At 40.9% G+C, this 72089-nt stretch overlaps 3 protein-coding genes across 4 annotated transcripts; 2 read left to right on the top strand and 1 right to left on the bottom strand.

The window, feature by feature from the left end:
- The first annotated feature begins 26528 nt into the window (after positions 1-26528).
- On the top strand, positions 26529-29200 carry LOC138618736 (uncharacterized). 2 transcript variants are annotated; one of them, XM_069694649.1, is made up of 3 exons: positions 26529-27388; positions 27943-28056; positions 28324-29200. In XM_069694649.1, the coding sequence occupies exons 1-3, from the start codon at positions 26554-26556 to the stop codon at positions 28419-28421; spliced, it is 1047 nt and encodes a 348-aa protein (XP_069550750.1). In that variant the 5' UTR covers positions 26529-26553; the 3' UTR covers positions 28422-29200. The 2 variants fall into 2 exon arrangements, with proteins under 2 accessions (XP_069550750.1, XP_069550751.1); XM_069694650.1 differs by lacking the exon at positions 27943-28056.
- Positions 29201-29800: 600 nt separating this feature from the next.
- Positions 29801-66438, top strand: psmd1 (proteasome 26S subunit, non-ATPase 1). Its single transcript, XM_069694648.1, has 25 exons — positions 29801-29968; positions 31079-31122; positions 31656-31729; positions 32165-32334; positions 32562-32770; positions 33015-33158; positions 34082-34308; positions 34655-34715; positions 34845-34973; positions 35107-35195; positions 35306-35384; positions 35491-35664; positions 35824-35935; positions 36261-36457; positions 36913-37008; positions 37640-37704; positions 51651-51765; positions 54248-54364; positions 55144-55246; positions 59225-59394; positions 61716-61808; positions 62162-62248; positions 63636-63881; positions 65093-65258; positions 66209-66438. Exons 1-24 carry the CDS (start codon positions 29953-29955, stop codon positions 65237-65239), a joined length of 2964 nt encoding a protein of 987 aa, XP_069550749.1. The 5' UTR covers positions 29801-29952; the 3' UTR covers positions 65240-65258; positions 66209-66438.
- htr2b (5-hydroxytryptamine (serotonin) receptor 2B, G protein-coupled) lies at positions 39149-48107 on the bottom strand. Its single transcript, XM_069694647.1, has 4 exons — positions 47661-48107; positions 46635-47265; positions 42346-42546; positions 39149-41410 (listed from the first exon to the last, which is right to left on the bottom strand). Exons 2-4 carry the CDS (start codon positions 46894-46896, stop codon positions 40452-40454), a joined length of 1422 nt encoding a protein of 473 aa, XP_069550748.1. The 5' UTR covers positions 46897-47265; positions 47661-48107; the 3' UTR covers positions 39149-40451.
- Positions 66439-72089: the final 5651 nt, after the last annotated feature.

The raw sequence follows: 72089 nt of genomic DNA, 5'->3' as shown, positions 1-72089 counted from the left end.
GTGTTTTACTGTCATTACAGTAAGTGTGTGTGTGTGTGTGTGTGTGTGTGTGTGTGTGTGTGTGTGTGTGTGTGTGTGTGTGTGTGTGTGTGTGTGTGTGTGTGTGTGTGTGTGTGTGTGTGTGTGTGTGTGTGTGTGTGTGTGTGTGTGTGTGTGTGTGTGTGTGTGTGTGTGTGTGTGTGTATCGCTAATTCCCACCTTTGTCTGCTCCTCCTACTCCCATCTTTCACAGGGCCAGGCCTTTGAAGAAGCCTAATCCTGGTTATTTGCTTTCCCATGCTTGTGTCAGGTCCCACTCTGAATTGACTGTGGAGAATACACTCTAGTCTGCCGGCCGCTCCTTCTGTCCCTGATTTATCCGAATAGGATGTGGTCGATGGGCGTATATAAAGCAGCCTGAATGGAGGGTAAATATGATCTCACCGCCACTCTTTTTATCCACAAGGCAACACTCTCACTGTTGCTCAAAAACTTTTATGTAGACTGACATCCATTCAGGGCTCGTTGCATTCAGCCGGGCTCAATGAGAGGTCCCCAAAGAGCGCCACACTCACAATGGGACCCAGTTCATTACAGTAAATAACAGTGGCAGCCGTCTCATTGTTTCCGCAATGCAAGTTGATTTAGCCCATGTAAATGGGTAATTGTTTTAGGCCCAGTGGAGCTTCCTCTTCGGGTAGGAAACCGAACATGGACCCTGGTGAGCGCGGTAGCCCCCACCCCCGCCTACACACACACACACACACACACACACACACACACACACACACACACACACACACACACACACACACACACACACACACACACACACACTCCTGAGGGAAGAGAGGTGGGGGGGCAAGCATGCAACTGGAAAGAAGTAGGTTTTAATCTGTCCAGGAAACATGTACAACATCTGCCGCAGTTGTATTTGTGTCTACATGTTTGTGTGACATATATGCACATTTATATTTACACTAATGTCCAGTTTTTCTGAACAAGACATCCCTTTTGTGTCTGTTTCTCTGGCTGTTTCTCAACCAGTCCAATCTCTCACTGTATTTCCCCAGTGTTAAGCACTAGTCATCCCTCTCCCTCAGTCACGCGATGGCCGTGCCTGCCGAGGCCCCTGCGGCCTCCACAAAGCTGTGCGTTTTCCGTTCCCAGGGGCTCTCAGAGCTCCAGCCTGTCTTGCTTCAGCCTGGCCGCGGTGCACCGCGTTTATGTCCTGTGTAATTGCAGACCTCAGTCTGAGCAGGAGGCCAGCGTCTGTCAAAATAGCTGTGTGTTCCCTTCAAGCAAGGCCTAAATCACATCAACTCCTGCAGTCAGACCGCGTTTCCCACAACCCCCTGACTAGGCTGGGGGCCCCCAGGCCTGCTGATTGGATAAAGGGGAAATGACATGGAAATTCCACTATGAAACATACAACCACCTCTCACGCACCAAAACTATAGCTGCGCTACTCTAATAAGTCAGGGTGCTTTGACACACACACACACACACACACACACACACACACACACACACACACACACACACACACACACACACACACACACACACACACACACAAATATCCAAACATTATTTCTCTTTCATACCCCCTAACTAGGCGTGGGGCCCACACTCAGTCCCACACCTTGAGCAGGCAACCGTGAAATGGGGCCCTGTCTGGGAACTGTTGGCAGGCCTGGTGGAAATAGCAAAAGTGTGGTCCTTGTTAGCCCTGATGACGCTGGCTAGCTCGTTGTCTCGGGGGAGCATGCTTGGCTGCTGCTGCTACTGCCAAGAGGCCGGAAAAGTAACAGTGAAACATAAGCAGGTCCGAGGCCAAAGACTGAAGCAGACACAGTTTATTCAGCCTATTACATCACCATAAACCCATTATTTAATAGCTACTTAATAAGTTGATCTGACCCCTGATTTTTTTGTTACTGTATCAGCATCTACGACAACATTAACGCACCCCGAGGTCACCCAACCCCAGGACCTGCACTGACCAGGGAGGCCTGACCACATAATTCACTTGACCCCCGACGTATCTTTCCCCTCCTACCCACTTTCTCTTCCCCAGTTGGGAGGCATAGGCAGATCAAGGGGTGGGTGGGGTGATGGGTGGGATGGTGACAGCAAGGCATAAGGAGAGGGGAAAATTCTTGAGTGCTTAAATCCCTTCACATCCACCCTGGAATCAGAGAATCCAGCTCACACTCTGCCCACACAAACCCAGGCCCTGTGACACTCCAGGAATGCTGAAGCTTTTTTTTTTTTTTTTTCACCAATTTAGGTAATTACCGCAGCGGTCACGGTGCTCAGAACAGAGACCGTGACCCTGGGCGGTGCAAAGTGACAGCCTGTGTCGCTGAGGCGGCACTCTGCTTTGTGCCGCAGAAACCAGACCTGCCGACAAATTCATCACTGACTTCTCTGCTACGGCCCATATTTGGTGGGTATAATGCCTGCCGACTGGTGTATTGTGTCGCATCGTGGATACCGAACATTCCCATACAGTGTGTTGGAATGTTGTGTGCGCACAATCATTCAATCTGTCCAGTTGTTGTCTATTACTTGGTGTGTATTTCTATGACAAGAAAATGTGGTACGAGTTATGCCTAATTTGGGTTGTTGGGTGGTGCTGATAATTGGCTCAGAACATTTGTTAGAATGAGACACGCTATGGTAATGATTCACAAAAGCTGTCAGTTCAGTCCCAACGACGTCACACCTGATATTTGTGATGTGTGAAATATGTGAAGTTTCTTTTGTGAAAATATAGATTTCTATGTTACTGCTTTCTTTGCGGATAGCCTGTGAGTGAGATAATCCCAACATAAAGTTTAGTTAAAAGAGAACTATATCATTTGTGTGATTATTTTCCAATCCTGAAAAGCATTGTGAAATTTCTCTTTGTGTGTATGATGCAATCCAATTTCTCAAAATTTCCTGTCAAAACTGAAAACCTCCTACTAATATGACAGGTTTTTTTTGTTTGTCCGGTCACTCGGTGTTTGCAGACCTTGTATAGTCCATACACTGCGTAGTGGTAAAATCTATGTGGCGGAACCATTATTGTCTGTTTATGCCTCCAGGTATGAACCACCATTAGAGCTATCTTTCGCATCTTTGCTGGCACATCAAGTTCTAAATAACTCAGTCTTGTGTTTTGTTTGTATTTTTATAGAAAGCTGATGTCTTGTTTTTCTACCCAGTGAAACCAGTTCATATTTGAATAAAGTTTTATAAGCATCCCGCAAATTTGTTTATATAATTAGTCAAACTTAACAAGCCTGTGAATGCAGTACAGAACTGGCGCCTAAATGTTACTTCTCAACGACAAAATGGATTAAAGTTTGAGAATTTGTAGAGCCAGATGCGGATGGATATGGATGTGGAGTCCTCGTTTACTGGACAAGAGACACAGACAAAAAGCATTCAACCTAAACCCAGATACAGTCATTGTACACCGGCTGTGGTACACAGGTGGGCCGTGCACTGTGTCAGAGGTTACAGTATCACCGTTACATCCAGTGGCACTGACGTAAACCTTATATTAGTCTTGACAAGAGCCACCTGCAATAATCTTCAAAGCCATCGATGGTGATATGTCTGGAGTCCAACATGCAGCCATGCCCCTGACCCCGTGGCGGGTTCTTCAACCCTGCATCTGTGTGAGGTTCAGGTTACAGTCCATCCAGTAAAGCTCCCATTTCACTGCAGGTGTTTCATCAAAGTGCTGGCTGCTGCACTTCTGGACTCAGACCCTGGCTCAGTTAAATGCCTGACTGGCTGCAAAGAGCCAGCCGGTGATTAAACTGCACGCGTGTGCCAGGGCATGATGGTGGGGCCTTCTCTGCTGCACCTCTGAGCCATGTGGCCAGAGGTGTCATCCAGGGGATTCACTCAGACTCCTCCAGGGCCCTCCTCCCTCCTCTCCTCCTCCTCTTCCTTTTTGTTCCCCAGTGCTTGTAATTGAAAATGTATTTATTGCAGGGCCAGAGGCTGGACTTGGTAGAGGGAGGCGCTGCAGCTTATGAAGATGTGGCTGAGGTGAGGGCCGCAGGGTTTGGCTGCTCTTCAGCACCACCAACTCACTTACACAGTCAGTTTTTTTTTCTCTGCTTCTTTTAAGGCTGCTCTCTTTGTTTACTACTCCCTCACGTACTTCTCCCTTCTAACTCCTCTCTGTTTGCTCGTCTTTTCTTTCAGCATCTTCCCTTTCATTTTTACCCTCCTGTCTCTTTTATCCTTTGTCTCTTTTTATCGTTCTTGATTGGGCGTGTACAAGGGCCATTTCAAATGCAAATGATGCCGCTTGGATTGATACAAGTTTTGTGCTGCCAACAGCAATTTGTTCAAAGGAAAGTTTTGTCCATTTTAAATCCTGTTTTTTTTTTTTTTTACTCTTGTTGAGTGTCTCTACAGTTGTCCATAAATTAACTCCACCAAGAAGCAGAAAGAGTTTGTCTACTGTGTTTTGCAAGAAATTGAAAAGGAAATTTAGGTTTAGTCATCCTTTAATGATGAAGTGCAAAATTTTTGGAAAAGTGTGCTTCATTTTTCTTAGTTTTGTTTGATTGTATTTTTACCTGAAATTTGCACAAACCTTAAACTCAAGATATGACTTTATATGTTGCCTATTTTTGTTTAAAAAATATCATCCAAATCTGCCTCTTCACCTCTGCATGTCATAATTTCAGCAGCTCTTTTTTGTTTGTGAAATCTCAACAACCCAACACAGAAGCTCGATATTATTTATTTTTATCAAGTGTAGAAAAAACTGCCTTGAGAGTTCATCTGTTCCGCATTATTTATGAGCAAAAAATTGTGGTGCAGAATTTGACTGTTTTTAAGCATACATTGAAAGGATTTATTCTTATCACATTTCTAAACTGTAGTTAAATTCTATCAAGACTTTTTTTGTTTTAAATAAAAAAGCTGCTTAGAGAAATATCTTAGTTCCTCTCCTTATAACTTAAACCAAACTTAACCTCCTGCTAAATGTGAATTTGAATGAAACGTGTCCAGACATATTTTTTGGAAAACTTTACTGACTTACTTTTATATTGACGTGTGACTGACAAAAACGAAAAGAAGTAAATATTCAAGTTGTTTTTGGGGAGTACCTTGTCCGTGGTGTCGTCTGTGTAGCTCGACTGCGATCTTTGGTATCCTGAGCACTTCAGTCTCCTGCTTCCTATTAGACTGGAACAAAACTGCAAGACAGAAACGGCCTTTCCCTAAACAGACCTCTTGAGGGGCCCTCATAAAGCGTGATTATGTTTTACGAGTTCCTCTCTCATTCCCGGGTCTGGTTCATTGGGGAGAGCAGTGCAGCCACTGGGCCTCCCTGCTTTATCAGACCTGCGGCAGGGAAGAAAGAGGGGAGTGAGAGGTAAATGAGGTGCTGGGAACTTTCTCTCCCAAATCCTCTTGGTGTTTGTGCAGGCAGCAGGTAGAGAGATGTAATCTGAAACGTGTCGTTTGGGTTTTGGTTCAATATTCGTCTTCTAGATTAAACCCCCAGCAATGTTTTCTTCCTGAATTTGATATTTGCCAAGCTGCAAACAGCATTTGACACCAGCAGCTGTTTATAGTAGGATGGCTGCCTCCTCCCGCTCAAGAGTGCAGTAAACTTTGATTTACAAATGTTTGGTGTTTAATGTTTACGGCTTACCATTAGTATTCCAAATAGAAAAAGTTTCTGCCGTCGCTATGGTATTACATGTATATCGTGAAATGAATAGTGGATTGACTGAGTTTACTGTTACTTCTGCAGTTTGCCCAGGGTCAAACCTGCAGTGAAAGATGTCCTTGGTGTATAGTGGTTTCTCCTGATGTTGGTGTAGTTACAGTCACAGATTTGAGAATGCACCTCCTTCCGAGGGAATTTGTACTTGTGTGGTCGGCACCAGGAAGGGCCGCAGGGCATCTTTAGTATGCCCTATTACCTCTCCTTCCCTACATCTGTCTCTGCTTTGACCCAATCTATCACTAAACCAGTGAAAATCATCAGCAGGTTTTCTTAAAGCGGTACCAAAATGTGATTTTCTTCTTTTTTTTTTCTTCTTCTTTTCAAAAGTATTTGGACCATCGGAAGAGAGGTTTTCAAAATGTGTCCCTTTTCTAAAGAGGTACTTGGAGGGCGGATGGTGCCGGATGGCGTGAGCGTGCCTTGAAATCAACCACAAAGGGATTCAAGGCACAGCAGCGGTAGCTCTTGGCCAAGGATGATTATCACTTCCATCAGCTGCCACTGCCTCCGAGACACACTGGCTGAAAAAACAGCACCCCTGGAATCTTTCACACCATTGATGAAGATGAAGTACGTTGTAATAGTAATGTTTAAAACACAAAGGCTAACTTACTTTTTTTTTTTTTTTTTAAATCCCCCTGCAGAAGGCTGATTGGTAGCTCGCCGAGGGTAAACATTTTGGCACACAGCTGTATGACAATGGCGTTTCTGAAATAAGATAGAGAGCCTGCACTACGATGAAATGATGGCCGCTAGCATTGTCTGCGTAGCAATTCTTTGACTTCCCTATGACGAATCCCGGTAACACAGACACTTGGCAGACTAAAGTGGGACGCTTTGCGCTATAGAGGGCTCCTGCACATGTGAAGCCAAAGGGAACCTTTAAAAACGAAGCAAGATGTAATGCAGCTTTTTTATGCTCATTCTGCTCCTGTGATAGCTGCAGTGGCATGGATTTGTATCCCAGCTACACTGAAAGGACCGCTGAACTGGATGGAGCTTTAAAGTGAAGTAAGAAAGCTCTGGAAAATCGGCCCTCAAAGGCACATTTCAACTGGAAAGCATTTCTTTTAAGCTGTCACTCCTTGGTGGTTGACAATCCTATTATGGCACCAACTTATTGTAATTAAGAGGGAGAAGAGATATATGGGCAAAAACACATTCATCGGGCCATCTAAGATACAAAGAACCTTGTTGTTGTTCTGTGTTTGGGGGCAAACGCAGTGCTGGACAGCCAGATCACCTTATTTGCATTGACATGTGAGTGATGTAAACGGTATCCAGAAGCCAATTTTCCTTTCTCTCCCTGTCCCTCCATCCCTTCACTTGTGGGCACCACTTTAAAGAGACGTAATGGAAAATAGGTTTTATGGCTTTCCTTTTCTTCCATTTTTAGAGGTCAGAGAAATTGAGGCTTCAAAAGAAATATTCTGAGATGGTAACGATCCCTCACCTCATCAACCCCTCTGCTAAAGTCTAAATACATTTTGCACTGAAATTGTGCCTAAAGCCTAACATTAAGCAGCTAGAAAAGGATTGTGAGCGGCAAGTCCATATGCTGCTATTTATTTGCGCGATAATAAGAGGATTGTGTTTCTTTCTTCTTCACTCTCTCCACAATGGGCAGCTTTTGAAGCAGGGACAGATGATAGCCGGAGTCCTCAAGAAGGCCATCGGTTGCCATTGAAGCAACTGAGAGATGTCCTAAAATTTGGGGCTGATGACAGTAATACAAAGCCCCGTGTGCATTGTGAGGGAGAAGTGTGCACACGTGGTTATTCTGCAAATTGTTGTTTCCCTGGGCGCACAGAGGCCTGACATTTGACCTGTCTTTTTTTTTTTACATGCTCCCTCGCAACAATGATTGTGATGAACCAGTTTTACAATTAAATTACAATTAAATAACTCCACAATTTGTGCTCATCATTGGCTCTTTACTTAACATCTCAAAGTCCAGGCCTAGTAAGGTCATGGGTCATGGTCTTGCAGGCTGCTCGTGATTTTTAGTCTGCCTGTCTTTGCATCTGATACTCTCCTTTATGTCTTTGATCTCCATTTGCTGCTCCTTCTTTTAATGGACCCGTCCTGTGTTACAAATGAAGGTGCTGAGAGGGTCAAAATATCAAGAGCCAGGCTGCTGACGTACAAATACACAGAGATACTCCTTCGGGGCTTCTCCACACCTCCAACAGCTGCATTTTAGGACCGTCACTCATCCTCTGAGAGCCTGTCTACACAGACTTGGCAGCTGTGTCACAAATGCCCCAGACATCATCATTGGTCAGCAGAGAATTCTCTGTATCATATTCAGTTCATCGCATTCGAATGTATTCAAATCACTATTATTTTGTTTTTAGGCAGTGACAAACATGGGCTTGTTTTGTCTGGTGACTATTCAGCTCCTTTATTGTCTTATTGACAAGTTCAATGTGTGATTCAATTTGTAGAGTCTAATTCAATTTGGCAGAAGTTATCCTTTCTCCAGAGAGCAGCCCTATCTCCTAGGAATGTTGTTTTGAAACTTTTTTTTGTAAATTATGTTTTAATGGGAAACATAGTTGCTTCCATGTTCTATGGCAATGCTTCAATTAAAGAAGACATTATTTTATTAAACTCTACTGATGGAGGGCAATTCATGTCTAAATTTGTAGTATGCACAGTGAACTTCAGAAGAGAAATAAATATACCCAAGAAGTTGGTGTTGTCATGGCAATGACTTTCTTAGAAAGAAAGTAGTCTGAGAACAACCAGCTGTCAGATATGCTTGTATGCAAATCAGATATATTTTGTTAACCTGAAGAATATTGTTTTTTCCAGCCCAAGAGCTGAAACCTGAAGAGCAGAAATTCAAAGTTTCATTAATTCTGCAGTAATGAATTTTGCAGTGAAAGCATAAAGTGCGATCACATAAGATTCACTCTTTAAATTTGCATGGCAGTAAATTTACCACCAGAAGAGGATAAATATCCCTGTTTGAAATGTACTGGGCCAAAATTCTTGAGTGAATACTAAAAATATGATATAGGAAGTCCATTTTGACGAACAGATTAATGCTTCAAAAGGCTCATCAGGTGCCAGAACACATACTCACATACAGGATTGTACAAATCTGCAGAATTATCATGACTGCAACTACTTTATCTTTCGATGTGACTGTCGGCAGGTAAACTCAATACAGTGTTCAAATGACAAAGTCATCTGTGAGGAATGTGGGCTTGCATGTATTCGATTGGCCAACATGAGTCTGGCTGAACTTTTTTTTTGCTGGAGCCCACAGTGTTGGCGCCCCAGCATACAGTACTGGCTCCATTTGCAAAGCAACCAGCTGTTTGGCTGCTCGAGTGTTTGTTAAGCCTTACAGTATTCTATACAGTACAAACACACACACACACTAAAACCTTGCCAAACCTTTTCTAATCTCATACCTTTCAGTCGTACTTAAATAACCTTTTTTTCTAGGTTTGATGCTGTCTGAAGGCTGAGAATTACCAGCAGTGCCTTCGCTCGTGCGCATGAACTCGCACTTAAAAAACACAAACACACAGGTAGTCCTTCTCACCAGGAGACGACAGAGCTGGCTCGGCTCCCCCTCTGTGCTGGTGAGTTAGGCCTCAGTGATTTACATTGTGTGTGAAAGAGGGCTGCTGGCCGTGTCTTGCGGAGTGGAAGTAGGGAGTAGAAGTGGCCCGTAATGAATTGGTGTTAATGAGCTGTTAACTCTGCTCCAGCCGAAAGCACCGCAGTAACCCCTGCTGCCCGGCTTCCAAGACAACACAAATATATACAATCTCACACCCTCACACAGAGGAATGCTGAAAAACAAAATCGTCCAAGTACACATCCAGCCCTCACATCACCGGCAGACACACAGACGCACATGCATTTCCTCATACGCATGTTCACCGTCACAAATGCACATGTACAAATGCACACTTACACACGCACACGCACACACACACACACACACACACACACACACACACACACACACACACACACACACACACACACACACACACACACACACACACACACACACACACACACACACACACACACACACACACACACACACACACGCTCTCGATCCAGACACGTACTCAGTCAATCAGCGTCTCACTCCCAGGCTAAACGGGCCCCTGGCTCAGAGGCAGTAAATCTTCCTCATGCTGACATGTACTTGTGGATGGCGTACACCCAGCTGAGCTGCTGAGCAGATCAGAGTCAAATAACATTTGCAAATAATTCTCGCTGTTTGTTTTTCCCTAATGGAGAGCCAGGTGCAGGGGTTTACCGCGTTTCACACGAGGTCAAGTGTCAGACACCAGCAGAAAAGTATTTAGACTTTATATTTGAAGTTAGGTCCTGTTTTCCCTTAAAATTTCCAGCCTCCTAATTGTCCTGTGTTGTAAATTTAACATGTCTCACACGTCTGTTAACATGAATAAATGCTAGTCGGGAAATCATTTTACTGTTTGTGAGATCCTGCTGGTGCCATAACATATTTTATGATGTGTTGGGTTTTGATGTACTACTGCATGTGCAGTACTTTGCTTATTTTAGTCTAATCACACCCTCAACTTCTTTTTTTTTTTATCATTTAAAATATTTACACTCTCTCCACAGTGACCAGTGCAGACATAGGTTTGTAACGTTACCTTTTGACAACGTGCCATCTCATAAAATGTTTTATTTACTTTGGTGCCCGTGTTGAGACATTTTACCTCCCACATTTTCCAGGAAGAGGAAACAAATAAAAAAACAAACATGTGTCTTTGTTGCGCCAATCATTGATAGCGGTGCATCTAATTTCTGTGTTCATAGGACTTTATGAATGATGTCACCAGTCCTGCACTGCTCATCGTCTGTTTATGTCTGCACAAACACAATCAAAATAAATACTTCTACATTTTACTCGTTAATTAAATGACTTTGACTCCGGGAGCTGCTGGCTGTTGAGACAGGATCCCAGCCTGCCCTCTGCCAGGAGGACAAAGGCCCTCTCTCTGCACCCGCACAACGCTGACTGTGAGCAAATCATCCCAGTGCTGATCCTGAGCCAGATAAGCCTGCTCTACACTTCCTCACACTGTCTCCAACACACACGCACACACGCACACACACACACACACACACACACACACACACACACACACACACACACACACACACACACACACACACACACACACACACACACAATTCTGCCACCCGCTGCCTGCTTCTGCTGTGAGAAACCGCGTTTGGGAAAAAAGGAGATCTGCCTTTGCTGTGTTTGACTCACCTGAGGGCGTGTGTGTGTGTGTATATTTGTGGTTTAATATGCGAGTGTGAGAGCATTCTGCTGCTCTGAGTGAGCATGTGTATGTTGAAATGAGTGCCCCCACTTAAAGCCTGTTGGAGGCCTATTAATGGAGGATGCTGTTAAGTGATTTTGGAGGCTTCACTGGAGATTGAGGGGAAGGAAGAAAGATGGCTGCCCGCAAGGTGCTTTAATAGTCCCTGACAGCGCTGGTGCTTTATAGCTAGCAGCTGGTCCAGGTGTTAGCCTCTGCCTGAGCGCACATGCACACATGTGCACATACACACCTCCTGCCTCATTAAGGTTGGTCCTAACAGGAGGGCTCTTTGCGGTTTAGAAGTGAGTCTGACGCAGTGTGTATTTTCAGCCCGTGTGAACACACTTTAAACTGTTCACAGCCTGCCTGGAAGGGGAGGAAGAGAGGAAAGGAGGCAGTGATTGGGTTGGTTGTCATGCTCAGGCATTCAAATTGCCATTTGTTGTGGCATATAAAATACCCCCAGAAACAACTGCCGCGTTTATAGTTTCTCTTCCCAGCGCTACGCCGAATTTTACAGTCCCGTTTTTTACAGTCATCACGAGCACCAAATTTGTTTTCTCGTGTAAGTGACCTTTTACTGCGCAGTTTTTTTTTCCCCCTTGCTTCTTCCAAACATGGGTGTATTACATTAGCGTAAGCATGGACAGTGTTTTAATAGTGTTTTGTTTTACACCGCAGCATGTGGAAGTCCACTCCCAAACTTCCTTGGATAACTAAAGTGGATCGGATTGTTGCTGTATTTCACACACAAAAAAAAAAAGGAGTTATACTTTTTCCCTTTTTGTAATCTCTTAATTCTTTGAACTCAACAACAAGAAAAATCCCAGTGAGTCACTTTAATGAAAAGCAGTCGATGCCGTTCAAAGCAGCCCTGATTAGAGGTGTATTAGGGGGCAAACTTTTTCCAACTGGCCCGATGGTGGTAGAAACACTCGAGGGAGACCTCCACATGCAATAATTGTAATTTGGCCATAAGTAGCTTAACCAGTGAGGGGAAGGAAAGGGGGCGGCGTGCTGGAAATAAGGAGCACCAAGGGGGAAGGAATACAAGAGATTATCAGTTTGGAGGGCTCAGCCCCCCCCCCTCCGCTCTTTCCACCACCAGGGCCAACATTCACCTCAGGTCAGCTATACCTAATGTTGCCGGACCTCTCCTGGCACAGGGTTACAAAACAAAGTTGCACCTCCCATTCAAGTCCCTCCCTCTCTCCCCAGGTGTGCTAATGAACATTACAGACTGGTTCACTGAGAAGCTAAAGACCCTAGCCGCTGGCATTCACCCTCCCGCCCCCTGCGGTTTCCTGCAACGATGACAAACCCCAAAGAAAGTGTTTTCTTTTCCAGGCCTTTCACATTTTGGAGTGTCCTTTCTCTTATTGGCCATGTAGCTGGAAATGGGATGTCTTGCCTTAACTGTGTTGTGTCATTGTGTGAGAATGCGTGTGGTGTGTGTGTGTGTGTTAGGTAACACTCGCACTCAAACACAATTCCCCTTTTTTTAATCCTATATGTGACTGATGTAATGTTTTTTCACTGTGAACAGGGAAACAATGAAGCAGCACTTTCTCAGTCTTGAGTCCAAGTATGTGTTGCAGAACCAGATACTGATGCGAGCAGCATCGTATTTCCACCTGACAGCTTGTATTCTTGCTTCTCATATCACATGTGTCTCTGTGTGAGGGCGACATTAACAGCCACATGCCAAGAATCAAGAACAGCATCCCCACCATATCCTCCACTGTTTGTGTGTGTGTTGTGTTGAAGATGACCTCTCAGCAGCAAAATCCAGAAAAATACCTGATACCAAAAGCGAGAAAAAAAATCGAGTGGAGCCAAGCCGTTACCGGCAGTGGAAAAGAGGCATAAGTGGCACAGATGCAGATAGTACAAGAAGTAATGTGCTCTTTATTCAACGAAAGAAAAGCACATGATGCAGTAGAGCTTAGTTCATGACACGTACTTGAGAGTTTACAGACTGAAGTTAATGATTGATGCAAAGTTAAAATAAGACATTTAGCGATGGTTAATGTGTGCTTTCTTGTAGGCAATTGTAGGCATTTTAAATATTGATTTTATTTCATTTCTTTTTTAGATTTACTGTTTGGTCTGTGAAAAGTCATCCAGCACTTCTGACAGTAAAGATGCTGAGTGTACAAACCAAACCAAACACAAGCTCTCTCTGTCTGCACGCTCCAAAGTTGCGCTTTGATCGCAGCATGACTGTGTCTGTTTGTGTCACGTCTAAAACTTCTGACAGGAGGTCTGACTGAGGGTTGCACATTTGTTGAGGCAGCGAGTGTTCAGGATGTGGGTTTTCTGGAGGATTTAGATCTCAGATGATACAGTTAGCCACAGTCTGTCTTTGTTTGTCATTAGCGCGTTTTCTTTGATGTATTTTTGACTTCAGACGTGAAACTATATGCTCATCCAAGTGGAGTTGAAAGCAGTTAATGATATCACAATATTATTGTAAGCAGACCAAAACCACATGTCAGTGAAGACACAGAAGTGTGAGACGGGTGGATCTGCGTGCAGCGGCAGTGTTACTTAAATATTCCAAAGATATCTAAGTGTACTGTATGTGCTACTGTACACTTCACAAACACCAGTCTGCAGAAGCTTCACCACAGGCATGTCTACCTATATGTGACTGCATGTGTGGGCGTGTGTGTCTGGATGCAGTGTATGGAGGGGAAGCACGGCTTGGCGAAGCCCTCGCAGACATGCAAGAACATGACACATAGTTCCTCCCGCGTATCCTCACAAACCACAAAGAAGCAGCATTAATGATAAGCACCTGGATTCCCACAAGCTCCCAGTTAGGTCCAATTGGCAGTAACTGATAAATTGGGATGAGTGGGAGTTAGACTGCAGGGCCTCAGTGAATGAACCCTTTTCACATCAGGATGCAAAAGAGAGCCCGAAAAGAGAGATGAAGAGATCCTTTATACTGGCAGTGTGTTCACATGAGAGGAGACCGCACGCTTGAGAGAGAATGAGGTAGAAAAAGAGAGAGTGGGACAGTGTCTTTCCCAGACAACCCATGAGAATCCAATACACTCCCACGCGTCTGGGCTTGTGTGTGGCCTCCGCTCACGCGCGCACACACGCGCACACACACGCACACACACACACACGCACGCACACACGCACATGCACACGCTCACGCTACAGGCTACATGTGTCCGTGTTCATCCCCTCCTTGTAACATCCAGGCCACACTCCCCACCGACTTTGATGTGTTTTTTTACTTGATGTGTACGACAATAATCTTTTTCACCCCTCCAAAAGAGCGGGCCATGGGAAGAAAGGCCCTGCTCTCGAGGCTTTGCTTCATCTATTGCCCCGGCTCTCCAGCGAGACAAAATCGTTTCGCCGGCACCACAGTGCGGTTCAACTGCAGTTGAAAAGAGACGGGGACCAAATCCCTCTCATACACAACAAAACAACACTGTAGCCTTTTCAGTGTGACTGCCAACAAGGAAAGGGCCCTTTCTGTCCGTGGCGGACACAGTGTCTATCTATCTATCTACTCCCCACAGATGTTGACACTGTTTGTTGCGGGTTAAGATGCCCTCTAAAGACTATTGTTTCCCTTGTATCTTCCCTGTTATTGAGTTTTTCCTCTCTTTCCAGGCGAAGGCTGGAGGTAGAGAGAGGAGGAAATGGTGAAAGACCTCCGGATGGCAGTCAGCGCTCCAGGGGGCCTTTCTGCCCAGAGAGACCCCGCCAAAGGGCTTCATTGTGAGTAGCAGCAGGCAGCCACTGAGGGCTATATGCTGGAAGTATTGTGTTGCTGGATAGTCCCTCTCCAGCGCAGGGTCAAAGGTTAGCCCCGCTGTGGGCTGCTCCATACCTGCCCTGCCCTGTCTCCCCCTTACACTCTCACAGGCCCGGATAGACACAGCTGTGTACAATGGAAACCAGTCAACACACTACTAAGGAGACTCTTAAGATTGAGAGGTAGCAGAGCGGAGAGACTAATTCAGTATACACTCCACTTTTCGATGAATAGGTAATTCAATTAATGGACCCATGAGAGGGAATAACGAGCGAGGCAGGTCAGAGGCTCCTCTCTGCAATTTACAAGGCCATATCTCAGCACTTCTGCACGATAAAAATCTTATCACAGACTCAAAACAAAACCCTTTTGATGACATCTGAGCTATCAGCATTGTTGATGCGGGTGTGAGTCAGAAGGTGGTGTGTGTGCACAGGTGACTGTTCATGTGCAGATATGCAAGTAGGTATGCTTTTGGAGACAAACATTTGGATTTCTGCTGAGCCAGATATCGCCCCTATCGCCTTATTTTGACATCCCTGTGCATCCAGGGAATGTTTGCTCTCATGCCTCGATGCTCTGTCAGCACTTCGAACTCAAGCATAGCCTATGAGCTAATGGTGGAATATAAAATTTGAGTTCCTGAAAGTGTGATCTTCATCTTTTTTGACATTCATGCCTGGTTGTATCTTTTTTTTTTTTTTTTTTTTTAACCTTTTTTAAGATGTTATTTATTTCTTTAGCTGATATAATGTAAGTTTGAAAAGAGCGTTGTAGCACTGTTTTTCTGAATGGTTTAGTAGTGCGAAATAATAAAAAACACCAAAAAAGAGGAATAAAATTTTAGCGACTGTGGATGATTCATATTAAGGTAGCCTACAACAGTGGTTCCCAAACCTTGGGCTGTAGACCTGTGCTGGGACTGTGAGGTAATTATGTGATTTCACAAAATCATGAATATGATCAAGCTCTTTTTGTAGTAATTACCATAAACCTGGCACTCATTGTGTCCCCCCCCAACAACCTACACACACACACACACACACACACACACACACACACACACACACACACACACACACACACACACACACACACACACACACACACACACACACACACACACACAATACCATTACCACCTTTCAGCATTCAACAATAGATTAATTCTGCATGAAGCAACTACATGATTTTTGCTGAGATCTCTTTCTGTATTATATTAAATTTAGTAAGTCACCACAATCAAACACAGACCAAATAAAGTTAAGCTTCTGTTTTTATTTAGTTTCAACCACTCTGTGCTGGACCGCAACAACATCGTCAACATAACATCAGTCAACAGTCCAACCTCTTCCAGTTATGAAAATTCATATATCAATTTACCATTTTATATGCCTATTTAACCCTGGAAAGTGTTTTTATTGAAAATGTACCAAAATACTCCCAGTCTCCCATCTAACCGAGTAATTATATTGGACTTTTATGATAGGTTTTATTCCTGCTACAGTTTTTTTGTTTGTTTTTTGTTTTTTCTTGTCAGTATTAAAAAAAAAATGCATTTGGCTTCATCAGTTGTCGACACACTTGAATGATTCCATGAAGTTGTAGAATACAGACTGCATTTTCCTGGACAGAGGCAGTAATTCAGCAGTGTTGCACCAATGCGCTGTGTTTATGACAGGGAAGATTGGTGCTGGTGGTCATCAGTGATTGGTGCTGTCAGTAGTGATGTATGAGTGTGAGGGGGCATCTCTGACCCCAGATTAACAGTCCATTAACCCTCTCTGTAGGCGAGGCCGGCGTCCCTCGCCCCCACCACAACCACAGGGGGCCCGCAGTTACCACTCTCCCGTCTAAACCCTGCAAGATGCCACATTGTGTTCCCTCTACACTATTGTGTGCAACGCTAAATAATGTGCATCCACCATCTCGCACTTCTCGTGCTGTCTTCCGGGGACTGTCCAGGGCCGAAGGGCTGGAGCTGTGGAGTCCAGTTTGAGTGTCGTCCCAGAGGGGAGCTTGACCACAAGCTGCAGGTAGTTTTCATGGCCGCCTGACAGGCAGGCTCCTTCCCCTAGTGTCCTGCTGCTAGAAATTTGTTGTCCCCCTCTGAGTGTCTCTTTGGGAGTGTCAACCGCAGGGCCCCTGATGGGAGATTTGTTGATATGATAACTCGATTAGGCTCCAGGATGGATGACATTTTGGCAGCGAGCCAGTCAGCAGCACCCAGGGAGGCACTGACTCATCTCCTTAACCTCTCCTCAGGAGGCAGCAATTAGTGGTAGTAATTGGTAAATTAGCAATGTTGCTACATGTATATCCTCATTCCTCTCACTTTCTGTGGGTTGTTGGTGGACTAAAAGTCACGTAGAGGAAGGCTTGTGGGACTGGCTCCTTCTACAGTCAATAGTTCTGCCTCAGTATATTAATTATTTCATGGAATCATTTCTCCCACTGTGGACCTCTGAAAACACAACGTGAATGCCCAAAAACCTTTTTACTGAAGAGAAGGTTGGCAATGGTCGCTGCCTTTTTTCTTATTTCTCACTGATGCCTTTCTTTATGCAGCTCCTTGCCTGCAGTTCAGAAGAGATAATTCAATTAACGCGCCCAAGGCCTGCATTTCAAAACCGGCCCTTTTAGTCGGACAGATTTGCATCATAAAACTCTGCTACATAGCTGAAGGTCCTCCAACGTTTTATGCTTTTAAAATGTTAAGATAGCCAAATGAAATATGCGTTCATTTTTAAACAAGGCCGTTACCTCGACAACAAGATGTTCCGTTTGTTTTCTCATGGAAATGTTTCATAACTGCACAATGTCAGCTCATCACAACAGGCAGACTGTTAGGATTTCTAAAAGTGTGCATTTGTTCCTTGAAATCAGAGTGAAAGCTGACAGGACATGACTCGCAGAAACATGAAGGTTTATCATTTGTGCGGGTGCTGAAATTTGGCATTTGGCTGAAGAAAGCTGCCAAACGGTAAATTGAAAGTCACTTTGGCCATGGTTGTCATGTGCTGTTCCCAGAAGACAATTAAAATGAAATAAAAACAGATATTTTGTTTAAAAAATGTTGTTTGTTCAGCAAAGTTTATTTTGCTCATGAGTCAAAACTCCTATCTTGATAGTTACTCTGATTAAAAAACATGGAATATAGTTTGGATATAGTTCTGGCATTTTTCATTAGGTAGGTAGGTAGGTAGGTATATACTTTATTAATCCCCGAGGGGAAATTTTTTTCGCCACAGCAGCATACATACAGAAGCAATAATAGAAACAATAGAATAAAATAATAGAATAGAATAATATAATAGAAAAGCAATAAAATAAAATAGCAGTAAATAGCAGTAAAAAATATAAATATAAAATATAAAATATACAGTATATATACAGTACATTATATATATATATATTTTATACAACAAACCAATAAACACAGTCAACATATATATATATATATATATATATATATATATATATATACATACAGTACAGTATATATCTATATATATAATATACAAGCAACCAAGAAACACATTCAACAGTGTTATTGTACTGTGATGGATTTTGCCAGAGGTGAGTTATTGTAAAGTCTTATGGCAGTGGGCAGTATTTGAATATCATCATCATACAAACTTATTACATTAAGTTTGTATGATGATGATATTCAAATACATATCATGTCTAATACAGACATTAGTCTACTTAATTAAGAATAGCTAAATTAGTAAAGCTGTTATGAATTAACATCAGAGATTAAAAAAATAAAAAAATAAATAAATTCTGTCTCTTGTGACAGCTTTAAACGTTTTTTGTGTTTCACACTCAGACACTCAGTTATTGAGTTCAGAAAGATCTTACTGGGTCTCTCCAAACTCTCTGGTCCGTGCAGCTTGTTGACTCTGGTGACCCCTGACCTGTCACGCACCATGGGTTTAGTCTGACGTATTCAAGGTGTAACCATCTGTTTGCCCACCCCCGACCCCTCGTCTCTCTGTGGACAAGTCCTCAGTGTCCAGGCCCATTGGGCTGGAAAAGTTGCTTACAGTGGACTGTTTGTTTGGCTTTGTAAATGTCTCAGCCCAGGAGAAAAGTTGAACAGAGGAGTAGCAGGGCTCCTGGAGGACGCTTGTGTTTTTTTTTTTGTTTTTTTGTTTTTCTTGGCTTTTTGGTTAACCGTGCTCCTCAGGGCACCTACAACTTAACTTGTAACACAATGACCTCTGAAGCTATGTGTGTCAAAACAGACCAGTCACTGTTTCCAAACTTAGCTACAAACATATAAACATACAATAAGACAGACAGACAGATGTTTCATTGTAGCGTTGCAATTAAAACTAAGAAATTAAAAAAAAATTAAAAAAAATAAAAAAAGTCCTTGCTTTGTTCTCAACTTAACAACAGTGAATTTTTTAAGTTATATGGGTTATGGGTCAAATGGCTTTCACAAACCCAAGTGTGGTAGTTTCCTTAAAAGCTTATTATCATTTAATTGACATTTAAAGCATTTGTAAAGATAAAGTAAGGAAATAATCCATATTAGATGGCAGATCTTATAAACAAGAAGTTGCAGCAGATTGCAGCACAATCACAGTGATGAGGACATCACTGCACAATGAATGTCCACTTTGTTTTTCCACCCAAAGTACACTTTAGTTTGTTAAGTGGTATTTACACATGATCAGTTCTCTGGCAGTGTGTGTTAGTAATTAAACCAGTAGTTAGCTTGTATAGTTAAGTAAAAGTAGTAATACGACATAATAAAAGAAATATAAAGAAAAATAAGGGCTAATATAAACTCCATTGTATGTAAAAGTCCTGCTTTGAAACTCAACGTTAACAGCAAAATACTGGGAAGTATCAAAAGCAAAGAGGGCCCCGTTCAAACTACTTCATTATACATATTATAATATATCATTGTTATTATTACAATCTATAAATGTGTAAACTACATGTGTAGGCTACAGATCAATGTTGCAGCTGGTTGAAGAGTAACTATTTTGAGCTGCTTTATACAGTATATTGTTGTGTTATTTAATCAGTAATAATTTGTTACATTTCAAAAACTGTGTGTATATATACAGCCTTTACTTAGGTCATTCATCCGGTTAGCTGGGCTCTTCTGATATGATTGGGACTTTCAAGACAGCATACGGCCTTCTGAATGGGAAGGTGGTATATATGTCTTGATATAGGATGATCCTGTCCCACAGAAAACAAATGTACAAGTGTACATCCACCACACTCATTTCTCTTTCAAACCATTTGCATGCCTGAAGTTCCCCAAACAGCCACAGCATTTACTGCGTCAGCCTCCTGACATGTGACTGACACTGGAGGTAGACCAATAAAGTGAGAAACATCTTTTGATGGGAAATCAGTGACGTCTGTGTGGTTTGAATCATTTCTGACGATCAGTGAGCAAATCAGCAGCTTAACCAACTGAACCATGTCCCACAGCCTGAGCAGATGGCGCTGTGGTGTCCACACGCACACGGGACGTACTCTGACAAAGATGTGTCATTCTGTAGTAATGACACCACAAACAAGATGAGTTTGCTCAGATTATGCATCCAATTTATGCATATTTATGAGATTAATTTTTCTTTTTCCCAAAGGAACTTGTTTTGTTTTGACACGCTGGCAGTGGGTCGATATCTTGTTCTGCTCTGACATTCATTGAGCAATACAGTGTGCTGTGGTGTTCGTCATGTATATAGTAAAATGCAGTACATGATGCGTCTTGGGTGGTAGTACCATAAATATATCAGAGTAAAAAATGTCATCATAGCTGGGAAATACTGCTCTCTAGTGGGCACAGGCTGCACAAACATGTACCTATCCGCAATTTTGATACAATCCTGCCATCCAAAGGCCGTTTTTTAACCGTTCATGATTTTGATGAAATTCATGGAATAACTACTGATCTGCTAATTCATCACTGTAAAACTAAAAGTAAATAATTTGTTCCTGCGTAATGATTTATGTCAATTTATAGTTCTATAGGGTCTATAGTAATTAATGTAATGTAAATATACACATAAACAGTAACCCAATTTAATGTAAATCTGTTAAAAGTACAAATAAAGACTCATCAAACCCACAGTTTCAATGTGAAAAATCTGAAATATGGTGTGGGCTGTCAAAATGATTGAATACATGACGAAACATGACTGTTATTATTGTTATAGTAAAAATCTGCATTTGACACTTAAAAAACTGTTTAAATTTGTTTATCAAATTAACATGACTGATGAGGATGTATAGCTTGTAACTGTAGTTAATATAAACTGGGCTCCATAAGTCTGAGACCACCAGTGAAGATACTTCTCGTACATTCATTTTGAATTTTATACAAACTTAGTATGTCAGCTCAACAATTTTAGTGGCAAGTTAAATATTGGACATACTGTATGTATAGGAATTTCATAATAACATAGTGTTTGTTCACTCCCCTTTTGTTTTATTGATAGCTCCACTCAAACTGCATGGACTCCACAAGTTTATGCAAAACCTGGTAAGCCATTAGTGGCCCATAGTGGGGTTGAGATCAGATGACTGGAGGAAAGTCCATGACATGCAGCTCTCCTTGGCCTTCTTTGGTCTTTAAGTAGTCTGTGCTAACCTTTGAGGTGTGTTTGATTTCATTGTCCTGCTACAGTGTGAATCTTTGTCCACAAAGATACAAACCAGAAGGTGGAGCATGTCTCTGGAGAATGGCGGAGTACTTCTCCTTGGTCAGGGTGGAGTCAGTAAGGGCAGGTGTCCAGCTTCAATGTTGGCAAAACATCCACAGACATGTTTCACTGTGGGTTTGAGACACTAATCAGTCTCTCTTCTGTTTGTCTGTTATTGCAACAAATATCTAACTTGGATTCATCAGTAAATAAGACTTTTTTCCAGTCATCTACTGTGATATTCTGGTATTTATTAGGCCATTAGAAGCATTTGGCATCATTTACCCTCCTGAAAAGTGGTTTGAAGACTGGACTAGTCCTCTGAAACCACCAGACAGCCTTCTTTAGACCGTATGTTTGTTGATTGAAATCTTGTCTTTGTTATTTTTTTAAATTCTGTGCCTGTGATGAAGTCTCTTTTCTTTCTCAGTGAACAAAACTTGATGTATTGATCACATGATGGTATGCTCATTTTTGGTTTCCAGAATACAACAATGTACTCTTGTGGAAGAACTCCATAATTACACACATTTAGAAGCATTAACGGCATCCACCATCAATACAGTATATTTTTACACTACATGCAGTCTCTGAGGTAAGAGTGTAGCTCTGTGGCAGTAATATTTATTACCTGCATCTGTTTACAAAAGTCCAGGGCATCACATTATTTGTTGGCAATGAGTGGATTCCCCAAAATGTTTGAAAGCAGAAAAGGAAAGATCTGGAAAAGATTGTATTTGCATTATGTTTTTTGGGAGTCGATGTACACTGACTTAGTCTTCATTTTTCAAGATCCAGGCAGAAATTTGGCCTGTCACGATGTTTTGCCATATCAACGTCAAAAGAATCTTAAGGGACATCTTTCAGTTTTTCATCTTGTATCCCAGTACTTCCCCTCTCTCTCATGCACAAATACACACAAAACACCATAGCAGTGAGGTTGTTAGACAGATCAATCAAACAATTAGCAAGATTATATCAAGAAATCGGGAAAAAACAACAACTTTGTAAGGCAAACACAAACAGACACACACTGCTCGGTACACACTGTGTGTTGTTTTCATTTTCAGGGATTTCTGAGGTCAGAAGTGTCGTGTCAGTTTTTGTGCAGCATAAAGTCACTAAAACGTTTCCTTCTTGTCCATGTCCTATATATAATTTCAGCTTTATGATCATAAATCCTTCATATTAGTGACATGAATCTGAGCAGGTGGTGTTGCTTTGCTGTGATTAACTATTCATATTGTTTTATATTTGTAAAAACTTTTATTGCGACTTTTTTCTGACATTAAGAAGAAAATTTTAAATATTTATTGTTGTTTTTGTTGTTGATGTTGAGTTACAACTACAAACACTATCTGAGTTTTAGTTTGTTTTTAATTTAAAGCATTCCAGATAGATTCTATAGCATTTTAGTTTTTTCCCCACATGGGACCACCATTCCCTCCCAAACAATCAAAACCTGTTTGACATCTAATACCCAGTATTGCAGGTGTGGTCTATAGTGTATTGTTTAAAACTGGGGCGTTATAGTGTTTCTTCCCAGAAACATCTCTCCAGTGCGGCATTTGCTTTTCTACTCGCTATGACAAAGAGCAAAGTTTGTTTTAAGGCTCTGCAGCTCGGAGGCTGGGCCAGAGGAGGTTTTGGTCGATCGCTGTTCTTACTGCTTCTTGGAACCATATTTGGTGGTAAGCATTTTACACTTTAAATCAAGAATCATCTCTAGAAAATTAAATGATAAACCTCTTTGATGGATAGTGCTGAATGCAACATTGTGCTATTGTGTTATGACAACACTAATGTACTTTTTGAAATTGCCTTGTATGTCATTTGTTTTGCTAGCTCTCTGCGTTTGATAGTACATTTCTTGCTAAACATCCATTTGTAAATTCTGTTATTTTTCTTAGTCAAACAAGAGAAGTTAATTTGAAGTCAACACATCCTGCCAATCAATTTAACTACAGCATTGATGACCAAAGCCAGCTTCAACTGATATGGAACATCCCTCCTGTAATTGAAAGTTGTTCTTGGAAATTAAAACTACAAAATGAAGTGGAAGCATTTTATAGAAGCAAATTGTAGAATTCATTAATAAAGTGAGTTGCTATCACCTAAAACTGGAACAACATCAAGTATTTTCATGATAGTCTTCTCATCACTGTGCTTCTTTTAATCATCTGAAGTTTAACATTAATCAGAGTAGAGATGATGTTTCGCAGTGGTATTCTGTTGGTTTAATGTTCATTGAACAATATGTCTCAGGTCCTTGGGGGGAATCTGGGAGTGGAGTGGCCTCCAGGTCATCAGATGACCTGCTGCATTCCTTTACAACAGGTTATCACTATTTCTCTATACTTTCCTGAAGAAGAAACTAGGTCAAGTTAATATTAGTGCATTCTATCAACACTCATACATTTGACTTTTTAACAGTGTTAAAAGCAAAAGCTTATAACTAAATGTCCTGTTGTCTTGGTAATGTGTCCACAGTCCTGGCGCTACCACAGACTCCATACGACACCAATGTGACAGAAAATAACTTCCGAAGAAGAAAAAGAAGCTCTGCCTCCGTTGACAGTGAAGACTCTGTTTTGCCTCAGCAGATTCTGACCGCCTCTCATCTCTCCTCTCTCAGAGATCTGATCTCAGACAAGAAAATCACAGGTTGTGAAATTGCACCACACCTGCTCACTCAACTCACTGCAGCAGGAGGAAATGAAAAAATGTTGTCTCAAATGAAGATAAGATGACCTGGAACAGCTACTACAGTTTTGTTGTTTGATCAAAACTGAACTCATCACTAGTGAAAGCTAAGATGACATTTGATTTGATTAAGGCCAGAACAGAGCAGTTTTATAACAGTGGAGTAGATTTGGCTACTTTACACTATCTGACATTTCCATATGATCTCTCCCTGCTACTTTTCTCTTGGCCTTTGTGCTCTAGCAGAAGAAGCATGATCTTGGGTAAATGATCTTCAACCACAAGATGGTTGTAAAATAAAGAATTTGAAGAATTCCCTGGTCGGAGGGGTGAGGGCAAATACCACATGGGGTCTAATTCCCTGTGCAGAGTGCCCTCTTACATGGTATTTTTCCCTCGAGTGCTGCATGATTTTCCCACAAGTTCCCACAAATCTTGAGTCAGTCCGTCATGGGACTCTAAAAATCTTCTCTGAAACCTTTTTGTCTCTTTTGTTGTATTTTAATGGTTTATTATGACAGGAAATGGAATTGTGTTGCTGTGTGTATGAATTGTGATCACACTTGAATCCGTAATCCAGAGTAAAAAGCATTGGCAAAACTCTTGAATATCTAAATTAAAAGATACACTTATTTACAAAAACATTATTGAAGAATTACACTAAAAACTTGAAAATAAACTGCTGAGGTTGGTTTTTTTTTATCTTATGTATCAAAAATAACCCGCATCATACCAAGGATGATTGGTTGATATTTATCAATGTTCCAAAATCCCTCAAATATATCATCTTGTCCAGTATAAATCAGCTTGCACCTATTATTTTGCACCTATTATTTTGCAGTCGAAACAGTTGTTTGTATCATATCTGGAAATGAAACATTTTCATGTCACACAACATGCAAATTTGTAGAAACAGCTGTTATAACTAATCAAAGATAACAGTGCTGCATACATGATTTTATTCTGTCATTATGATGCTTTGAACTTTTGTTGCAGTTCGCTTACGTCTCCATGTCTCTCTCACTGGTCCAAGTGAGCTTCTTGACCCTCAGCTCCTCTTTTTACTGAACAAAGAGGTCAGTATGTTGACTCCAGTATGCACAACATGCATAGAGTTGGAACACTTCAAAATATTTAAATATACTGAAGACATTGATGATCATAGATATCAGCTTAAATTAACTGTGACTCACTCAGGGGAAAAAGTGTTGGTGGCCGTGGTGGGCAGATGAGATCAGCTCCACAACTGAAGCCATCAACTACCTATGAACAAATATAAACTTTATGACGGGTATTTTGCGCATAACATCTGTTATATGCATACTGAATTTCCCCACTGTGGGAGTAATAAAGTCCAAGTCTAAGCACATAATAATAAAAACATATTCTTAGCTGCAGTGTCCTCTTCATGACAAAGCAACTGCGTAGAGATTTTATTTGAAGAAAAGCCAAACAACTCCCACACCTCCCAACTAATCAATGTTCAGCCAGTCTAAAGGTCAAAGGCTGAAACTTCTGTATTGGTATTGGTCAAGCTCACCGTTGATCATTTATTCACAAGTAAGCAAGGACACAATGTCACTCAGACCCAACAACTGAAATAATTTAATTTGGATTTCAGTGAATGAACTCGATGGCATTTCAGACTGACAGCACCTTTTAATTAAAGAACAGGCATGGGTGGATTAAAGGATTAGAGTCTGGAGAACTCAGCAGACTGCTGGTGTAGTGCAGGGTTGGAGGAGGAAAGGCATTTTTGATTTCATAATGAAGTCAAACCAGAGCTAATATTAAAAAAGGAGCAGGTTAGACATTTGAAGCTCTTTTTTTTAAATTTGTACTTATACCTGCTGTCTCTTTGTCTCCTCTCTTCTTTGAGCAGTCAAGAATCTACAACACAGGAAGGAAGTCAGGACTCTTTACCATGCAAATAGTGGGAACAAGGAAAGTGACTTCCAAACCTTGAGATTTCATCATCCATACACCATCCATCCAACAACCTTGAATTGTTTTAGAAATTCTTAAAATAATAACTGTACTATTTCTGAGCCCATGTTACTTACTTCATGTAATTTTCTTTGGGAGTAAATGGCAATATTTTTCCTAATAAATATTTACTGTTTAGTTTTCCATTGAAGATTAACTTCATTATCTTGGAACAAGCTTGTGTTGCCTGCAGTTATTGACAGTTTGCCCCGCCCACTGAACGGATCAGCGAATAGAAACACGCGGCGAGCCTTTATCCCCACCCTTCCTATTGGTGTTTCTGATGACAGCAAGGGAGTTCACCGGACAGAAAGGTGGTCGGGAATGGTTTGGCGTCTCGTTGTAAATAATACAGATCCGCGCAGCCGTAATTGCGAAAAGATGGCAGAATCGGCCTCCCCGGAGGAGACCCTGCCCGAGGAGGAGAGGACATTTCAGAAGATTATAGCTCAGATCGGAGGCAGAGAGAGGATTCATTTGGTCAGTGATGCCTGTAAAAGTAAAGAGGTGGACGGAGACGACGCCGGGATATTGCAGGAGTTCATACGTGACATGTTTCACAACGGCAGCCTTGTGAACAGTAACGGACAGCCTAAATCCTCTACGCCAAGCAGCCATGGCGAGACTGCGAGTGAAAACCACGTTTACTGCAAGAGAAAGACCAGCACAAGCATTGAGATGCCTCTGACCGTGAGGCCGGGGGATTTGGGATTGAGAGGTAGTCCTGTGGGAGAGGACACAGAGAGGGAGAAGTACCCAGTGCGCAATGGCAACGCTCAGAGAACAGCAAGGAGGTGGGCTAATATTTACAGCCTAAAGCGAGCGATAGACTCTCCTGTCATTATTTTCATCTTCAGACAGACATTTATTAGCCCGGGTCCCAACCAGGTGTGCTTAAAAGAGATCTTGAAGGACGTAAAGGCGCGTACGAAACGTGCCAGAATCGTCCGACCCGCTCTGATTGGATTAATACGCATCACACAGGAGAGTGACGAGACGCGTCAGTGTGCGCAGCTCCTGGAGAGTCTGATCCGCTCCGTGTTCCATAAACATTCACCAGAGACAATATGGGTCGGCTGTTTCATCCCGAAGAATGAGGCCAAAATGCTCAGCATCAAGAAAAACGCCTGCAAAGCTATATACTCATCTCAAACAGCAGGTGTAATAGCACATATTGTTCATGTTGTTTTACACAAAAGAATAGAGAGGAAAACTTACTTGCTTTCTAAAGTTAGTGTATAATAATGTCACGTTTCTGAAATCTGCTTTTTGTTTGCTCTCACACACCCACTGGTCAGCAGGACACATGCTTGTCAATATGAAGTTTGAACCCTGGTAAATTTATCCAGGGCACCATGAACTTTGATGTAGCATTACATAGACATGTAAAACAATGACAGGATTTGGGATATAATAGATAGTATATTGATGTAGTGGTAGACACAAAACTATAACTCATTATTATATATATATATTTGTAAACTAATTTTTGAGCAGTACTGCAGATGAGGTTCCTGCGACTATTTGGCAGGCACTGTAATATTCTGTGTTAGTGCTATCTATTGTGTCGGCCAGTCAATGACCAACATTTATTGCACTCAATTTTCTTCCCAGGCATGGTGGCAAAGGCCTGAGAACAATGGGAGCATTCATTAAGCAATCAGGCCCTTAAATAAGCTGCCAAATTGTTAAACGCTTATTATTGCCTTTCAGATAATACCAGGGATAGAGGGAACCCACTTCTCAGGCCATTCCAATGTTGTTTCAGGCTTCAGAGAAGAGATCCCAGAGGCCAGGCCAACAACTCTTCAAGCAGCAGGCAAAGAGGTAGCATGCAGCTGCATACAGGCCTTCCCGTTCCCACAGGATATTTCATTTGCTTTTCAATTGTTCTTTTTTAAAAATTTTATTTATATTTTCTTTTTTCACACGGGCTGTCCACCTCTACATGTTCAATTGAAATTGTTTTTAAGCCAAATCACTGTGAAGTCAAAGCAGATGAGACAGATTGAAAGGAAACTTGTGCATAAATACATAAATGTACATAAATACAGAACACAGAAATGCTTAAAGTTTTTTGTTTTTTTGTTTCAGGTGACACTGGAAGTGCAGAGGAAGGCATCCTTCTGAAAACCTGTGGCTTGTCTGCTGAGCCCCATGTGAATGGAGAACAAGCCGGAGGAGACGGCTGATGTCGGGACACGTGACCTGCGGGCCTATCACTGTGGACTTCATGTTGTTACTGTGAAAAGAAAAGTTTGGTTTTATAGAGCCTTACAACATGTTACAGGGTTTTTTCATGGTGCTCAAGGCCCCACTTCACACTATTTTTGTCCTGAAAGCAGTATGTTGCTTAATGACACGTTGTCAGTGTTAGCCCTGAAGGGATTTGTTGTACGTGCACACCCTCAGATGGAAAAGTGTACATTAGTTCATTACACATTGAAACTGCAGTATGGCAATAGGCTACTGAACAGCTTACAGCATAAGTCCTTAATCACATCCTGTTAAAGTGCTAGTAATCATTGTTAATGTGCTAGTTTGTTTATCTGGGAATATTTACATTAAAGCACAATTTTAATAAGAGCCTTAAAGTGGGCCGAGCTTTATTGCTGTACCTAATTTTGAAAAGGATCTCTTTGCTTAAATCTAGTGTCAAGACCTACATGTTAGTTTTCATACTGTTTATATTTTTCTATATTATTTTTGCTAAAATGTCAAACAGAGGCCAGGTGCTATTCTGGCTTAACAACACAGTGCACGCTGCACAGAAAACTGGACTAACTAACGACCCTAAGTGGCTCTCTGTTTTTTACCCAAGCAATGTGATTCTCATTTATTAGAATTGTGTGCCTTAAATGAGTGCTACTTACTCTAGCTTTATCTATAACGGAAATCTAACACTCTGCTTGTCACGTAGGCTACTCATCTGCCCATTGTAGGCTATCATGAATAAACAGATTTAAACTTGTGTGAATGTACAACTCTGTTAAAAAAAAAAAAAACAACTAAAAAAACACATAGTCATTGCCTATTCTTTTATCAGACAAAAAAACAGATGTAGGGACAAAAAGATGGCTGCTGGTTTAAGTGGAACATTTCTTTAACCAACACTGACATATGACTTCTGTGCCAGAATTAAATCCACATTGTGTCTTTGATTTCCATGAATTTCATTTGATAGTTAAACTTCCCTTTTTTTTTTAAGTGTGTATAAAAAGGTAGGGCACAATTCAAACTTAAATGCCATAACAATGAGCAGCAAAAAACAGATCAGATACATTTGAACATTGGTTAAGAAAACTGTCCAGGCAAAAGCACTGTCTCACGGCTGGTCACCTACGTAATGCCTGCCCACAAACCGGTTACATCCAAATTACATATTTTCATAATTATTTTTGAAACGCGTTGAGAACTTTTATTATTTTAACTGCTTCACATGATTAATGGTTTGGTTTAAATGGCGAGTATCGAGTGAATAATATACTATTTCAGTGTGTCTTTTTCGATCAGGCGGAAGCGAAGCCTACCAACTTTAGAGGTCCTTTTGAAGAGGGACTTGCGGTGCTGAACAAAAAGAACTTTGCAGCGTTTGGCTCCGTCGTCGAGCACATTCAGACACCACGAATCTTTTTTTATTTCCTTTAACTCCGCCGAAAACCGCACGGAATTCCTACCGTCGAACCAGGACCGTGTGCCCGAGGAGGGAATAAAGACTCAGCCATGATAACCTCTGCCGGTAAGTCGCCAGCAGTTGTCTTTTTGTTATTTTTGGGAGCCGTAACTTTAGCGAGCTGCCATTGATTTAGCTGAGTCACACAGCTAACGTAGCTGTTGTCAAAGTCAGTCGTTGTCCGGCGATAACCGACCAAAACCAACAACGTGTTGCTCAGGATGGACGACCACCTCGCGGTATGTTTTTGGTGTAACTAATCGACGGGGTTTTTTTTTAAAAAATCATTGCCAGGTTGTTAAAATAAGGGAAATACAACTTAAGTTCCAGTCACGGTTATGCTAACAGTCTTGTGTGAGATGCCAGTCCTCATCCTCACAAAATACAGAAATTGTTCTTCTTGTTTGATTTAATACTCTCTAGATGCTACTGTCGGTGATTATTTTATTTTTTTTTTTACATTATTGCTCTGTTCTGCTGTGATTATAACTCGCATTTAAATCTGATTTGAGTCCCAGTGTTTGAGTGTAATCCCCCTTTAACTAAATTGTTTTGTTAAGTAGGTCATCTTTCTTTTATCACAATCACTTGACATATATTGACAGATAATTAAGGACTGATTGTTGTATTTGACCATTTTAAGAGGGGGAAGAAAAAACCTTAAATGTTATGTACCATAATTGAATAAACGTTTTGTATTTCCATGGATTGCGTTGAAATGGAACAAAATGCTGGGCAATATATCGATACGTTATCATATTGTGATGAGAGACTAATAATAGTTTAGATTTTGGATATGGTAATATCGTGATATCGCATGATTGTTGTCTTTTCCTTGTTTTAAAGGCTGACTTACTGTAAAGTGATGTCATCTTTTGACTGTTTGACAACTGATCCATTGTTTTATTGACCAATTTAGTCATTGTATGCACATTACTGATGAATATTTATATAAAATGTAATTATGTAAATATTTTGGGACCACACCAATAGTCATAGTTACAATATTGATTTTTATTTGATTATGTGATTTGTTGTTTTTTTGTCCACATGGCCCAGCCGTGTATGCTTCTGATAGTTAATTTTAGGATTTTGATGTTTAAAATCAATACATGGATAATGGTATACAAATCAATCATCCACTTAATATATTTTGTTTGTCGTTTTATTATTTAGCTGGAATTATTTCACTCCTTGATGAGGAGGAGCCACAGCTCAAGGTAAGAATTGGCTGCAGAGTGGTGGTCCAGTGTCCTGAAAGTGGTAAATGTGTGAAAAGTGTGTTCAAAATGACATAAATTGTGGTACGCTGGCTTATGATTTGTTTGAAAAGGAGCCCGTGTTAAAGACTTTAGCGTGTGTGCAATACACTAAGCAGAGTATTTAAATAAAACCATCTCTAATCCTAAATGGTTTCAAAGTCAGCGTAACGCCTTGAGGTTTCCTCAGATGTTTCAGGTTTTCCATGTTGTGCTCTGCGTTCAGAAAATGTGGCACATAAAAGTATTGATCTCCAGTACATAATCAAACAATAAAACAACAGACTTGTTAAGTGCTAGTCTTCTATACTCCTATAAGACTTGAGTAATAGTAAGACCATTTCTGAAGCGTTATACTGACTGCATCTTAAACATGGCTTTGTTCATGGGCCTAAATTATGGATGATAAACTAAGTTGTAGTGTGCAGAAGTGAACCATAAGATGATATGTGTGTAATTGAATGTGTAAGCAACACCTTTGTCTCTACTTGCAGGAGTTTGCGCTGCACAAGCTAGACGCCATTGTGAATGACTTCTGGGCTGAGATTTCAGGATCTGTTGATAAAATGTAAGTATTATTAATGAACTTGAAAACTTTAATTGACATAAAAATGCAATATAAGGCAGCAATAACTTATGCTCACAGTTGAATTATTTCTGTCTGTGTGGAGAATGATTCATTTGAATGAAATCTAAGTAGTTCACCATTTTTGATCTGCTGTATAAGTTAGTTAACACACTATGTGCAGATGAAGTGTAGCAGGGTGGTGTTGTGTAAAATGTGCCTTATTGTTACTTATTGTTTTTTCAGCAGGTATGATTAAGTAGAATGATAGGTAGACTTGCAACCTGCCTAGTTTTAGAGCATGTTCAGTGTAAGAGAGAAAAGATCATTTAGGTCTGACAATTTATATTCAGTAGTGATACATAAATATGTCTTGGCAGTGCTTTTGAAAAATAAACAAAATTCTGTCCAACGTAACCGGCCGTTGTCTCTTCACAGCGAGGTCCTATATGAGGATGAGACTTTTCGGAGCAGAGAATTTGCTGCCCTGGTGGCCTCGAAGGTTTTCTACCACCTCGGAGCCTTTGAAGAATCTCTTAACTACGCTCTTGGTGCCGGAGATCTCTTCAGTGTCACAGATGACTCAGAATATGTGGAGACCATTATTGGTGAGTGATCAAACAGAAATGTTTTTTTGTTGTTGTTTTGACGCTGCTGTCTTGCATCCCTCATTAGTGTCAAGTAAATAATGAGATCATGAACAACTGAAAAGCCTTTCTTTCAGTTTACACAATAATTTTACTCACCATGACTTTCTGGTGGAGAAAGTTAGATGTAATAGATGATGATTTTGGGCTGTATACATGGATTCATCCCCTTTTTCTGCCTGCTGCAGCCAAATGCATCGACCACTACACCAAGCTGCGGGTGGAGAATGCTGAGCTGCCAGAGGATGAGGAGAAGAAAAGCATCGACCCCCGTCTCGAGGGCATTGTCAACAAAATGTTCCTGCGTTGCCTAGACGATCACAAGTACAAGCAGGCCATTGGCATCGCCCTGGAGACCAGGCGTCTTGACATGTTTGAAAAGACCATCTTAGAGTCGGTCAGTATCTTCAGTCATTCACTGCTGACTTGTTCAGGAATCTTGCCTTCTTTGCATGAGAATGCGGTAAAACTCGAATCATGTTTATGAGAATTCCTTTATTTAGACGCCGTAACTATCTGTTTGGTGACATCAACACATTTTAGAGCACTTGACTTACGCAGGCAAAATTCTCTTCCAAGATTCTTGATTTACTGCTGTGGATAGTTCCTAATTTGTCCTTTCTTTCCCCCCTCCCGTACAGACTGATGTGAGTGGCCTCCTCGCCTACAGCCTGAAGGTGTGCATGTCCCTGATGCAGAACAAGAAGTTCCGCAATGAGGTGTTGCGGGTGCTGGTCAAACTTTACATGAACTTGGAGAAGCCTGATTTTATCAATGTTTGTCAGGTAACTATTGAATTGTTAAAAACATTTTTATGCATTATAACCTCGACATTGCAATATGTACATGTCGTCTGTGATATGTTACAGATTGGTTCTAGTAAGTTTTTTTTTCTGGTTTTTTTTTTCTGTTTACAGGTAAAACATTTAGTTTGACTGAGTTTAAATCTTTTGATTTTTGACACAAAGGGATACATTTAGGCCATATTTCCCATTATCAATATTTTGTTGTTTGTTGCTCATTCAACACTAATTTTAGAATTTTAAAAAGGATTTTCATGCTACCTTAGTTCTGGAATTATTAACAGTGTTTTTAGTGAGTTTGCATATTCATCTTATGAAAGCTGCTATAAAGTAATTTGCTTAAGATCATTAGCTATAGATATAATTATTACTGATTAATCAACCATTGTGTCTGTAAAATGTCAGAAAATAGTAACAATTGCCAATTGTTATCATTATGTTATTATAATTCTAAACAATCCAAAGTGATGTATTCGGATGAAGTGTTTCACATGGCCAACAGTCCAAACCCCAAATACACTCCGTTTTCAATCTAACATGATAAAGAAATCATAAAATCCGCTCATAAGTGAAGCTAGAACTAGTATGTTTGGCCTTTTTGATAAATAAATGACTGAAACAAATTATCCAAAGGGTTGCAGATGAATTTCCTTTTGATGGATTTATCGTTAATCAAATAATCTTTGTTAATCTAATTAAAGTATGAAACTTGTGTGATAGTAAAACCCAGCCAACATTAGTCGAGTGATACTGAGAGTTATTCATTTTTGTATTTTTTTAAGTGTAGGAAAATTGTTTTATAATAATAGCTTTGTACAGATCACATGTATTGCTCGAATGTCACAGAATCCGATTTTCAAAACTGCCGGAGCCTAAAATCCCTCTCTCTCTTCGCCCCACTCCAGTGCCTGATATTCTTGGACGACCCGCAGGCTGTGAGTGACATCCTGGAGAAGCTGGTAAAGGAGGACAACCTGCTCATGGCCTACCAGATCTGCTTTGACCTCTATGAGAGTGCCAGCCAGCAGTTCCTCTCCTCTGTCATTCAGAACCTGCGTACCGTTGGAACACCCATCCCTGCAGTGCCTGGCTCTACAAATACAGGCACTGTGCCCACGCCAGACAAAGATAGGTAAGCAGGTGTTTGCTAATTGGTCTGATTTAAGCTTTAGGAAACGTCTGTTTAGACCTTCTGTGGGGCTGTGAGTTACGAGGAAAGTAACCAAAAACTCAAAACTTTGCCGGCATTGCAGGAAAAGATGTGTCTACATCTACAAATCATCAGTCACTGTGTAGAACATAGAAACCAGAAGGAAGTTCATTACACAAAGTCAGATTTTTCTGTGAATATTTGGCATTCATCCCTCCAAACTTTTTTCATTAGGCGTGCATCTATTTTAAATAGAATTGAATTAACATGATGCGACACTGACGAGAGCGTTTTTGTGCGTGTGTGTGTGTGTGTGTGTGTGTTACAGTGATGCGATGGAGACAGATGACAAGGCTGGCAGCTCTCCTGCTGGAAAGCCAGCAGAGACGGTGAGCATTTTGGATTATTTTGCACTTCAGCAGTTTTGTGGTACCTTGTGCTGGTCAGTTTTTTGGTGTCTATAGAGCAGCTTTAATTCGGCTGTTAAATCATCATGTTGCCCCTCTTTGCTTTTGTAGAAAGATGAGCCCAAAGACCAGAACGCCAAGATGATCAAGATCCTTAGTGGGGAGATGGCAATAGAGCTCCACCTGCAGTTCCTAATTCGAAATAACAACACAGATCTAATGATTCTCAAAAACACAAAGGTAATGTAGTCAAGCAATGAGATAAATAAACTATTGTTTACATGGTTAGACCAACTGCAGATTGCACAAAGTCACTAAATCTGCTATGACAGCTCCTCCTGAGCTTTAATTATTTTTCCTTCCGTTAATCCAGGATGCTGTCCGAAATTCAGTGTGCCACACAGCCACGGTTATAGCCAACTCTTTCATGCACACGGGAACCACAAGTGACCAGTTCCTCAGGTAATTCTGCTGTCTGGATGCAAATAAAAGACTATATAGATGTTAGAGAGAGATTGAGAAACATACTTACTCCAAATCACTGTGACCAAAGTTTGTTTTTGTTCTTGCAGAGAAAACTTAGAATGGCTAGCAAGAGCCACCAACTGGGCAAAGTTCACAGCCACAGCAAGTCTGGGTGTCATCCACAAGGTAAAGTTATGGCACAGTGAGGAGAATACGAAACAAAACAAAAAGCATTTTTACTTTTGTTTTACTTTTCTGTGTAACGTTGAACATGACATGCTGTGTTTTCCAGGGTCATGAGAAAGAAGCACTCCAGTTAATGGCCACCTACTTGCCGAAAGACACCTCCCCTGGCTCCGCCTACCAAGAAGGAGGAGGCCTGTATGCTCTGGGCCTTATTCATGCCAACCATGGCGGGGACATCATTGACTACCTGCTCAGTCAACTCAAGAATGCCAGCAATGATGTAAGTTTTTTTTATTTTTTATTTTTTTTATGTTTGCTTTGTTGTCCAATACCCTGTAAATGTTCTACTTTTGCCACAGCTAAACCTTTGTAGTAGAGACCAGCAGCTTATTTTTTTTTATTTTCTCTCTGATGGTGCTTTTTCTTTTTTGTTTTGCAGATTGTCCGTCATGGTGGTGCCCTTGGCCTGGGTTTGGCTGCTTTAGGCACAGCCAGACAGGATGTTTATGACCTTCTCAAGTCAAACCTGTATCAGGATGATGCTGTCACTGGTACGTAGGCCGCTTGACAAAATCACTACTCCCAGATGTTCAGGGTGGCCATATAGTTTGCTCCTCAAAAAAAAAAAAGTTGCATAAAAATGTTACAACATATTCATAAATGAATAACAAAATGCCTTGACATTACGCATGAATGATTTGTAGTCAACCATATATAGAGGCAAGTAGGTGTCTGCTTTATGAGTATTGGTTTTTCCATATCTCCAAATGCATTTGTATTTCACCTAGTTTTAGTGGTAAACACTTGTAGACATCTGATTTTAAAAGGACAAAAAGCCCAAACAAGGAATGCTGATGATATCATTCGCTCTCCCAGGGGAAGCAGCTGGCTTGGCTCTCGGTCTGGTCATGCTCGGCTCCAAGTCTGCTCAGGCTATTGAGGACATGGTGGGCTATGCTCAGGAGACGCAGCACGAGAAGATCTTGCGTGGCCTTGCAGTGGGAATTGCCATGGTCATGTATGGACGCATGGAGGAGGCTGATGCCCTCATTGAAAGCCTCTGCAGGGACAAGGTACAGCTGAAAAACACTCGGACACAAAATCATGTACATCATGAAGTTAGAGTTATTTTATTCTCAAAACTGTAGTGCTTTGTTTGACAAAGCACTATACTTATGCATATAGTAACACACTACGTTCAAAACAACACGAGCTTGATTAATCCAGAGACAAATAGAAGTGGAGCGGATTTAAAACAAAATTTATGTGTATGTTTAAAGGTCATTGCTCTCCATAAAGCTTGTAGTTGCAATGCACAGACGTCTGATGTTTTTAAACGTCCTGTATGCGCTCCCACAACCCCAGGATGTGTCTACCTCATGTTACATGTGAGGCTCCTCCTCTGTACTGTGCACCAGGAATCCTTCTGAAAAAGCTCGATGTGGGAAATGACTTAAACTATGTTTATATTCATTGTTCATTCAGACACAAATCTCACAGCTCTGCTCTCTGTCACGGTCTATGATAGGACCCCATCCTGCGGCGCTCTGGTATGTACACTGTGGGAATGGCCTACTGCGGCTCCGGGAACAACAAGGCCATCCGACGCCTGCTACATGTCGCTGTGAGTGTTTCTTTTGTCCTTCTTTACATCATTTTCACTGACTGTGGCGAACCAGGTTATCATTCTGGCAGTAAAACAGATGCCAAGATCCAGAAACACATAACTGTGGCTGCCCTTCTAAGTACTGCTGCTTATTTTAGTGTCATAGGCATGAGTGTGTAATTTCTGTTGGGAGTAAATGATTTGATTATGCATAAATCACTGGCCTGACATTTCACTTTAACAAAACACCTTCATGTTTTTCCTGTTTGTTTCTAAAGCTGTGATAGTTCTCCATCTATTCAGAACAGACAGCTGTTATTGAAGCTAGTGCCAGTTATTTAAATAACCTTTATTCATTTTATTGACAAATCTTGTACAACTTTACTCTTAAGATCTACAGGTGAAAGTCTAAGTTAGGACACAGCCAAGACGACACATCGTGGCTGCATTTGCAAACAGTTTATTACAGACGTGTGAATATTTTGTTGTCCTGTAGGTGGCACCTTGTGCAAGCTAAATTTATGAGATGGTGTGATAGTGGCGTGTATTCCTTTTTACTGTGAGACATAAGGGAGCTCCATCATTAAAGATTACTTTCAGTCTAAATATCAGCTTTGCTAATATGACTGCTTTGCTTATCTTAATTAAGGTGAGTGATGTGAATGATGACGTCCGAAGGGCTGCTGTCGAGTCCATTGGCTTCATTTTATTCAGGTAGGATCCAGACCTAATTTCTTGGGTTATGAACCTGCTGTTCAGGTTATTGTTTTTCTTACATGCAAGGCCTTTTTCTTTGGAGTCTCAGGGTTCTGGGCAACATTCCAGTTATTTATCCGACACAACACTTAACACTCACTAAAGACAAAAACAAACATTGATTTAAATTTGTATAGTTTGGGGTCATTTTGTTGAATAGGAAAAAAAATTCTACGTCAAAAATATTAGATATCGTACAGAAATAAAGTATTGTCCTGACACCGGTACTAAACTATAGCCAGCCCAAGATAAGCGGTTATTAGACATTTACTTCACACTACTTTACAACTACTTTACACTGTACAATATTCAGTGCAACTAATTCTTTGTCGAACGTGTTTATCAAAAAATTAAACAGAAAAGTTTTCCCTCTCCTGATTTCAGTACAAAACACCCCTCTTAAACAAATATGTACTTCTGCATGTGGTAAATAGGGATATGGGTATGGTAAGGATTTTGTGAATACCATTATTGATACAAGTACTGCCTGTCTTTGTTGATTAATATTCTTTCCGGTATGCTTTCTATATTTTATGGGATTTAATTGATGACTAAGCCCAACCAGTGCTACATTTGCATCACTGGTAAATGGAGAAGTAAAAGACCATTAAAAGCAACTGTTCACGTAGCCTTAGGTGTGTGAATGCTACAGTCTACAGAATGTAAACGCTCTGATGATATTGCCTCAGAACACTAATGAGCACATCATCATTAGAGAATGATGAGACCCTGAGAAAAAGTTAATTGAACAACAGGCAAATGAAAACGCTGAACAAACGATTGAATAACGTTCATACACTCATAGAGGTTATAATTGTCCTGCAGCTTATTTTTACTGGGGTTCTGACCAGTCCACGGAACCCATCCATAGTGTAATGCATTGACTTATGAACAATATAGACACCATGTGTTTTTATGATTTACCAATTTAGGTGCACTGGTGCCTAGAATTAACAATAATATGTTGGTCTTTATGGAAGCTGGTCCTCTGTCAAACAAAGATGGTCATACTGTCATTGTCAGTCACACATTTTCTTCCCCTGCTATTTATAGGGATTCATCACTCTCACACTGATGTAAATTTACCCATCCAAGACCAGAGCATTTTTAAACAGGCCGCCTAGCCAGTGCACAAATATCAGGGTTTACATTTTTAAGCCCAAAAAAGGCTGTGATATTCTATGTGATCAATCGGCTGCTAGATAAACCTTGTGTAAATCATGCCTTTGTTTAGAAAGACTTCTGAACCACAGCAGTTCAGTTTGAGCATTCTTCTCCCAACTTCCCACTGTAGTGTCTCCAGGATAATTTCCCCCAACATGCGCACAAACACACAATGAGGACAACTCCAAGTTCAAATGTTCTCCCTTTCTGCTTTTTATACGAAATCAACAGACTTACTGTTTGTTCCAAAAATATAATGGTGACAGACTCGTAGAATTTTACAAACCAAGCTCATCACGTTCTATCCAAATCTCATGTTAATGCACCATTGATAGTATTTTTTTTTTATTAGGTTGAATTAGAATTGATACAACACTTACATGTTTGCGTGTCTACTTTATGCTTGCTTGCTTACAAAAATGCTATGATTTGATATTGTTAAGCACAAAGAAAAAGATGTTGCTGCTGAATACACTTTCCTTAAAGTTTTCTAACTTGCCCATTTAAATCTTCATTGCTATGAGTTAACTGCCACCTTTTCCTACAACCTCTTATGGAAGACTCCGCTAGTGCTGAGTCACTTTTACTAGCGGTATTTGCTGATCCTCTAAGGCAGTGTGGTTATTCGTCTGTCCTGCTGGTTGATGAAGGAGGATAAAAAAATAAAATAGCATAAGAGTGTGGACATCAACAATCAAAGAACACTGCTGCTTTTCAATTTTCTTTCATGTTACCAACACAGAAAATATTTTATTGAAACATTCAGGTTTCCGTTTAATCTCAGTTTTGTTCTCCCCTATGTACAATTGCAGCCCGCAATACAGATACAAGAGTGTTTTCCAAAGGTCCAGCAAAAATACAACAAGTATCATTTCAAGAGTGCATTCTATGTATATGTTTGTTGCAGAAGAAATTTGAAAGGTAGAGTTGTGGTTGTATACAAGCATGTGGTCTGAGATGGTTTACAGCATATTTAGCTAGCCGGAATTGAAAGGTTCAGCATAGAGATATATTATACACTGCATTCAGGGAGTTTCCAGGTTGTCATAATGTCTGGCCTAAATTTTCTGTAGTTAAAACCTGCCGTTGGCGATATTCTCCTGTGTTCTTTTTTTAAGTTTACATATTGCAAAGTATCCTAGTTACCGTTTAAAAACTCTTTGTGTATGCTATCAACATTTTTGCTGAAAATTCACATTAGTAATCTACCCTGTTTTAAAGGCCTATTAAGCGATTATTTTGCCGCTGTACTGTACAGTCATATGTACAACAGAGGGGTGCAAAAAAGTCTTCTTTTGGTTTGAAACAAAATGACTGATGTAAACATCGGACAATAACAGGTTTGTTTTTGTTGTCCTGGCATTCAATAATCGGTGTGTCAAATTGACAGTAACAGCATGTCCCACTCTTGCATTTTGAATATTTGTTATGAGGCAAGCCTTTGTCTTTAAAGAGATAAAAGGTTGTTGTTGTTTTTTTTACCGTGAATCTGATCCATTTCAAGTGCTCCCTTTTTAATTTGATTTATTTGTCTGGTGTCTCTACACGCAGCTGACGTGTTCCACCTGCTTACCATTTTCAATTTCAGTCAGAAGTATTGCGTCTAACACAACACCACTTGATGACTGTGCAGGTGGTTGCCGGCACCTCGGTGAACTTTGGTAGCTCACTGCTCCAATGCCATTCTTCATTCCCCGCTTCATGAACAGTTTAGAGTTCTCTGCCATGGAAGATTTGAATGAAATCCTTGTAAGGGTCCAGTCTGCATTTGATGCAATCGGAGGTCGTCCCGGCCCATTACTAGCACAGGTTTTGTATTTGCAGGTGATGTAACGTGCGAACGCTTGCCTGAAAGTTTTGTTGAATAGGGTGTAGACCAACGGGTTGATACCGGATGACACATAACCCACCCAGACAAAGATCTCCATGAGGCGGGATATTACATCACCATCACAAGTGGAGCAAAGCACAGAGGTGATGTTTGTAATGAAGAAAGGGCACCACATGACTACAAACAGGAGGAAGACTATGCCTAGCACCTTTGAGGCACGCTGCTCATTGCTTAGTGTCTGCATTGACTTCTTTCCCATTGTTGACATTCTGCGAAAGGACATTTCCTTTCCTGTTGGAACGGTCATTGCGCCTGCATTTGTTTTTTCTTGGATCCTGGGAAGTCTGCTATCAAGCATGTTCATTTGCTCAGTTGGAGATGGTGTCAACGCTGGGTCCCTTTGAAAAACTGTGGAGACTGTTGGGTAGCTAAAGCGCTGAGTCACCTTCGACCTGAGCAAATAAACCTTTTTGCGCAACACCTGGACAGTAAGCAGGTAGGTGACCATCATGATAGTCAAAGGGATGAAGAATGCTGCCAAGGAGCCGAAAATGATAAACTCCCTGAAGGTGTCTGTTTTCAGTAGACATGTGTGGTTACTGTTGAGGGTGACGTTGTTGGGTCGATGGTAGTTCTTGAGCCCTTTAATTGGAATTGGGATGGCGATACCTGTAAAAATGACAAGAATAGTTAATTCTGGCAATTATTTTGTTATTTTTATACTGCTGACTATTTAAGTATTTGGCTTTCAATGTTTTTTTTAACACCAACCACGGTCGTTTCATTAATATGGTGGATGTAGAAATGGAAATTGAAGAATGATTTATGTTTGATAGAAGGATAGTATCTGTAATAAGGCAAATTCTGCTCGCAAGATTTTTCTTGTTTTCAGAATCAAGTAATGGTTTGTCACAATCCCTAATAAACTGAGGAGTTTATAGTCCGGTTAAAGACTCTTTTGCGGTCATTAAGTGTTTTTTCTTTTATTGCATATTATGATTTTCTGTTTTTACTCATAAGAAAAACTCGAATGAAACCAAACCTGACATCCAAACTGATTTTGCTGTTAATGGTCAGAGAGCATTGTTCTGTAATGGCTCAGTAAACTCAGCCAAATTTTTAGACTGCATCGTTAAACATAATGGCCAGAAGCTACTTTTTGTATTTATTTATTTTTTACTATAAAGCTAAAATTGTCGTCATATGTTGAAGAATGAACCTGAAAACTCATACAAAACCTAATTAGGATAAATGCAAACATTTTCTTCCATTTAAAGTTAGCATTTTGTTTTTACTGTGTAGCCCTGTGGCCTCTACAGTTGGTACCATCTTTGTTTTCAGTATTTGTTTGCTGTAATCAGCCTTGTACATTAGCAGAGGTGTGAAATGAGTTTTCACCCTCTGAAATTCCCGTTCTTTTGGAACAAGCCTTGACCAACAGCTTTTGAAGTCAGGTGGACAGAACCTGAAATAGACACAAGCTGAGAATTTAAGCTGTTTGTGTTTTTAGTTAGACACATTTAACTGTCAGGTAATACACCGTTTGGTATTTCTGCTTCATCACCCTGAAGAAAAGTTACAGAAAGCTGAGTTTATGTGCTTACAAATGGATATGAGCCACACCAGCGCAATCTTGGCCATTGCTTTGGCTCGGGATTTGTACTGGCTGTGTTGGATTGGCTTCTTGATGGCAATGTAGCGATCCAGTGAGATGGCACACAAGTGCATGATGGATGCAGTAGAAAACAGAACATCGAGGAAGAGCCAGATTGGGCAGAGGAACTCTGGAAGGGGCCATCCATTGTCTGAAGACAAAATGAGACAGAAATGAATTAAGTAAGAAAACCTTTGGCATGTACATCAGTTAACTGTAGTAGCAAATTGAATGTGCTCGTGGTCGTAACTCATTTTCATTCCAAGCAGAATTTGGGCTTACTCACTACCAGTTACGGGAGGTACACCACTATGGCAAGGAATTAAAAGTAGCTCATGCAAAAGATTGGTATTTATTTATCCCTGTGAGGAATGATTTTACTGGAAAAAGGAGAGTTCACTGACTGTTTATGGAGCTAAAAGTTCTTTATGTAGATGTAGTGGAGGCTATGCTCAACAGAAGTGTTTATTTTGAGTTCCAGGCATAAAACTGGCAAGTAATTGTTCTGCCTTTTGTCGCGTGATCCATTAAAATCGCAAAAGACGGTTGTTAGAAATATTCCGTTACATAATTTTCTTTACGTAAAGAAATGTTTCTGTACTTTTCTTTTACTTGCACCACTTTCTGCACACTTGGGGGGAATTTCTGAGTCAGTTTTCATCTGGAAGCTTTATTCATTGACAAATACTTCACAAATCAGGTACAGAAGGTCTACTTGGAGAATGAGTGAAGTATTTAGTGCCATGCCAAATTCAATAAACAAAGTAGCTTCAAGTTCCATCTTGCTGCAGAAAGGAACATCTTTTTAATTTTGTTTAATTAAATCAAGATACTTTGAAACTGTAAACATTAGTGAGACCTCTCCAACTGCCCTTTTTTCTTTTTACACACAAATTTCACATCTCTTGCATTGGAGCAGCTGAGTTTGTTTTACAATCTCTATCCCTATCCATACCTCTTTAAAAAGCAATGCAGCATTATTGTTGTTGTTTTATAACTTGCCTCTGAAAATATCTTTGCTCCACCAAATACCAGCCCATATAAATAGTTTTTATGGAGAGTAATAGATATCCAGCAGTTTCTCACAACACAAAGCTCTGGTCTCTACCTTACACAGCAATCTGTCTTATTGCAATCTGACATTTGTTGTTGTTTAAGGATTACAAAGCTGTTGTTTAATATTTTCAGATTTTTGTTTGTCACTCAGCACAAGTTTAGGTGTATGGAAGTCAATGGAACAAGCTTTTTGAAAGGGCTAGGTTCATGTTTTATTTGCAAGAAAAACAGTGTATATATTTGCCTTTTCTTATCCTGACCAGATAAAACTCTCTGCTCAAAACATTCAGTAGAAGCATGAAGCACATTACACAGTACAAACCCCTGACCCACAGCTCTTCAAATATAAAGAGAATTGAGAGGTACAACAAATATATATTGAATTGCCACGTTATATGGTTACAATAATAGAAATGAAAACCCCGACTCACCTGGCAGTATAATGTGTTGTTAGTTGACACTTGCAGTTACAATATTTTAGGTAGCAACAAAAATATTATTTGGCTTTTCAAAAAATTCTTGATCATTTTTTGTTGTTACAGAGTACTGTATTGTAAGTTTACAACGGTTTCTTCAACATAGCTTCCATTTTAAACAAGGGGACATTTTTCAAGGTCCTTAAAGTTATCTGCCCGGCATCTCTGGAAAATAACTAAATGGTTGAAGTATTTTCTGGAATTTTGTGTTGGTTTAATATGGAGCTGAAGAGACGCATGAAGCTGCAAAGGACCAGCTGGTAGGGGGCTGTGAGGTCTGTGTGGGGGCACACAGACCTCCTTCATCTTTGTTGTTAGATCAGGAGGAGGAAGCTAGGAGTTAAAAAAAAAAAAAAAAATTGGACCTCAGCTGCAAGCTTACCTGCTGAAAACCAAACACCTCCTGCTAAAATACTGCTAAGTCTTATTTGTATACAATTGGTCAATTAATTAGTCATCACAAATTACATATGATTTGATATGTGGCCAGGCTTGAGAGCAGGAAGAGGAAAGAGGGATTTTTTATTTTATTTTTATTTTTTTTAATGTAAAATATTGTCTCAACAAATTCACAAGTTTAGCTTGTAACCAGAGATCAATGAAGAATCAGCTGGGTTTCTGTTCTTAGTTAACAATGATCCTTGTCTTACTTTAAATGATACACAAAACTGCATCAGTTTGAGTTTATTTTTACCCCTAGACTGGCATTGCTTACCATTTTCTACTTAAAATGTTTACCATCCCTTAATTATTTCAAGCTCTGCCCTGTGGAGCTCGTAGTCCAGCCCACGGGGAGCTGTGCCAGCTGTCCCACCCAGTTGGCCTTGATCTGCAGAGATATCCCTAACTGTGATTTAGTAGTTTTTGTTGTATTTGACCTCGTGAAGTATTCGTGAACTTACAGTAGTTATGTCCTGCTGGTAGTAATATTGTAACCTGTAATATGTGACTGTTTCATGTCCTTCAGCTAAGGTAGGATACGAAACACGAATCCTCTGTCTGGCAGTTTGACTGTCTGCACTGTTGTTATCCCTGCTATGCTTCACACCAACTTTATGTAGACTTTGTATGTGTATGTTTACTGTATGTCCGCATGACCTCTTCCTTCTTAACCCAGTGCTCCGAGCTTCATCTCTCTGAGGAGGAGGGTAATTACAGTTGCCGGGGTCTGAAAAAATATCTGGTAATTCTTTCTTTTATTGCAACACTGTAGCAGCCAGAAGCATTGCTGTAAGAAAGCGTAACCTCACTTATTTATATTTACGTTTTAATGTCAACAGCTATGACAATAAAGTTATATTTACTCATTTGTACATGGACAATTATATAACCTTTTCAGTTGTTAATCGACGAAACATCTCACTTTTCCACTCCAAAGGTGAAATTGGTGTATTTTAATTGAAGCAGTATTCTTCTCATTAACAAACATGCACCCTCACAAACTTTCACCTTACTGCACTGCTTCTCAGGATATTTTAATTTGGCGAGATACATTGGCTACATTTACGAGATGGGTTAAAGACCTCCCTACACTTTCCTTAGTTGTTAAAGTCTCGGTTTTTTCATAATATGCTGTGTAACTTTTAGTCTCTGAAGCGTCCCGGGCTCCTCAGTTTAAGCAACTTAGGAGGGGAAAAGCTTTTGGTCAGACAAACCTAATATGTTGGATTTGTAGATTGTTATAACGGGTCATGTAACCCAAGGATTGATTAATTCATGTAACCCAAGGATTGATTAATTCATGCAACCCAATCCAAATGTCAACATTCTGTATGCAGATGAAGATTTTCTTCTTCTTTTTTTTTTTTTTTTCAAAAATAGAAGTAATAAAAAACTAATTGTGAGGCTCTTACTTAAAAGCTGTTGCATTAATATAAAATGGATAGATTCAATTCTCATGCAAAACATGTTTTGGAGAAGCAAGAAACAAATGACCTTGAATTACACTGTTCTCAGAGTGTATGTGAGGCAAAGACAGAGGCATAATTATGATCTGGCTCCTTATCCTTCAATTGAATTAATGGAGAGTAATAGCTTTGCTGAAGCTCTAAGTGTTCTTATATTATTAACACATAGAGAATAGAAGTCTGAATCTGCCCCTTTGCAGCTGTATTTACACAACACTATTACTGCAGTTAAAGTAAGAACGCTTTTGTTTGCATATCTTTTCATTGGTAATAGTCACACAGACTATTAGTTAGACCACAGCAATGAACGCATGTTTATTATCCACTCTTTGTTATTCTATTTCATGTTGAAGAATTTGTTTGATGGTCATGATTGTATCTACTTCTGCTCACAAACTATTTTTACTCTCCTCTTTGACCCATTAGTTTACTCTCTCTCTCTTATTTATAGATTGTCAGGCTTCTTTTTTTTTTTTCTTCTTCTTCTTTTTCTGTAAAATTTCCCTTTCTGACATCTATGGTCACTCACACTCACTTTGAAACCTTGTTGTTTTGAGTATTTGTTAGAAATGGTTTGCTTGGCTTTATTGGTCCATTGCCCTCTTAAACAAAGCTCGGTATCGGCGTAACGTCTGTCATTTGAGCTGAATTTCATCAGGATTGTGTCAAGAAAATGGATCTGGGCGCTGAGCGAGGACATATTTCTCGGCAGCATTGAGTAGTCGATGCTTTGGTGTTGCATAGGTTTGTTTCAGAGATGAGGCGGATTATGGGTTTTTCAAACCTCATGCTAAACTTACTGTAGAGAATAGTGACGAGTGCAATAGGCATCACCAGGAGTCCCACCAGTAGATCAGCTACCGCGAGTGACATCAGAAAGTAGTTGGTGGCATTCTGCAACTTTCGTTCCAGTGACACGGCGAGAATGACCAGGATGTTTCCTCCGATAGTGGGGATGATGACCATGACAATGAGCAGCGCAGCCCATTTCAGCTGAATCTCAGGCGCTTCGCCTGCATGCGAGCTGTTAGCCTCGAGTTGTGCCACGACTGGTTGAGACATGGTGCTGCTGAGGTTACAGCAGGCCTGAGCGCGGTTCGGGGCTCTGATCTTTCTGGTGTTGGACACTCGGTCAGCATGGTCACTGGGTCCCACAGACAAGGGCACAGGGTAGGGTGGGACAGCTCAAGGTCAGCGCAAAAGATGCCTCATCCTTTGTTCAAACAAAACGGACCAGCTAACAATCAGTAGAGGATCTACTGCTTGAAGGAGACCAAAAAAAAAAAAAAAAAAAACGAAAGGGGAGCGTCCAATGCAATAAACTCCAGTGTTGGCAATAATCCCACAGCGAAGTAGTACTTCCACAGTGAGATGTTAGCAGGGGTCCTCACATTCCCAGGCAGCTGATACTCTTGTCATCCACTGCATCCACTTAAAAGAAGAAATGTGTCTGTTAAAAGGACAGCGATACTTTTTACCCGTTTGTTTTAAGTTGTCTGAATTATGGCATGATAATAAGACATTTATGATGACGAATGAAGAGGGTCTTTCCTGCGTGATGCCACTCATTGTTTCCACATTAGGACAAATAAATTTGTCAAGCTAGGAAACATGAAGAATAACAGCCTACAAGTTTATTTAATTTCGGTATAGTTTATAATAACTGCAAAACAATTTTTTTTAATGGTTTAAACAGTGTGGTATAACATTTTCTTTTACATATATATTCACACCCTTAAACAAATTGAAGATTTAAAAACATAATTCAATTTAAAATAGCATACAGTGTGAATGAGTATTATCATGATTTTGCAAAAGTTTCTTACCTCCTCCCCAATGTAGCGTTTGTTGTACTTCTTTGGTGTATCAACTCTTTGAAGTATTTTTCCAAGCTCCGCTCCGTCTTAACTTTTCTAAGTACTAAAGTAGCATTCTGTGCCGGGGAAACGACGCAGCTGAACACTCGGAGCATTTCAGTCTTTGTACACCTTGCGGTATAATATCTTTTTTAACATCTCCTATCTCATCTTTATATTTCCACCCTTCTCAAATAAGAATGTGACAGAGAACGCCCTCCCTCAGCGGCAAAACCTAAATCTGTCTTGGTCTGTAGCAGTCCGTGATGTGGAATTTGCTTTGCTTCCACATGTTGGAGGAATTCCCAGTCTTGCGTCGCATCACCACAGCGATTACAGGTTTAAAACTTTCAGATGTTGTGGCTCCTCTGCCCCTCTCTCATTCCCACTCGCTGCCTCCTGTTCACAGCCTGTGATCAGCTCACACTCTCTCCTGTCTCTTTCGCTCTCTCACCCTTCCCCTCCCTCCCTCCCTCCCTCCATGCCTCCTTCCCTCCCTCCATCCCTGCCTTCCCTCCGACAAGTGAGTCAGACTCTATACAAAACAGATGAATGTCTTCGTGCTGGCAATATGCCAGCGGTTCTGGGAGGTAATTTCCTTCAACACAGCCGTCCCACTGTTTATGTTTGTCACTCTCTGTTTTCTCCTCCATTCGAAGCGAGCAGTGATGGGGGAGGTAGCAGCGGACTATAGGGAGAAGCCCTTTTTGAGGTGGTTGGTGCTTGAAATATGTACTCGTATTGCAGAGCTTTTCCCTTTAATCCCCAGTGAGCTCACATTTTCAGGCTGAGAAAGTAATTTAAATACAATCCTATTTTCCTTTAGATCATCCATAATGATAGACATAAACATACAAAGATGCATATAAATATTTGTTTTCTGCTTTAATTTCCCCGCCTTAACTTGCGGCAAGATGCAAGACATTGAAATGTGTACAAATAAACAGTACATGGCGTTTTCAGTAACCACATTGTGATGAGGCATTCTTCTCGTATCCGAACGTTTGTTGGTATGCTCAGTTACGCTCATACACTGTGTAACACATTTTCCAAAATGATATCCAATGTAACAAAAATAAAATCTTCTTATCTAACTTGGTACATCCCAATAATATTTGTTTAACTAATGCATTGTGACATTGTTCCCTTTTTTTTTCTTCTTCTTCTTCTTCTTCCTAATGACCTGTGTTCGGCCTACATTGAGATAAACAATTTTTTTTTACATTTCAATAATTTGATAATTAACATTTTGGCAGTGGCTTATCACTTATTATTGAAGCAATATACTCACCCATATTGCCATTCTTCTTTTCCCCTAATGATTATCAGGTTTGTTGCTTTTTTTCTTTTGTTTACACTTTGCTGGACATTGGTTGTGTTTTAATAAAATTTAAGTCTCAAAAATAAAAGCCCCACAGGGTCTTGTCTAATACTAACATTGTCCAGGCTTTTTCATTATGTATTATGAGAGGAAGCAAGCTAATGAGATCTGCTTTCTAAATACATTAATAAGTGCAGCAGTTACAGTTCATGTGGCAAAATCCATCTGTAGTTTCTTTAGCTACACTTAATCCCTGCCTCTTTCACAACGATGGATGTGTTGTTTCACACGGCATCACATGGAATTTGCAACAAGAAGTAGTCAGGAAGTTGCAGCTTTATGTCAGCCTTTGTCACTCATACCAGAGTGCTGTATGTGATGTATGTATATATTATGTTTTACATTAACCGGACAAGTAAAAGCCTTTTGTATCTTTGTAACTTTTAAGCATAAATATCGGATTCAGCAAGCTGGATTTTTTTTTTTTTTTTGTTTTGTTTTTTGCAAGCATTACATTTAATCAGCTTCTCAGATAAATATGTATTTTTCCTGTCTTTTTTTTTATCATATGTGTTTTAAGTTTATTCTGAGGTTTAGAAGTGCATCACACACTAACAGGATCTTAAGTTTAACTCTAAATACAGAAGTCATTGCTTCACTGCCTCCTCACAAAAGAAATGTTGGATATTGATTTCTTCTTTCCATCCGAGTTCTTGTGTTTCGATGGTGGTTGAAGGTAATTAGCCTACCTTTCATTTTGAAAGGTTTGAGAAGGCTTTAGATTAAACAATTTGGAAAACCCATAGCAACGTTTTCTCAAGTTGTGCCTTGAGCTACTGTTTTCTCCAGTCCATTTCAAAATGTATCAAAGTAGGTCTCGCCATTTCAAAACCTCTTACACTGTAGATAGCAGAGTTCATACTTCTTATAAGTGACTGACGGCACCCGATTAACCAAGTCAACCCACCACCTACATGTTGATCAGGGCAGTTTTTATTCCTGAGGCTCAAAATCACAAATTTGTATCTGAAGGCTTTATAATCCGAGCAATCAGCTCATCTGTCTGTCAGGCAATGCTGCGTTTATCAACACCACCTTTTGCAAGCAAATTCTCTGTTAACATTCTTGGACTAGGTTGAAGTAATCTGTATTATACCATGTTTTTTTCTCTTCTGCTTTCAAATTAAGCATGTCTTGGACAAATTAAAGACTACTATGTCTAGTAATTACACAATTACACTGTTTTGCCTCAGACTTTACCTTTAAAACTTTGTGGGTCTTTTTGTTTAATATCAAGATGCCACCACTGGTGATGCAATGCCTCTTTTTCACCACGTGGTGCGGCTAAATTCTACTCTCCTTTTTTTTTTTTTTTTTTTCTGGTACTTTGTTTTTGCCAAGTAAATACTGAAAGGTGAAAATACTGCGGACCACTGACTGGGCAGATAGAATCATCACCAGGGTCATGGCTCACAATACAAATTTGAAGTTAAAAAGCCAAGCTGCTAGAGCGGCCACAATTTATTTTATTCTTTTATTCACTGGATTGCTTGATTAAATGGCAACACGCAAAACTACACTGTGGTCAATTGAGGAGATGCAGACCTTTCTCTGAACAGGTGATGAACATGTGTGTCATTGAAGATGACCTCATGGAAGCAGTGGAAATATGGCACAAAACTTCGTATGACAGGATTCAACATCGCTGTTGGTCACTCTGACTGCCTGCATCTATCATGTACTGATTGAGGAGAGTTTCATTGTGACAGTGTGCAGTGTAAATGTGAGGGAGAGTCCCCCCTCCCCCCGTGTGAGGCCTCTCATTTAGCTCCATCAAGTTCCCTTAAATTGCCTAATAATTGTGTGTACTTCGTAACTTGGCAACCCTTTGACTGATAATACTTTTGTCATATAGTCATACAGTGAATAGTGTGTGCACTATAGTGTGTGTGTGTGTGTTGTGGTCCTTTGGCAGATGTTAGACTTATTTCTGTTTGCCTGTAAGTGTTTTTTACTACTACAACCACAGTCTTGACCTCTTTTTTTTTTTTTTTTTTTTTTTTTTTGCAAAGAGCAATATAAAAAGGTAATGTTGACTCCTCCCTCTCGCACCTCAATTCGCATCCCTTAATGTTCACTTCATTCTGCAATAAACAATTCATACAAGAGGTGGAAGGACATAACAAGGAGCCACATCATGTGCAATTGTGTCTTCAGCCAAAGTTTTGGCTTAAATGTTTGCATTGCTCTGAGAAAATGGCCAAACAAGCATTTACCATTGAAACACTTTACATTACATGGAACAAATCAACTGATGCATTGCTTAAAATTTTACCCTTTGTATTCTTGTGGGCACAAAGAGCATATTTGTAACATTTATACCACATCCAAACTGAAGTTGTGACATATTAAAACTTGATCTTAACACACAACCAGTTATTTGCTTTCGCCCTCCAAAATGCTGTAATATTTCATTAGGAAGTAAGTCTCTTCCTTTTTAAAAAATGTTAACTTTTAGCATCAGTGCTGGATGTATTTTTCTTTTTTTCTCTTAAAGCTATATGACTATCACAATTAATGCAAATAGTTAACTCCAAGTGCCTTCTTGACTCTTTTTGCATTTCTCTTGGTCTCTCCAGGACCCCTGAGCAGTGTCCCAGCGTGGTGTCTCTTTTGTCAGAGAGCTACAACCCTCACGTGCGCTGTGGAGCTGCCATGGCTCTGGGCATCTGCTGTGCTGGCACAGGCAACAAGGTGAGCGCCTCCTTTTAACTCAAAAAGTCAGTTACCTTGCCTTGCCTTTATCACTGATCGTGCTGAGCCACTGTTGATAAAACTCTGCACAGCCTTTCATAACAACCTGCCAGGAAGAGTACTGTGTGAACTGATTGTAGGCTTTTAATATAAAACATGGAAAAATCTTTGCAAAAACATTCAATAGCAGTAGCTTAACACTGTTGTAAGGAGGTGTGGTTCTCTCTTCACTTGATCTAAATAAAGGCCAGGTCACTATTTAGGAATTTGTAATGGCTCATTCTTCCGGTCCTTTTAGATAATAACTGGAATTTATATTTCTCAAAGGTCTGTGTTGAAGAGAAGTTTAGATAGCTTTTTTTTTTTTTTTTTTTAAACCAAGCCCGTCTGTCCTCATTTATCCCTGGCACTTTCTTTTCCTTTTGGCGTAACATGTGCGTCACTGATGGAAAGATTATCTATGCTGAACAAAGGCTTTTCTTTAAAGCAGCTGATTGATGACTCCTCTGTGAGACTGAGGTGAGGCTCACTTTCTGTAACCCCTGCAGAAGCCTCTAAAATGAGGTTGTGTGTTTTGTCTTGTTAGACCTAATGATTGCATTAGAACGAATACTAAATAAAAAGGGTGTAATGATGTTGTCAAAAAACCAGCTGCAATTATCCCGAGATTATACCTCAAGACTCACCTGCTTTTGAGGATCGTCTGCTTCAGGGAAACATTAATTTAATGCCACAGGTTGATTGAAGTGCTTCATTGATTCCCTGTTCTGTAATCAAAGCATAAAGTAAGCAGCTATTTTACTTGTCGTCCATCAACATTTGCTTTGATTTTGTCAGCACAGAGGAACTGTGGAAAGTTCATCCCAGATTAGCAGATAAAATGGTCCAAATTGGCTAACACCCCCCCGGCTGTACCCTGTCATTGTGTTTGGGAAGAGTGAAGAAGACAGAAGTCAGGGTGCTGCCAGTTCCTGAGTTATCTAATTATGCTGGCTGATAAGTCTACTGTGTCACAGCAGAGTCACGGCTCATTGCACCCTAAACCTTGAAGCACCAAAGTGAATATTTTGGATCGGCTCCGGTCGGTCAAGGTTTGTTATAGTCCTGATCAGCTCCGGAGCTCCACTGCTTGGTTTTTCCACAATAAGACCTGAAGCACATTAGGCTCTCGGTGAGAGTAATGAGGTTCAGGCAAGAGAACTGGGTCACCTATTTACAGGGAGAACATTCCCTTGCTGTCATTTACACCTTGGAGTTTGGATATGTTTACTGGACTGGTGTTCCTCATCTACTGTAAAGAAGAGAAAAAAAAACTGCACAGGAGAGATGTTTTGACCCTTGTTTTAGTCTACTGATTGTGTGCCATAATGAAATTCTTAAAAAAAAAAAACAGTTGAGCTTGTTTGGTGAATTGGATGGAAACCTTGTTCACCAGGAATTATGTGTGGAAATATAATGTTAAACTCCAAGCTGACTCACAAGAAACCTTTAAATGATTTAGTATTCCGTCATGTGATACTGTTTTATAGATGTGTATTAAAATGGAAATTATGTCGCGGTAAAGTGTGTTCTGCACAGTTTCATTTATTTAAACAAGCCTCCAGCCAGTTTTTAGCAGCACCAGAGTTGAATCTAATTTAAACTTCAGTTCACAGTGAGACACAAACCTGAGGAAAACAGCCCAAGACTGTACATGGATTAAGATGTTCATAAGCAAACAACCTTCTCTGTTGATTGGGTCTGACAGTAAATACCCTCAATTAACCCCCATCTCCAACAACCTATCACGGACAGGATGTGGTCGACTAGTGTTGGCTTTACACTCTGACTTATCATCCCGGTGCACCGCTGTCTCAGCCAGCTGAGCCGGGAACACAGATGAAACATGGTTTATTTTACCTCCACTGTCATCATCCTAGTTTGTTTCTCTTTCCTCGGCGGAGCTGACGCCTCTATGCGAGCCTGGTGGTGTGGCCTACAGCCATTACTGTTCAAGAGAAATAAAAGTAACAATGATGGACTGGTTGCAGAACAGAGGAGAGAGAGCAAAGAAAAAGAGGCGGTCTTCCCGCACTCCTTCACAGGGTGCCATGGGAGGAGACTGATTGTTTCTCAGTTGTCGGTGGCAACCAGATATGGATGACTAATGTCATTAATTTGTGGGGTCTGGTTGCCTCTGTTGATAATCCCTTTTCCTGTATTTAACCAATCAAAAGTGTCCCTGTTTGCACTCATCTGTTCTGTTTGGAACAGAAAAATAGAAATTTCCATTTTTTTAATTGAATTCTATATTTTTTTATTATCTGAAATAACTTTTTTCTATTAAAAAAAAAAAAAATCATTCTTAGTGAGGTCAGCCATTCAATCATACTTTGGCAATATGTGTACAATACCCACAAGGTTTTTGCCCTTTCATAAAAACATGCATATTTATTATTTTAAGCAACATTTACCAACTTCTCTTATGTCTCCTCCTTCACAGGAGGCCATCAATCTGCTGGAGCCCATGACCAATGACCCCGTGAATTATGTCAGACAAGGCGCCCTCATTGCCTCCGCCCTCATCATGATCCAGCAGACTGAAGTCACCTGTCCCAAGGTGAGTGCATAGTGAAACGGGCTTCATAGCCCGCAGCCCTCATCAAAGACTTGATCTAGACTCTTGACTATACCTATAAAACAGCAGAGCAATTTCCTCTTGAATGTTTTTCAGTTTGTAAAAGTACAAAACCATACGGCCCTGCTTTTTGTCCTGGTGTCGGTTGGTTATCTGCAAAATAACGACATGCGGAGGGTTACTAAGTCAGGCATAACTGCACGCACTCCCCCTTGAAGCACTTCATACTTCATCATAGGCAGTTAAGAAATGCCAGACACATTTTCAAAGACTCCTCATCTGCACAGCAACGGTCCTTAAAGCTCAGGGCGGTATGCAGGATTGCGCAAGAGTCCATTTTTACCAAACAGTGGAACATCAGGAGGTATTACATCCGTGACCGTTTCCCCATCAGCCTTTTTAATTTCCAGCTGTGCTCCACAGTTGTAGACGTCAGTTTAAGACCTTAGGTTTTCAGCGTGGTAAAATGGCCCAATTGGGTGATAATCACCCAGCAGAGCATTTACAAAAGGTTTCAGTGTGGCTCACAAGAGGTGCTGTCAGAGCTGGGACTCCCACTGGTGCTACATCATCATCATCATCATCGTCGTTATCGTGAGTGATGGGGCTGTGAATATTCTGCTGATCGTGTGTATCTCACTTTTATTCGGAGAGCCTGACGTGGTGGCACAGGCTGACTGGGCAGAAAAATGTATATAGAGCTTTGTTGCACAGCATTGATTTATTTTAATGATTTACCTCCAAATGTCCCATCATTTTAGGTGAACCAGTTCAGGCAGCTTTACGCAAAGGTTATCAACGACAAGCACGACGACGTTATGGCCAAGTTCGGCGCCATCCTGGCCCAGGGAATCCTCGATGCAGGTCAGTATCCAAACACTGGTGTATATGGTTTATCTATGTCTGTCACTGAGTTAAAGATTAAACTAGTACGTGGTCCTGCGTGTCCCATGTGCCTTCACCCCTCAGGGGGATACAAAAAGATCTATAATTCTTAATTACAAGGTCCGAGAAGTGAACTCCTCTAAATCTATGTGGGCTTCTGGCCTTGTGTGTGTACATGTGTGCGTTCTTAATTTGAGTCCTTTTACGCTCAAGCAAACACAGAGTAACCCTCTTTGGCTGACCACCCGTGCACTGCGTCTCTGGAACAGATCATGCTAAGGTGCTTTAGCGCCTGGCGGTCCAACCTCAGCTCTGCTCTGAGCCACACATGGCCGGTCGGTTCCCCCCCGTCCTCCCCCCCGGTGATTACTGTTTGTCTGATAAGTCTCTGTGTTTGTGTATCTGCGCGGGTGTTTGTGGACACAAGCAAGCAGCTCGTGTGTGTGTGTGTGTGTGTGTGTGTGTGTGTGTGTGTGTGTGTGTGTGTGTGTGTGTGTGTGTGTGTGTGTGTGTGTGTGTGTGTGTGTGTGTGTGTGTGTGCGTGCGTGCGTGCGTGCGTGTGTGTGGGGTGTGTGTGTCTGTCTGTCTGTCTGTCTGTCTGTGTGGTCTAGAGAGCAGCACATCATCACTCCCACATGCAGAGCACACCTATATTTGCATACTATATTTACAGGGGTGTTGTTCACGAGTCGTCCATGTTGGCATGAGCAGAAAAAAAAACAAATTTCTAGCTGAACCGTGTGCACTCGGAAAGAAAGAAAGAAACCAGCATTGTTTACTGCTAGACACTGCTGTCTATGTACACTATCAGGTGTTGCAGCTTACACAAAGTGAAGTCTATCTCAAGTATTTTCATCATTACATTAAAAAGATTTGAGTTGTTGTGAATCATTTTCCATCAGTCATCTCATAGCCTCTTGATTAACTCCGCCCCGCCTGCGTCGCTGTTAATGGTCATTTTGATTAGCCATCTTGATGACCGACAGGACTTCCATGATTTGTCAAATCAGGCGCATTAAACTCAGGCCACCCAGACAAACTGTGATGTGATCACGGGTGAGTTTTTTTTTTTTTTTTTTTTTTCCTCTCTCCAGATTGCAGAACTCCAGCTCCGTGTGCTAATCCACGTTGTCGGTACAGTTCAGTCTGGCGCATACAGTTTACACACATTCAGGCAGAACACACACGAGCCCTGTTTGAATGTCAGACATGCTCGAGCTCATGTGGTATGAATGTTGGAGTGCCATGGTTCTGCCCGGGCCTAGTATTTGAGGTGCAGTGGTAATTGTGTTTAATTTGACTGGCGGAAGCGATTAGAGCTCAGTTTCATAATCACCGGCGCTCATTACCCAGGAAATGTCAGTCTCTCGCTCGGTCTCTCTCTCTCTCTCTCTCTCTCACTCTCTGTGTCCATGTCTTCTGTCTCGCCTTTATATGTTCAGACTTTCTCTCGCTAATTGATACAGTCCATTAATTTGCTTTTATTTGTGTGTTTTCTCACCTTCTTGTAACAAAACATGCTCTGTCTTCCGGTTTTGTGGGATCCAGTTGTTTCATCCTTTCAAACTGCTGGTTGTTGATTTAGTCACATTACACCTCTGAGGGATCGCAGCTATCCCAACACCTCCCTCACCAACTCCTAGGAATGAAAATTGGCCCAACAAACTGAGAGTTGGCAAAAAAAAAAAAAAAAAAAAATGGTGGGTGGGGTACCTGCTCGTCAAATGCTCTCAACATCTTATTAAGTATTTAGGAGACTCTCCAGGACTCAGTTGTGGTGCGGCGAGTTGACTGCGCAACTCATTCGAGCCTCCGATCAAATCTGTGGGACTGGAATGATTTCAACACTGGTTCAGGTGTCAAGATAAGACCCCGTTCCTAAATCATCCCAGTGACCTCACATTAGAGTGGTTGCAAACCTAGATAGCATCAGATGATTTGAGGGGTGTTGTTCAGGACGATCGTTGGAAGGGCTCCTTCCCCAGTGACCTTATCTTTTAAAGGAAAGTTTTTCTTTTCATTATTCATCCCTGTAGAAATGACGGATTCCTCCTGGGTGCTTCCTCTCTACTGCCCTCTGTCTCTTGCTGTCCCTCCCTTCTGTTTGTCCAAGGGAGGCTAAGGGAGGGCTGTTCCTCTATTTTTACTGCCTGGAGTTTCACCCTTGACCCCCCCCTGTTAATCACCTCTTTAGTCATCTCCATAGATACAAATGAATAGCTTCAGCTTTTATTTGGTGGGGCTCACACTTTAACAATGAGTGACCTCGGTGAGGAGGTTGTACAGAAAGCCCCTCTTTCAACTGCTCCTTAGAAGGAAGTTGCTTCATTTTTTTTTTTTTTTTTGTCACGCCAACATTACAAAGATATTTTTGGCCTTTTACTTCTCTGTTAAATGTGTTAACAAGAACACCGTTTCAGTTCATTTAAAGGACGACGGAGATAAATGCAAACTGAGATGTGATAACTGGCTTTCCTTAAAATCCTTCTTCACGTTTGTGTTGTCTGAAGTATGCACTCATTTGCCAAGTACAACTAGTTGAAATAATGTAATCTACTCTCATTGATTTGAATGGATACTCCCCTGAAGTGTCATGTAATACCACAAACGGCGGCTCCCAACATCTCTGAATCTTTAAAAAAAAAAAAATCTCAAAAGTTTCTGCGAAATTTATCCTCTAACCATCCTGAAGATGTGATTTATTGGAGGACTTTTACTGTCTGAATCTACTTCCGTGTGGAAGGAAAAGGGTATGCAGTATTTTATATAGCTGACACGCCTCTTTTGACGTAAATCAGTTGTTAATCTCCGGTGCAGTTCTAATCTAATAGTACTTATTGAGACCTATTTTTTTTTTTTTTTCCATTTAAATGCAGGATGCTGTAGACAATACATTCCCGGGTTAACTGCCTCACCGGCATGTCTCTGTGATTTAAATCCTGCCTTGAGTTCAACAGATCAGACCACCTTTTCTGGGTGGTGAACATCCTGGTCTGTACCCTTGTTAACCCCCACTCCCTCGTCTGATGATTTCTCTGCCAAGATGTCACGAGTTTGTTCCGCAAAATGTCACATCATAGAAAAGAGCTGCTTTCATTATTGTTCAAATAGCTGCTCCCTTTTTTTTTTTTTTAGTTGCCCTTGTTAGTCTGTTCGAAGTGTGCTCGAGTCTCTTTATTGTAGGTGCTGTTTATCAGCGGAGATCAACATTTAACTCAAAGCACCACCACGTTTCATCTGTGTCATTTGTTAACCTTTATATATCAGGAATACATGTGGCTTACTTGAGGTTTGCTGAGCTGGCTCATTTTCAACTCTCCTAGTTTTCAGCCCTGACCTGATTCACGTTTTATATGTAACCCTGCAGTTTAGTTCAATTTCACCACTCGCGCTTCTGTAAACTGGGTGCTGTTAAATTGTACAATTAAAAAGATTTTATCCATCACCTATCGAGTTAGATGTCTGGGAATGTGCCTAATCCTTATTGATAAACTTAATGAGGCAGCAGCTTTTTGGATTTTTAGTTTTCGTCTCTTTTCTGTCTCTTATTGGAATTGTGAAAAGTGCATTATTGTATAAGACGTCTGTGTAAAGGTAATAGAAGACTAGTATCTGGGCATTCATACAATGACGTATCTGTGCAACTGTAAATGTTTCAGCAAAAGTTCAGTTATCACCAGCTGTACAACGATAGCTGCAAATAGAATGAAAATTGTTTTCACCCTTAACGCGTAATGTTTTTACTTACTGCTCTAGTCGTGGATATTAGTGAATATCCATTTACTTGTTGACCTACAGACAATAATATCCCCCTGGTATATAAACTGTTTATGCAGTGTCATTTTGGAATTAACACTCAGCTGTAATGTCTCTAAAAACCTTGTGTGGTACGTGGTGAATGACCCGACAGGCCCGGCTCATAATATTGAAACCCTCTCTGTGCTCTCTGTTGCCCAGGTGGACGTAACGTGACCATCTCGCTGCAGTCCAGGACGGGTCACACTCACATGCCGTCATTGGTCGGCCTGCTGGTCTTCACCCAGTTCTGGTTCTGGTTCCCTCTGTCCCACTTTCTGTCTCTGGCCTTCACGCCAACCGCGATAATCGGCCTCAACAAGGACCTCAAGGTACTGAAGCGTCTCCAGTTATTGCGGTTGGTGTTTCTGAAGGAATATCCAAAGTAGATTTATCATTCATGTGTTATACATAAGTCACACGGCAGTTATTGAAATGCAGTACTCTCTATTTATTATGTGTAAATATAACTGTATATTAAAACCACAATTGAGCTGAGGGGTAGAAGTACGGCTGCCGAATTCTGCTGCTGAATTTGTATTTGGCTTTGCATCCGGTGTAGAAATGATTTTTGCCTCCTGCCTTAGTGGCAACTGTCACCAGCAGCCTATCCATGGCCAGGTGCTCCCGACTGGGGGGGAATCTTCCGGCACCGTGCCACTCGCACACGGATGCCGAGGGATCACGGTGACATATTGCAGTCTTAAACTGACATTAGATGGGCTTTAGCTCCTCTTTGCAACCCCAAACAGCAAGACATGAAACACTTTCGGGCATTGTGTATACGCAGCTTTACAAGGCTCGGGAGAATAAACTCGGTGTACAGCCCCCAATAATACACCAGGGATGGAGTGGGGGGTGTAGGCTAGCAGGGGTTAACAGACTCGCCGCATCCTTGGCAGCGTTCATATCAAGACGTCGTTAAACAACGCAGCACAAGCTTTCGCATTCTTGGCTTCTCATTGGACAGAGGACATCTTTGTCATTTACCAAACTTGTGGCCGGGCTTCCAGTATCTCGGCAAGAAAAATCACTCCTCTACCTCTTATTCTGCCGCCATGCTGCAGTGAAAGGATGAGTTATGAGGTGATAGGAAATAAGAAGTGCTCCCAGTCACACATTGTGCTGCAGCGGTGCTCTGTTGGAGACACTTAAATCATTTAGTTTCAGTGAACTGTTATAATTTGAAGGCTTACACTAAACAGAAGGCAGCTGGTGCTGCTGTGGCTGGAGACTTTCTTTTATGTTTGTCTAGGTCGAGTTGTCAGGCCACTTCTTCATTTTTACATAAAGTTGAAGCAGCATTTGTCAGAAGAAAAGCATTGTAACAAAAGGGCTCCCTCTTTTTCCAGACCCGTCAACTAATCACATGTAATTGATTAGTTAAAGAAACTAATTGTAAGCCAAGCTGTCCCCCATCTTCACTTTTCCTGCAACAATGATTCCTGTGGAAAACAAATCTGTTTTTCTTGCTTAAAGGTTGTTTTGTTTTTTTATCGTGAAGCAGGAGTCTGCAAAACCTGCATTCTAACAAAGTCACAAAATACTTAGAACTGTAGCGTTTTGGTCAAATCTGGTCCCCCTCCACGTGTCCGTGCTCTAGTAGGTTGAGGCTGGCACACGAAACGTGCGATCCCGAGAGAGAAATGCAGTTTTGAAACCTGACATTCGAGGTGACATTAAGCTGCTACGTTCTACGGCCGCTTTTGATGTGACATTTTCACAAAAACAAAAGAACGGCAGTCTTTCCCCGTGTTTGCCTTCTGCTTATCCTCAATTCCCATGTCTCTTCAGTTCACTATTTAGTTTGAATCTGAAGTCCCACCACCCTGGGTCTTCACTAACCGGTTCCTTCTGTAACTTGGCGGGTTTACTCGTAGCGGATTTCTCTCGGCGGTGCTTCTGCAGCAGCTCATCATTTTAACCAAGAAATAGAGCAGGATGAACGATTCTACAAAGGCAGGGGACGGATAGTTGAACTTCCGCTCTCAGATCACTTCAGCCTTAAATAAAACTTCTTAAAAAGAAAAATAATAATAATAAGTTTCAACTTTGTTGGGAGTATTTAAACCTGAAAAAAAAAAGAAAAAAAGTTCAGGTTTAAAGACTTTAACAAAGTCTATCAGGTTGAGAGTCAGAGTTCATTCTTTATGTCAGTCGTTGGCAAAACAAGCGAACTAAATGCACTCGGATCATCAGGTCCGTCCTGGTTAATGCCCCCTACACAACTTTAGTGAGCAAAAACAGATTTTATATTGATGTCGTGATACAAGACTACATATCATCTTAGATACGGGATATTGTCACGTCATCGGATGGCATTTGCGTCGTCTCTCCTCTGTTTTAAAGGCTGCATTGAAGCAAAAATGATGTAATTTTCGGACCTTCCCCGACCGCTCTGTTATTTGCGCGCCGATGATCATTTATCATCATCTCATTGTGTAACTATTTTTCTTAAAACGCCGATGGTCGCCCCTCAAATATTGTTACGGGATTGATATCGAGGTCTTTGGTCAAGAATGTTGTCATATTTGATTTTGTCCACATCGCCCCGGGCCGAAGTTCGTACGGCGTTATTAAACATCTATAAAAAAAAAAAAAAAAAGTCACGCCATCGGGGTTGACCCTGTTTTTATTTTGTCTCTGCGTGCAGATGCCCAAGGTGCAGTACCGCTCCAACTGTAAGCCCTCCACCTTCGCTTACCCGCCGGCTCTGGAGGTTCCTAAAGAGAAAGAGAAGGAGAAGGTGAGGACTGAGGCGCCACAACACATCAGCTTGTTTTGATTTCCTTTTTCTGAAATTATTAGCTCAGGAAACCTGACCTCGCTTCGTATTGATTTGTGAATCATTTCGAACCCTCCCTAAAAGACTCGGCATTTTCTTAGCTGTTGTGTTTATTATTTCAGCATCTCCGGCCTATTTTTTTTCTCGGTTGCTTCATTTCACAATCCTCGCTGCTCTCGCAGAATGTAATGAAGGACGTTTATTTTGCGGTTGACTAGTTTTGCACATTTGAACCCGTGTTTGTAGAAGGTTTGAATGTCTCTGGTGTTGTCTTACGTTGTGGAAATGTCTCTCGGTCTCTTGTCTCGTGGCAGGTATCCACCGCTGTTCTCTCCATCACGGCCAAAGCCAAGAAGAAAGAGAAGGAAAAGAAAGAAAAGGAGGAGGAGAAGATGGAAGTGGTGAGTGGAAAAAGACCGACGCTCAAAACGCTCTGCCCCCTTTCTACTAACAATTTTATCTGACTTCCTTATCTGCGTTCACTTGTTTCACTCCTTAAAGATGAATTTATCTATTTAGTTTATTTACCGAGCAGTAAAAAGGTTACAGTCGGCAGTTTTATCTCCAGAAGCAGGACGATTTTACTTGATTTAAACACTCTTGTGGGTGTCCTTCTTGAATTAAAGCAAAACTACACGTGACGTTTTCAAAGATTTATTACACTGTTGTAGTCTTCGACTGCTTTGAAGGTAAGTAGGTACACTAAAACATTCATCGTCTAATCTGCATTATCGAAGGATTATTTTTTTTATGACAGCCACGGTGCCTCTGTTGGCTGACTATGGCTCCAGTAAACTATTTGACAGCACAGCCGCAACTTGGTGTTTTTAGTTTAAGGTCTTTTTTTTGTTGTTGTTTTTTTTTTTCTTCGCCTTTTGTTGTCTTATTGGGTTTTGTTGACAACTAGTACCTAGTAACGCACTTTACTGTATCCCTCCTGGTTTCCGATCAAATGTCAGCTATTGTCAACTTATTGTGGTATCTGAGGCGAGCACCCAGTCGTCCAGTCTGTAACACACACACGCACACACACACACACACACACACACACACACACACACACACACACACACACACACACACACAAACCTACCTTTATTTCTTTTTTTCCCGTCCTAATGTTTTCACTCACCCACTCCCAGCGTTCACAGACAGACTCTGTCAGTCCGGAGCCAGTATAACTTTCAGTGGGATTTTCTCTGGGCGTTAAGCAGCCTGTGAGATCCTGTCTGGCACGCTACGTCTCGGCTCTGCCGCTGAGAGACGAGCCTGGAAACGTCCGGCCTGCTCACACCTCGGGCTTTTGATTTGATTTGGCTGGACTTGTTGAGATGGAGGTTGAAGCAAAGGTTTCCGCTGAAACTGGGTTCACGCGGTTCAGAATCTGTTATTGTTGCCTTAAAGCTGGACTGTCCTTTTATGCTCATTCTTCATTGTCGTCTTTATGGGTCCATAGCATCTGTTGAATAGCGCAACCAATCGTTGGACATCAAGAGACGTTAGAACTCGTAATTATTTAGAAGAATATTCAGAAAAATGTATTGAGTATGTCGGGTCATTGTTGATCATTTTTCCTAAAAAAAAAAAAAAAGTATCGGAATGGAAATGCTGTTTATCTTTTTTGTATACATACCGTGTAAATTCTAAAATACTTACAAAGTGAAAACAAATCAATTGTAAAGAAACAGCAAGAGCCCACAGGGACGGCATCGTTACGAATGAAAAAGTGCAAGAAAAACAAGTATTTCAAAATCCCTGATGCAGAAAATGCTGATTCTTTGTTTGCAGGAGGTGCAGGAGGCCGAAAAGGAGAAGGAGAAGGAGAAGGAAAAGGAAAAGGAGAAGGAGAAGGAGAAGGAAAAGGAGAAGGAGAAGGAAAAGGAGAAGGAGAAAAAGGATGAAGAGAAGGAGAAAGAGAAGAAGAAAGAGGCCGAGCCAAACTTCCAGCTCCTGGAGAACCCGGCCAGAGCGATGCCGGCTCAGCTGAAAGTCCTCATCATGCCGGAGACCTGCCGATACCAACCCTTCAAACCGGTAAACGGCCTCGGAGAGTGTTTGTGTTTGTGTTTGTGCGTGTGTTTTCTTTATTATTATTATTTTTTTTATTTACAGATTCCAATTATTTAAAGGTCTCGGCAAAAGTCTGTTCTTCAAAAGAGTCCTTCTGCATAAAAAAAAAACCAAAACAAAAGACAGTCTAACGTTGACATAATGATCACTGAAGAGTTCATCACACAAAGTGTGGAGGCCGACATTTACACTACGGAGGTTTCCCCTTTAAGGATGCGAGTCTCACAGTTTCCCCAAATCATTTCTTGGTTTTAGCGTCATTACTCCTGCGAAGTCTCGGGAGACACCCGGATAACATTACAACGTACAACAAGCTCGAAATATGTGGAAATGTGCACTAAAGATGTCATGTGATCGTATTTTAACAGTGTAAAAGTATCCGGGGAGAGGAGTTCCCCTCTAATATACGTCGGCTCGCAGCCTGTTGGTGTTTTTTTTTTTTTTTTTTTTTTTTTTTTTTGGTCCGTCAGGAACCCTCCATTCCAGAAAACTCCCCTCTTCGGGCCTATAAAGCGGCGCTCTGCGGTGCTGCTGTAAATGTTGACAGTTTTCCGCAGTAAACGTCAGGACGGCGCTCAGTCGCCCAATGAGCACTCGCCCCGGTCCCGTAAAGAGGAAGCACTGTTTGATTTTGTGTCCAGCAAAGCCAAGCCGAGCGCTACACTGTACGGATTGCCGGACCGAGCGCCAGAACGGTGTCTTTGCTCGTCTGGAGTTTGGTAACGCTGCTTTCCTTTTAAGGGTTTGTTTTTGACTCGAAGGCGGGTTTAGGAAGTGAAGAGGTTTTATATCGTTATCTTGAAATCTGGTTAACGTCTGGAGATTTACTGAAGGCTTGTTCTATTGAAAATTATTGTGAGGTTTCCTCTTTGCTTTTATACTCTTTGTAGTTTGGATCCGAACAAAACCGCCTTTTGAAACCAAACCCTGAACTTTAAAATGAATTCAACCTTCCCGTTTACTGTTTTATTTATTTATTTTTCATCAGAACTTCCCGTTTGTACGCGCTTACCTGCTTGCGTTACACTGCAATTATTCCCTTTTATATGAAATTCAAGTATTGCATTTGTTGCGGATGATGCACGTCGTCGGACGTGACCCTGAGATTATTCTTTTCTTTTTTTTAAACACGAGTGTCGGTGTTGAATCAGTAGTTCTCCCCCGTCTGTCACCAGCTCCACACAGGCGGGATCATCATCCTGAAGGACACCAGCGAGGAGGAGGAGGAGCTGGTGGAGCCCGTCTCGGCTCACGGCCCTAAAATCGAGGAGGAAGAGCAGGAGCCGGAGCCCCCCGAGCCTTTCGAGTACATGGACGAGTAGACATGCTCTCACGGCGAAGGTATGTTCACGCCGAGTCGTTCCACCGCACCGCTCAGTTTTTCCCCACATTTCGGTCTCTCGCCTGCTGCTTCGTCTTTACAACAACAACAACAACAACAAACAAAATCCCTGACTTTGATTTTTAGCGTTTTAGGGATTTGAAATCCAAAACATTTCACTTTTTTTTTTTTTTTTTTTAGAAGATTTGACCGCACTGTAAACTGTCATCACGCGTAGACCGGCAACAATTTTCCAGTTCTAATTTCCTTCCAGAAGCATTTTACAGTCAAACGACGCGTGAGCGCTTTTTTTTTTTAATTTTTTTTTTTAGTTTAACATCTAGCGAATCGAGCCCCCGGACGGTGGAAGTCCAGGTCGGGGTTACGTACGGTGCAGCTCCCGCATAGCTGTCGAGTCTGTTTTAACAGGAAGTACCGTCACGTGATGGTTACGCACAATGCCGATCTGTGCTGTTGTTTAAAAGCCTGACTCGGTTTCAACCATCGCTGGCTGAGGAATGTAAACATCGCTGCCACCCTCGAAACGCCGGCTTCCAGGGAAAACCTTCCCTCTGTACTCGCCGCTGAAGCTGATGCTCGGTGTTAGATTGGTCGCAACCCCCCCCCCCCACCACACACACACACACCCCCACCCGAGTAATCGAGTGCACACTCAGGAAACGGGAAGAAAGGCCCACCATGTTTTCATTAGAGTTCATTCCCCTTACACATCTGTCTTGCAGATATTTTATATTACATTTCTTGCTGACAGTGCGTGCGAGTCCACTTATTATTCATCGTGAATTCGATCAACTCTGCACCCTTTTTTTTTTTTAATTTTTTATAGTCCAGTTCCTACTGTTAAACACACAGGCTTTAAATTCAAATACAGACGGTGCAAATTCATGACAACAAAATCAGATGGAACCCTTTTTCAAATGATTTCATTTTTTTTTCCTTTTCTCTTCAGGCATCAGAAGAAATGAGATCCCAGCATCGTGGTCCAGCCCCCAGCCCCCCCCCCCCACTCCTCCTCCTCCCGTGTGCATCCGTGTTATCCATCCACCTCCCCGCTTCACTCCCCTCTTTTTACACGTTTCTTTTCCTGTTCTGGCTCCTCATTTGGCCACGCAGGGGGATGTTTTACATTCTCATGTTGTATAATTTTCAGTCCATACAATAAAAGTGATATATATTGGACACTGGTGTGTGTTTGTGTTCATCAATTTCATGCATGTACAAAATTGTAAAAAAAAAATAATTTTTTTTTTGTCACATTTTGGACGACAAGCTATAGTCTGACTTTTTTTTTTTTTTTTTTCACATTTTGTTTCATTTCAAAAGAGAAATTTTCCCTTTCAAAATTTCCAAAAGAGAAGTTTTCACTTTCCAAATTGGAAAAATTCCACTTTTTACAGTATGACTTTTTTTTTTTTTTTTTTAGGAATTGACAAGCAGGTGTCCAGCAGGAATTGAACCGATGACCTTCTCAATGAAAGGCACCGGCACTAACCACTACACCATTGTGCCCCGGAATACTGTGAATCTCTTTCGTGACTCTTTTTTACATTTTGGACAAGATACTAAAATATTCCTTTTTTATGACGTAGGAACGCAACTGTTGAAATGTAGAAATAATGAGATGATTAAACTTATTATTATTATTATTATTATTGGATCGTTACTGACTTTTCCCAAAGATCCTATAACTCATAACACGGATCAATCAGCGAATATATCACATGCGTAAACAATATGTTACTACTGCTAAATATAGAACAAATGCCACATGAAGTAAATTTAAAAAAAAAAAGAAGCAGTAAACTACATTTTTATTTTTACCATATAAACAGAAAAAACTAGGTAGGTAGGTATTTACTTTATTAATCCCCGAGGGGAAATTTTTTTTTTTTAACTACATTGGAGAGATTCATTAAATTAAAAAAAAAACCTTAAGCTAATTTCAGCCGAGACGTCCTGAAACATGAGACGTCGCCTAAATCAGTCGTCGTTCAACTACTCGGTGTGTCTGATTTACCTGCGACACTCCCTTCATGTCTTATCAGAGTGGTTTCCCTGCTTGAAATCATGAGAATATTATTTTCTCTTTCCCGTTACAGAATAATTATCTGAACCTCCACAATTGCATTCCGCTCGACAGAAACCTAAACTGAAGTCGTAGTTTGAGCGTTGCACATCCAAAATATCCTTCCAATCGAACCATCCGGCTTTTCAGTAGCCTGCAGAAGAATTGATTTGATTTCGTCGTGGTTTTTGGTCTTCCACCCAGAGATCAAGTTTATAATCTTCCAAGTGGCCTGCCCCCCCCCCCCCTCCGATCTAAGTAGGATTACATTTGGTAAATGAAGCTTGATGTGGAAAAGCGGTTTGGGAATCGTTCAGCGCGTGATGACGCAGGCAGTTTGTTTTCTGTATGAAGTGGGTTGTGACTCTCAGTGTGACTCTTAACATGTAAGGCTGGCGGGGGGGAGGAAAAAAAACACAAAAACAACCCCGTCTCTGCTGTGAAGTAAGCAGTCATCGGAGATGATTTGCTGCTCGTCCGCTTCCATCACAGAACCGGAGTTTATACTCTTTGGCCAGACATTTAGTCTAATCAACTCCTCCCTTCGCATTCCCAGATACTCGGGTCAACGGAGGACATGTTTAACGACTTTTATCGACTGCACAGTCTTTCCCGAATTTTCCTCTTCTTGGTCGTCTGCGACGCAAAACACCCCCCCCCCCCTTTCACCACCAGATCCATCACTGGCGTCACTTGGCGCGTGAACCGGACGTAGAGCTCGACCCGCTCCGCCACGTCCGAGCTACGCGGACGGATGTAGAGACGGTCCACGACCGTCCGTTACGTCCCCGAAGACTTCTGCGCAGGGCAAGAGTGTTTGGCCACGCTTTCAAAACGCTTTTCCGCCGTTCCCAGCTCGGATGACGCGAGGCCCGCTTGCAGCCTCCGCTTCCCGAAGGTCCCCCGTAAAGCGCCGGTGGGACGAGGTTCAGATTTGCCGTCCTGTGTGCCGAGTGGAGCATCTGGCTCCGCTCAAAGCCACGTTTCATACTTCTCGCGTCTCTCTCCGTGACAAGAGTGGACGTCGTCTTTGTTCCTTCTGGCGAGCTGACGGGCCGACGCGGATCGGTTTCTTACTGAAGAGCGTTGCAAAAGCTTTTCGTCATCTTTCCTCATCATAAGAACCGTACTCTCTCTCTCAGCCCCCCCGCTCACCCCACTCCCCCCCTCTGCGTCGGCGTCTTGTCACCCACACCACAAACTGCGAGTGTCACAGGCCACATCGGCTCGTAAAAAAAAAAACGAATGAAAGCTGGCCGTCGGCGCATCAATATTCAGTCATTAGGCTGCCGATGCTCCACACCCTCACGGATAAATGTTCGATTCGCCAAGGATCCTCGTTTCCAAAAAGAATTTTTGACATTTCGCTTACAAAACCGGGGCTCCCATCCCGTGAGCTCGGCCCCGGCGCTTTTTAGGGAGTGCAGCAAAAAAAAAAAAAAAAAAAAAAAAAAAGTTTGCACCTCCAAATTCCCTGACGATTACAACTACAAATCACCATACAAGGGAATTATGCGATCCCCCGGTTGAAACTAACCCGCACAGTTCTTGGCTGGACCGGAGGGGCCAGCGACGCGCCAGCGGTCCACGACGGAGCTCTCCGGACGCTCGCGCTGGACGACGCCAGGATGTTGTGGATTTTGGCCTCGGTGGCCTGCAGCTTGTACGTTTCCTTGTATCTCTGACGGCGAAATGACAGAGACCTCCCACAACGAAGCAGCAGCCTCAGAAGCGGCGTTTCTACGAACCGTCACATCTTCTTGTCTCTTGCCCGAAAAGCTGTGAAATCGTCTTTAAGCTGTTGTATTTCAAAATTAAGCGGCGTTGCAGCCAAGTTACCGCTTCCGGGACAATAAACAATTAATTCATCTGAAGATTCGACGATCAAAAGAAACTTTATCGACCGAGGCGATTGATGAGCGGTTGTTTGTGTCATGCGTTAAGCAAAAATGACACAAAATTACTGTATTTTTGATGCCGGTGCCAAATAAATATATTCAATCTAAAAACAACATATCAGTCAATGCTTGTTTTTTTTTTAAACACAAACACAAATAATTCAGAAATGGATCCCTTAACTTTGGATATTAAAGAATTGTGACTGAAATATTTCCTGAGCAGGACAATGTGCAGGTAGAGACATCTGTGTTGTTGTTTTTTCCTGCTTCTATTAAATTCTGTTCATGTGTCTTTTTATATTACCTTGTTACAAATAAACTTTTTTTTTTTTTTCATAATTTCTGTTTTCATTATCGATCAATCTGCATATTCATTTCTTCAAACGATGACGATTTGACTCGTGAAATGCCATTAGATAGAATCAGTGTTGTGCGAGTCTGATGACTTCCAAAACACAAAGATAATCAATTTACAAAAAATTAAAATGCAGCAAAGGATCATTTTACTTTTTGACATTCATTTAACTGTTTCAGGTATAAATTAAAACTGCAAGCAGCGATGTACGGGCCCTCGCACTCCCGCGCGCCGCCTCCCCGAAGCCGCCTGCCCGTCGTGCAGCGCGCGAGGGACCCCGTATCCCCGCTTAAAGTTGCTATTTTTGTCTCGTTTCCGGTCTCCAGCAGGGGGCGCTGGCGAGCAAAACACGTGTCAGACGTATCGTCTCACCACGCCGGACGTATGCGACACGTTTCGTGAGGTTTCAAGCATCCCTTGACCTTAAACGTCAACTTCCTGTGTCTCGGCGAGGTAGGACTTATTCTTCATATTTTGGACGACATGCTATAGTATGACTTTTTTTCATATTTCAGACGACATGCTATAGTATGACTTTTTTTCATATTTCAGACGACATGCTATAGTATGACTTTTTTTGTCATATTTCAGACGACATGCTATAGTATGACTTTTTTTCATATTTTGGACGACATGCTATAGTATGACTTTTTTTCATATTTCAGACGACATGCTATAGTATGACTTTTTTTCATATTTCAGACGACATGCTATAGTATGACTTTTTTTCATATTTTGGACGACATGCTATAGTATGACTTTTTTTCATATTTCAGACGACATGCTATAGTATGACTTTTTTTCATATTTCAGACGACATGCTATAGTATGACTTTTTTTGACATATTTCAGACGACATGCTATAGTATGACTTTTTTTGACATATTTTGGACGACATGCTATAGTATGACTTTTTTTTCATATTTCAGACGACATGCTATAGTATGACTTTTTTTTCATATTTCAGACGACATGCTATAGTATGACTTTTTTTCATATTTCAGACGACATGCTATAGTATGACTTTTTTTGACATATTTCAGACGACATGCTATAGTATGACTTTTTTTGACATATTTTGGACGACATGCTATAGTATGACTTTTTTTCATATTTCGGACGACATGCTATAGTATGACTTTTTTTCATATTTTAGACGACATGCTATAGTATGACTTTTTTTTCATATTTCAGACGACATGCTATAGTATGACTTTTTTTGTCATATTTCAGACGACATGCTATAGTATGACTTTTTTTCATATTTCAGACGACATGCTATAGTATGACTTTTTTTCATATTTCAGACGACATGCTATAGTATGACTTTTTTTCATATTTTGGACGACATGCTATAGTATGACTTTTTTTCATATTTCAGACGACATGCTATAGTATGACTTTTTTTGACATATTTCGGACGACATGCTATAGTATGACTTTTTTTCATATTTCAGACGACATGCTATAGTATGACTTTTTTTCATATTTCAGACGACATGCTATAGTATGACTTTTTTTTTCATATTTCAGACGACATGCTATAGTATGACTTTTTTTTCATATTTCAGACGACATGCTATAGTATGACTTTTTTTCATATTTTGGACGACATGCTATAGTATGACTTTTTTTCATATTTTGGACGACATGCTATAGTATGACTTTTTTTCATATTTCGGACGATATTTCAGACGACATGCTATAGTATGACTTTTTTTGACATATTTTGGACGACATGCTATAGTATGACTTTTTTTTCATATTTCAGACGACATGCTATAGTATGACTTTTTTTGACATATTTTGGACGACATGCTATAGTATGACTTTTTTTCATATTTTGGACGACATGCTATAGTATGACTTTTTTTCATATTTCAGACGACATGCTATAGTATGACTTTTTTTGACATATTTTGGACGACATGCTATAGTATGACTTTTTTTCATATTTCAGACGACATGCTATAGTATGACTTTTTTTCATATTTCAGACGACATGCTATAGTATGACTTTTTTTTTATATTTTGGACGACATGCTATAGTATGACTTTTTTTGACATATTTTGGACGACATGCTATAGTATGACTTTTTTTCATATTTCAGACGACATGCTATAGTATGACTTTTTTTGACATATTTCAGACGACATGCTATAGTATGACTTTTTTTCATATTTCAGACGACATGCTATAGTATGACTTTTTTTTCATATTTCAGACGACATGCTATAGTATGACTTTTTTTCATATTTCAGACGACATGCTATAGTATGACTTTTTTTGACATATTTCAGACGACATGCTATAGTATGACTTTTTTTCATATTTCAGACGACATGCTATAGTATGACTTTTTTTTATTTTGGACGACATGCTATAGTATGACTTTTTTTCATATTTCAGACGACATGCTATAGTATGACTTTTTTTTCATATTTCAGACGACATGCTATAGTATGACTTTTTTTGACATATTTTGGACGACATGCTATAGTATGACTTTTT

This window comes from Brachyistius frenatus, unplaced genomic scaffold (assembly GCF_029030835.1).
Source record: "Brachyistius frenatus isolate BFR_SWC_R1_liver_20210118 unplaced genomic scaffold, ASM2903083v1 Contig_18, whole genome shotgun sequence".
NCBI classification, from domain to species: Eukaryota; Metazoa; Chordata; class Actinopteri; family Embiotocidae; genus Brachyistius; species Brachyistius frenatus.
Note: the sequence above shows the minus strand (reverse complement) of the source record. Positions and strands in the feature narration are given on the sequence as shown.

Excerpts from the sequence above, each read along its gene's own strand:
- psmd1 (XM_069694648.1), top strand. Across the intron at positions 33,159-34,081 it reads ATTTTATCAATGTTTGTCAG|TGCCTGATATTCTTGGACGA; the intron begins GTAACTATTGAA and ends GCCCCACTCCAG. Across the intron at positions 54,365-55,143 it reads CTGAAGTCACCTGTCCCAAG|GTGAACCAGTTCAGGCAGCT; the intron begins GTGAGTGCATAG and ends CCATCATTTTAG.
- htr2b (XM_069694647.1), bottom strand. The coding sequence starts at position 46,896 with ATGTCTCAACCAGTCGTGGCACAACTCGAGGCTAACAGCTCGCATGCA. Across the intron at positions 42,547-46,634 it reads ACTCGTCACTATTCTCTACA|ACAATGGATGGCCCCTTCCA; the intron begins GTAAGTTTAGCA and ends TTTTGTCTTCAG. Across the intron at positions 41,411-42,345 it reads GGTGTGGCTCATATCCATTT|GTATCGCCATCCCAATTCCA; the intron begins GTAAGCACATAA and ends TCATTTTTACAG.
- LOC138618736 (XM_069694649.1), top strand. The coding sequence starts at position 26,554 with ATGGTTTGGCGTCTCGTTGTAAATAATACAGATCCGCGCAGCCGTAAT. Across the intron at positions 27,389-27,942 it reads ATACTCATCTCAAACAGCAG|ATAATACCAGGGATAGAGGG; the intron begins GTGTAATAGCAC and ends ATTGCCTTTCAG. Across the intron at positions 28,057-28,323 it reads TTCAAGCAGCAGGCAAAGAG|GTGACACTGGAAGTGCAGAG; the intron begins GTAGCATGCAGC and ends TTTTTGTTTCAG.